Below are 70160 nucleotides of genomic sequence, written 5' to 3'. Positions count from 1 at the left end.
GTACAGTAGGAAGGGAAAAGGTAAGGGTACAAGCAGTAAGAAGGGAAAGAAGGCAAGCCAGAAAACTAGGCTAGCCTACTGCAGTATAGCCTACCAAGAAAGGCACGCTTAGCAGGAAGAGAAAGACGGCAAGTCTATTAAATTTGAAAATAAAATTGAAAACAGAAATACGTCTTTGCAAAGACAAAGCAATTCACTAAAATGGAGCACAGAGAAAGCCTTTAAAAAGGCTGTTGTGGTGAACTTGAAAACTGTCGAAATGAACGTGTTCAAAGTAGGCTACCAGGTTACAACTTCGTATATCGCACAATGGTGTGTTTCCGATGTCTGGCTGCACTATATGTACGTGTGGTGTGGTCATTGTTGAAATTTCAAATGATAACTTTCAGCTGTAATTGGTTGGCGTGAAAATGAACGTGTTTGTGATTTGTTGGTGCATTTGTAGCCCAGCCCCTTCCGTATTTTTTATTTTTTTTTAGCCCTTGAGCAGCCAGTGACTGGTCCGTGACGCGCCCCCCCGGGGGGGCGCGCCCCCCAGTTTGAGAACCACTGCTTTAGTTGATGTGTTGTTCATGCATGAGGTCAGGAATGATATATGGTGAACTCATGTCAATTCCTGATGATTCATGATATTTTAAGGCATGAAGTAATACACAATTTATGAACGAATTCATGTATTAATTCATGATGATTCATGTACCCTTACCGTAAAGTGTTACCAAAACTTTTGTTTACATTACAAGATTGCTACTCTTTTGAGACGATTTAGTAAGAATTCAATGTACCAATTTAAGTTTCATTTCACTACTAGTTACGCCTCTGCTGGAAGTTGTGAATTCAATGAACCTTTTCCAACGTTTGGACCTTTGTTCAATTGTGAAGGTCTGGCTTATTTTAAGTTTTACGGGTAAAGTTATTATGACCGCCGCTAGCATAGCTAGCGAAGCGGTCATATAGTTGTTGTCAAAGTTGTTTTTTTTTTTTTTTCGTCATCGGTTCTGAATTTTTGGTCAACGATTCCCGGGACACCGTAACACCGGGGCACATGAAACTTGGTGGGCATGTAGCCCCAGTAGACTTTTACGGAAAAATTTCGTTTCGTCCCCGGGGGTCACTCCCCCCCCGCGCTGGCCCCGCCCGAAGCCCAAAAATTGCAGTTTTTCCTACATAACTACCTGAACCGTGGCACCGAGGATGACAAATTTTTTATGGTATGTTGGTCTCAAGAGCTCGGATCAACTTAGCTTATAACCAGTCATTTGTGAATTGCACCCCCATGGTAAAAATTGAAAATGTAATGTAATATTGCTTTAATTGCCCCTATCTTCAGATGAGATGCTATGAACTGCACCAAATTTCATGTGTATGATTAACCTGACACCCTCTGGGAGTATGCCAAGTTTTGTGGACTTTCATCCATGGGGGGCTATAATAAATGTATTTATGTGTGCATTTAGTGAATGGTCCCTCAACGTGGCTGCTCTACACTGACGCCTAGAATGGCCCCATGGCCCCATGTAGCTGTGTCACTGGCACCCCCGTGGCTACCCTGTGCTTACCAAATAAAACAATTATGTATTTATTACGATTTTATATGAGAACGTCAAAAGCAGAACTAATGCAACCACGTTCAAACACTGCAGCCTGCTGCCACTGGTGTGTGGCGCTGGCGCTGCTCAGTGAATGATAGATCAGACCAGAGAGAAGAAGACAAACGAAGAAGATGGAGTTGTGATTTCTCAGTTCCGAATGGCGGCCATATTGGAATTTTCTTTACTGTCGCTAGTTTCACACTACTTGATTTCTCATGTTGCAGTAAGCTAAACGATTTCATCTCTTACGTGACTTGTTGTTCTTGCACGTAACTGTGTAACCGTCTGACTGATAAAGAAGTTGTTAAATGTCTTTACGTTTAGAAACATAATCAAGCAAACTCATCCAAGCAGATGCGAATAGCCTACAATGTCAGTACTCAAACCACCAGTAGCAGGCTTAGGACTAGGTAAGTAAAACATCTCTTCTCTATATCTCTACTATTTTCATTTTAAAAACTGTATGTAAAGCGTAATTCTAGCCAACACCTGTTTCCAAAATGTATTTATAGAGTCTGTACATGTGGTCCCTAGCTTGGTTTGCCCGAAAATTAAGTGGAAATATCCTTTAGAAGTGTTTACTTTAGGCGCTAGTTAGCATGTAACAGCATCTGAATTAATGAACTGGCATGGTGCATTTATACCTGACGATCTCTTTCAAGTAATTTAAATAAAAAACGGACCTCATGGTTAGTATTTATAGAGTCTGTACATGTGGTCCCTAGCTTGGTTTGTCTGAAAATTAAGTGGAAATATCCTTTAGTAGTGTTTGTACTCTAGGCGCCAGTTAGCATGTAACAGCATGTGAATGAATGAACTGGCCACTAGCATGGTGCATTTATACCTGACGATCTCTTTCAAGTTATTTGAATAAAAAACTGACATCATGGTTAGTATTTATAGAGTCTGTACATGTGGTCCCTTGCTTGGTTTGTCTGAAAATTAAGTGGAAATATCCTTTAGAAGTGTTTGTACTTTAGGCGCTAGTTAGCGTGCCAGGTGTCATACCATCAGTAATCATCTCACTAAACACGTCTTTTCATATCCAATCTGTTCAACAGAGTTTGCCAGTCAGACCACTACACCTTTGCCAGCACCACCACCCAGCAAGCTTCATCAACTCCAGCCATGCCGGTAAATACAGTGCCTATTGACAGCCTACACACCCCTGTTCAAATGCCAGTAGCTTTGTCCATTGTTAAATCCCCGTTGTTCTTAAATGTGTTATTGTGTTTCGGAAAGGTATTGCATTACATTACTCTTCACCTTTTGCTTTTGTAGTAGAAAACATGTTGATGGTAGTGAAAAGGTAGTAAATTCAGCTCAAATTTTTTTGTATGAACCCTGCCATTGCAGTAATCATCTCACTAAATACGCCTTTTCATTTCTAATCTGTTCAACAGAGTTTACCAATCAGACCTACACCTCTGTCAAATTCGCTCACAACGCTGCCAGTAACACCCCAGCAAGGTAGAACTGCATTTTCATTAATCTGGCACCAATATCAAGGGAGAAACAAGCCATGAATGTCTGTCACAACTTCTTTGCATCTTTACTTTCCTTACATCTGAAGAGTGTGTTACATATATCATTATTAAAAATAATTTTAATAAATTGTTTAAGCATGTATAATAAATAAAGCATGTAAATGAGCATGTAAAATAAATAAACAAAAGCAAGTAAAATAAATAAATAAACAAAATGTATTGAACCTAATACTATGTGTGGTGAGTCTGTGTGATAGTTGCTGAGGATAAATGTTTTTATATTGGATTATTAAATTACAGAATACATTTATAGGTTTCTCATCAGCAGGCACTGTCTTCACCTTAGTAAATTTGGTAACTTTGGTAAGTCCTGTAAATAATTGTAAATTGTTCTGATTGAGGGCAAATGGAAAGTGTTATAATGTATTATTGCTATTTTAGTGCATCATTTTCATTATTATGGCCATAAATAAGGCCAATTAGAAGCTGGTGGGTAGTAAGCGGCAAAAGGGTGGCCCTTTATCTGGAGCCGCTTCTGAGCCGCCGGTGGACAGCCAGAGAACTGATGAGCAAAACTCCAGCGGGCCACTGGTGGTTACCGCCGTTGGACCGCCAACTCTGCCGCTGGTTTGTAACAGTAACTTTAGCATTGCCCATTAAATGATTGCAAAATATTTATTGAGGTGAGTTTAACAAGTGTAATTTCATTGGCATATAATTCAGGCCTATAGTAGATGGCTAAATGGCTACAGTAGAAGGATACACGAAAAGCCCAAACTACCAAAATCTTCATATTTTATTACCACAGTTTCTATCTATAGGCCTCTCTTATTTGGTATACTGACTAGACATTATTGAACAAACATAGGCTATTCATCTGTATTTCAGTATCTCAGTAGGTTAAAGTATTTTTTAGATACCTCCCTGAAATTACTTTTTGCAGGTTGTGATGTCTTCTATACGTTCTGACGTTACTGTTAAAATGGCGTAACTGTTAAATTCCAATATAGTGAGTAGGCTATTGGCAAAACCGATTGGCATTTTTATGTTGAGCCGGCAGGGGGCTCAGTTTAAAAAGTAACTAAGTTCGCACACACACATCAACAGATTCACACGCACAGATAAACACACTTCCATGGATTCCACACACACACACACACACATGCGCACACATGCACATTCACACACACAGATAGACACACACACATCTTTATACAAGCAAACTCACACATGCACACTCATATACACATGAGCTGCAAGAGTAGGAGATATACATACAGTATATTGCACAAATCGGAGATAAGGCAGGTTTAGACTTGCTGCAGACAACGCGTTCGTGTTCGTATCATGACTGCCTCGCGTATTTTGCGGTCGTTTGGTGCGTCGGTCGTGCACGTCGTCGCAAGCGAACATGACGCGTCCGCGAGATGCAATACTGATAAGAAAGTAGGGGGCGATCACTACAAAAAAAGGTGACTGCAAGATGCATTATCGACATCGAAGGTGGGGGCAATCATGAGAGTAAACAATGGCACATGGCCACATCCACATCTGATGTTACTATTCTCCCCCTAGTGAAGACCTCCAGTAGGGTGCGTAATGCTGCAGCGAGTCTGTACACCGGACACAGCAGGTCGCACACGGGCGCATATGCTTACGGTTGGTCTAACAGAAAGTATAATCCCAGCCATACAGGAAAGTTGACGAGCGTAATTCGTTTTGGAGAGAATGTGCAGAACTGAGCGGCGGTCATATTGTGTACCGCTATGCGGTGCATCTAGTTTTTCAAAATGTTGGCATGTTCCTTTTAAAGAAATGAGAAATGTTTGCACAGTTTATTGCACAGATGCTTTTAAAAAGATTATAAACAAATAATTTGGTTTGTTCTGACAAGCAGGGTGTTGGGTAAAGTGCAGTAGCTGATTTGTAGGGTGGGCTATGTCATCATAAAATTGTCGACTCTGTGTTTACACGGCAAAATCTAACCCGCGGTTTTAAAAAATCCCACTTCGGAATCCGGTTATAAAAACTACCGGTTACAACCTTCTAAGCTGCCGGCACTATGAAATCACGTGAAGGTTTAACCGATAGCATAAATTCACCGGTTGCTAAAAAAAGAAGAAAAAAAACATCGTCATTAAAACGTTTAGAAATCAAAATATGAGGCACTGAAGTTCAAGTAAACTTAGTTTCATCCTCACACCGCGATGTACTTGACAATATGAGCATAATTACATAATACAGGCCAATCATTATTTTGTTTGTCCACTCATTTTTGTCTCTATGTATGTGACAAGTAAAATCCTTGTATCCTTAATGTCAGTAAATACAGACCGACATCAGCCGACATAAGCTTGTGTAAATGTTTAATAAATACAGCATTTTAACAGAATTTTTTACTTATATTGTCCAAACTAATTTTGCATTGTAAGTAGGAGCTAAACTCAAAACAAGATTAAAAAAAAAAAAAAAATAGGTGAAATAATGATATTTGGAGTTGGTAACACAGTGTGTAAAAAAATGACTAGAGCTCTTCATGAGTAAATTGTATTTAATCTAATTTAATTTAAGAGTGTGAAAATCTACCAGTTACCAAACCCAGGACGTGGTTAACAGTTATTATTTTTCATAATACTTCTCAACTCTGCACAGTACCCCATTAACTGCATGACAGTATTCTATTTACATTTTCCTTTAAAGTAAACAAGTTATCAAAATCATGATGGATGTGTGCACCACAACATTCATTCCTGCAGCCGCTCCTTCATAATGCTTATTGATGACTCAGACAATCTACAAGATGACACATTTTATATTTACAACTTTGTCTGAATATTGCTTTTCGGATCTGTGGAAGTTGAAGCCCATAAGTTATTGGATTTGATAGTGGGGGGAGAATCAAAAATTGTATAGCCAATGCATTGCGTACGCTAATTGAAAGGTTTTCTGAACCAATCCAACTGTATGATACGTCAAACATTGTTGTTATGATGAAGATGGCTATAACCAAAATATGGGGCACACAAGTTTTGCTAAACTTTGTTCTACCCTCAATGGATGATATACAAACCCGTACAATATGAATGTATGAAATTAAAATGAAAACAAACTGTATAAGCTGACCTGTAATTAGTAACATACTCCAAATCTGGTTGGCTGTGGCTCGAGAACACCCCAACTTTAGTATTGAAGGATTATCACAGAATAGTTTATGGATGTGAGATCCACAAATGGGTATTCTGAGAGTAAGAATAAGAGATGCTACTGATGACAATAGTGGATAAGCCCAGGCCACCACAAGCAGTTTAAGCACAGCATGTGGAGTCAAAATGCTGTGGTATTGCAGTGGTCTGCAAATTGCCACATAGCGATCATAAGACATCACTGTTAAAAGAGTGATTTCACACATTACTGAGGTATAAATCACATAAGCTTGTGTTATGCACCAGCTGTAGGTTATTGTGTGAGTGTCAGATAGCAAGTCCAGCAAAAATTTGGGGTAAAAACCAATAGTCCCATAAAGGCCATTCACACATAAATTAGAGAGGAAAATATACATGGGCTCATGGAGACTTTTTTCCATGATCACTGTTAAGATCAAAGTTAAGTTGGCTGTGATGATGAGGATATAAAGGACAAATGCCAACAAGAAGTACATAGTCTTGTAAACAGATCCCTGCAACCCAGAATAAACCAACAATTTAAAAGCAGACAAGTTTTCCATCATCTCAAGTATAACTCACATATACCTTAATAATAATAGTCTAGAGTTAGTATTTGACCATATCCAGAATCACACACCAAGTAGCATCATATTATATAAAAGACCATTTACAGGTACAGTACATTAATGATATAGAAACATTTGAAATAGTGTCATATGATATAATATAATAATATGCACCGCATATTTTCTGTTTTGTTGTGAAGTCAAGGACGAGATAGATCATTTATACCTTAACATCTACCTTAGGGACCGATCATATGAATAGCCTGATTTATTCAAAGGTAAAGGGGACGTCATATTGCACGTGACACATGCTGCACTCACAACTAGGTTGCTCTTGGTTGAGTAATGTCCAGAGAATTTTTTGTAGTGCTTTCTGCCGGACTTGAAGTTCAAGATGGTTGAACTGCAATCACGGCACATACAAGAGCGGCAAAGTGGCAAAGCAGTTATTGTGTACGCAAACCATTGAAAATAATGTGTGCCCCGGTGTTACGGTGTCCCGGGAATCGTTGACGGAAAATTCGAAATCACGAAAAAAAAAAAAAAAAAAAAACTTTGACAACAACTATATGACCGCTTCGCTAGCTACGCTAGCGGCGGTCATAATAATGTGTTTCATAGTGCAGCACTGCCACTTGCACTTGATCCCCGCTTCAGTCTTTACTGAAGTTAATCAGTCTGAGTAACATTTTAACAGCTAAATGTTTAACGAACAGCAATGTTTTTTTTTATTATTATCCAGGAAGCCAGATGCAGTAACACAATCTAGACTAGATGCACTGCAAATGGCTGCTGCTCAGTCTTCACGTGTGTGCATAGCATATGTTTGTTGTATGTCTTCTCTGTGTGTGTGTGTGTGTGTATAGCTGATATGGCGCTGATATGGCGCTATATTCCCCCCCCCCCCCCCCCCCCATGAACGGAATGCATTAAGTGTTAAATGTACCAATTTAAGTTTAATTTCACTACTAGTTATGCCTCTCGCATGAGCTCTGAGAATAGTGTAATGGCTGAAATGTCTGCTCACCCTCAGTAAAATCTTCTTCAGCAAAGACTTTCCCAGATAACAATTTCCTTTGGGCTGGATCCTCATAAAAGCCTTTAGATCTGCATGTAGCAGACCCACGGTATCAACACACAATAAGCGGACCCGTATTGCAGATCCGTACAACACAGAATAAGCGGACCCGTGCCACACACAATAAACGGACCCGTATTGCAGATCCGTACCACACACAAGAAGCGGACCCGTACCACACACAAGAGGCGGACCTGTATTGCAGATCCAAACAACACAGAATAAGCGGACCCGTGTCACACACAATAAACGGACCCGTATTGCAGATCCATACCACACACAAGAAGCGGACCCGTACTACACACAAGAGGCGGACCCGTATTGCAGATCCGTACCACACACAATAAGCGGACCCGCTACTTTGATGAGGTTTGCTTCCCAGCATGCATTGCAATTGCCTCGTTTACAGGCTATATTATTAGTTTTGAATTTTTAAACAATATGGTTGAGACATTTTAGCTTATAGGCTAATCTACTCCACTGATGTTTTGAACAATAAAATTACCAGATATGACCATTGACTTACTAATTTATCAGGGGGGAAAGAAACCGTAGTCGTGAAAGTATTAGACCTCACCCGGTATAAATTACTAATTAGCTGGTTTCATTCTCATTGAGCTCAATGCAATTCAAACCAGCTAATTAGCTAACAGCTAATAACTGATATAAAGCATGCCAAACTCTTAGTATGGTGAAGGGTATAGTGTTGATGTGGGGTTATTTTGATTCCAAAGGCCAAGGGGACTTTATCAGGGTGCATAGTGTCCTGTATCCATGAAATAACTGGCCTTTAAAAATAAAAATAAAAATCCTCTATGGGAATTTAACATGGGCGTTCCAATACTTATAACATTTATTTATTTACAATACATTATTCATTCACAAAGAAAATTGATGTCCTTAAAGGTTGAATATTTCCTCATTGTTTCATTTAAGGCATTAAGATCAATTTCCAAAAGATGATTTTATATTTAACTTTAAGCATGTGTTCCAATACTTTTGGAGGGTACTGTACATAAGCTTGTGTAAATGTTTAATAAATGGGTAGATGACATGACGTGGCTTTTTCACCGTCACAGAAGATAAAACAATTAATTTCACATTTTCACATTCTAAAATACTATAAAAGGTTAAACATTTTCTTGCTTTACATGAATTTGTTGTTTTAATACCTGAGTTATTTATCGTTTTTTCAGAACTTTGAGCCAAACCTTGAAATTGTCCTATGGTGTGATGGTAGACAACATAATTATATAAATATTAACTTTTATAAATAGAGGAAATAATGTTTAAAAGATTTAATGAACGCTCCTGGCATAATTGTGCAAGTGTCTATTTTACGAAGTGGCAATCACTTTTCCCATACATACATTTCTAAAATGGTAGGAACTCCGTAAAGTTCGTCACAGAAAAAAATGTCCTTTGGTGTTATGCAATAACCTGATGTTAAGTTGGCCAAAATCATGGACAACTACATTTAGTTGAAAGACCCCATTCAAGGTCATGTGACTGAAGACCCCAATGAAGCCCTGGAGCAGTGAACATGGTGAGAATTTCTCTCAGAATTGCTCAAATATTCAACTATGTTTTCAGACCACTGAAGTTGTTAAGTTTTTTTGTCCTTTGGTGTGACACCCCTAAATGCCATTTTTGTATTCAAATTTGTATTTTTAACAGCAGGACTATGCAATATTATGCAAATGCATGATGTCAGTTGCTAATGACAGCTCAGTTAGTATTAGCATGGTCATTAACTGCCACAAAAGCTTAAATGTCCTTTGGTGTGACAGGAAATGTCCTTTGGTGTGACACCTATAATGACTTAAATTCAAATATTTATTGCTGTTTTAGAGATGACATACAATGTTCTGAAGTGTTACTAAAACAACTATAATATAAAGTACATAAATCTAAAACTTTAGACCCAACCAGCCCCGGAACTTCCAGTGTTGCCACCAACGAATAGAATGTCATTGTAGATAATTGTGTCGAGTCTGATTAAAAACTGCTCTAACAGCTGAAAAAACAGCCTCACCAGCTTAAGGTGGTTTGCTGGTTGACCAGCTTGTTAACCAGCTTGTTTGACCACCCTATGATGGTTAACCAGCTATAGACCAGCAAAAGTCTTGCAAAAACATACCTGCAGCTTACGATGGTAATTCTGCTGGTTTTGCTTGTCGTACCATCTCACACTGGTCATTTTAGTTGGTGTTGCTGGTCTACATTGCTGGTTTTTACTGGTCATGCCAGCTTATGTTGGTCATTCTAGCAAACCAGCATGGCCATCTTACACCTACAATGTCAAGCTTGGCAGGCTGGTCACCAGCATGACCATCTCACACCAGCTGTATCCCACACGACAGGCTGGTCACACCAGCATGACCAGCTTCTTTAGATGGTCACGCCAGCATGTCCACCTGGTGGCCTAACCAGTTATACCAGCAAAGAGGAAAACCAGCAAAAAACAGCTAAAACCAGCTACCAACATAAATTGGTTTCTTGCTATTTTTTCAGTAGGGATGTTTTAGATAGAATGGACTTCATGAATGTAGCGCAATATTTTAGAATGGAATTTCCCTATTGAGGATTATGGTCCCTCTTTTGGCGATCAAATACGGATGTTCAGAAGTAGAGTTCTCAACGGGCCTGAAAATTACAACCCGACCCGACCCGGCCCGTGGCTTTCAAAGCCCGAGCCCGATGTAGCCCGACACATAAATATGAATTATCTACCCGAACCCGGCCCGCGGCCCGAAGCCGGCGGTCGAGTTTCCCCATGTTATCCTATGGAGACGGACGGTCGTTAAGGGCACAATTATGTGCAGTGGCCAACTTAAGTAGCCTAACCCACGTAAAAACCTAGTGAAACGATATTTTCCACAATAGAAGCATGATATAAATGGGGAAACTTACTGTTCTTGCTATAAAAAAGGCAGAATCATCCACAGAGCCTGATATTTCAATAACCGCTTCATACACGCTTCACTATGATGGCAATGAGTTGTTAGCTTTTCACGAAGACGTACCTATAGCCCAGCAACAATCTACTGCCATTTTATTTTGTTCAAGGAGACGGCTTCTTAGAACTTGCACAGGAACTAATAAATGTTGGTGCGGTGCAACAGAACAGAACACATGCAGAGTTGCTGCAAGCTCTGTCCTTCCATCTCCCAACACAACGTCACGTCTGTCCCCGCTCCATGATTGCATGCACGTTTCATGCAGCAGCCAGACTTTCTTTACGGTAGCCTACAGATAGGCTACATAGATAGACTTTATTGATCCATAAGGGGAAATTCATGATGATTCGCGGTAAACAACAGCGATGATTAATATTTTTTTTTTCACTGAGCTTAAGCCCGAGGACCGACCCGACCCGAGTCATCTGCTTATATTTTTTGACCCGAACCCGGCCCGAACCCTCGGGTCCCGTCGGGTTTTTCGGGCCGACCCGACCCGTTGAGAACTCTATTCAGAAGCACAACATTTATACATATTAAAGGCATGGCAGTCCACATTCACTAATTTAATGGTGTGATTTTGTCAGGTGCTGGACACAAAAGGGTTGTTCTTATGTCTCTTAATCAGTCATGGGTGTGTTTTGGGCGTAACATCCTTTAAAACAATGAAAATAATATCTATCATTTCCTTTAACAGCAAACAAAGCAACTTCACACAGCAGCACATTTGAAGGAATCTGCATGCACACAAGACTATATGGAACAGGGATTCCACTAAACCTTGCTTTACTAAAACCTGTTTGTGACTAGCAGAGTATAGCCTACATGCATCTGCACTCACCTATTATTTGAACTCATAGACAAAGTGAAACTTCACCGTGGTTTCATAGTCGACAAATTAGTTCAACACAGTTAAGTACTATTACTATTGACTGACATGGGTTATCATAAAAAAAATAGCCTGGAAAAAGCAACACTTATCCAACAAATGTCCTCCTTTATCACTGTTACAATAAACACTATATATATTCTGACTCACTTCACGCAATAACTAACTTTGTCCTTCAGTGTGACATTTTGTCCTATAGTGTGACAAACATAAAACAACAGAAAAACATCCTTAATTTCAAAACGTACTTTAAAAAAAGCCAGGTTTGGCATGAGGGGAGCTCCAATAATAGCTCCTCTTAGATAGGTACAATTTCAAACAGTTTTGTAAGGTTGGCGGAAAAAATTGTATCGACATTCATAGGAAAAAGTCAATCAAGTTCATCTATTCATGGTGAAAAGGATTGTAATTAGTACTTTTATGTGAAATGAATATAATTCTAAGAAAATAATGATTTAATAATGTGAACAATTCTGTTTCATGTATTTTTAAATGTTATTCAATATCATTTTTTAGTACTTTTTAAATGTCACACCATAGGACACATTCACAGTGCAGATGAGTTTAAACGTGGAAAAAATATGTGAGGTCATTGACAAAATGAGTGACCACTATTATTTTCAGAAACTACAGTTTCCATACTACATAAATATTTGTATTTTTTCTTTAATAATGATGTTTTCCAAAAAAAACACTTTTTCTTGACCAGATGTCAACTACCCAAATGCAGCCGCCTTCTGCTTTACCACAATTTATGACATCGTCCAAACTAATTTTGCATTGTAAGTAGAAGCTAAACTCAAAATAAGATTATGTAAAACAACTAACAATGATAGAGTATGTCATTAGGAAATCACCATCTAATTTAATTTAAGAGTGAGATATCTACCAGTTACTAAACGCAGGACATGGATAGTTATTTTTTATACATATAGTTTATAATACTCAACTCTGCACAGTATCCCATTAACTGTATGACAGTATTCTATTTTTTTTTTCTGTAAAGTAAACATGATATCAAAATCATGACGGGTATGTGTATTCATTCTTGCAGCCGCCCTTTATAATGCTATTAATGACTAAGACAATCTAAGATGACACATTTTACGTTTACAACTTTGCCTGAATATTGCTTTTCGGATCTGTGGAAGCTGAAGCCCATAAGTTATTGGATTTGATAGTGGAGGGAGAATCAAAAATTGTATAGCCAATGCATTGCGTACGCTAATTGAAAGGTTTTCTGAACCAACCCAACTGTATGATAAGTCAAACAGTGTTGTCATGATGAAGATGACTATAACCAAAATATGGGGCACACAAGTTTTGCTAAACTTTGCTCTACCCTCACTGGATGATATACAAACCCGTACAATATGAATGTATGAAATTAAAATTAAAACAAACTGTATAAGCTGACCTGTAATTAGTAACATACTCCAAATCTGGTTGGCTGTGGCTCGAGAACACCCCAACTTTAGTATTGAAGGATTATCACAGAATAGTTTATGGATGTGAGATCCACAAATGGGTATTCTGAGAGTAAGAATAAGAGATGCTACTGATGACAATAGTGGATAAGCCCAGGCCACCACAAGCAGTTTAAGCACAGCATGTGGAGTCAAAATGCTGTGGTATTGCAGTGGCCTGCAAATTGCCACATAGCGATCATAAGACATCACTGTTAAAAGAGTGATTTCACACATTGCTGAGGTATAAATCACATAAGCTTGTGTTAGGCACCAACTGTAGGTTATTGTGTGAGTATCAGATAACAAGTCCAGCAAAAATTTTGGGTAAAAACCAACTGTTCCATAAAGGCCATTCACACATAAATTAGAGAGGAAAATGTACATGGGCTCATGGAGACTTTTTTCCATGATCACTGTTAAGATCAAAGTTAAGTTGGCTGTGATGATGAGGATATAAAGGACAAATGCCAACAAGAAGTACATAGTCTTATAAACGGATCTCTGCAACCCAGAATAAACAAACAATTTAAAAGCAGACAAGTTTTCCATCATCTCAAGCATAGTTCACATGTATCTTAATAATAATAGTCTAGAGGTAGCATTTGAGCATATCCACATAGAATCACACATCAAGTAATATCATACTGCAGTGTTATATCAAAGACCATTTACAGGTACATTAATAATATAGAAACATGTCGGTGTTTGAAATGGTATCATACATCTGTAATATACACTGCATATTTTCTTTTTTGTTGTGAACTCAAGGACGAGGTAGATCATTTATACCTTAACTTCTACCCAAGGGACCGATCATATAAATAACCTAACTGATTAACTCCAAGGTAAAGAGGGCGTCAAATTGCACGCGACATGCACAATTGCACACTCGCCGCTAGGTTGGTGTTGGTTGTGTAATGTCCTGAGGATTTTTTAGTAGTGCTTTCCGCCGGGCTCAGCACAAAATACCTATGATTTGCAGCGCACTCCAGTCAAAGTTCAAGATGGTTGAATTTCGATCACGGCATGTGCAAGAGCGGCAAAGAGGCAAAATTCCGCTTGCGCTGTGCTTTGCTCAGTGCAGCAGCAGGCCAGTTCTTGTGTGCACAAGCCATTGAAAATAATGTGTTTCATAGTGCAGCGCTACCACTTGTGCATGCAATGTGAACCCCGCTTAAAAGTGTTTTTAAACTATACTCCCAGTGAATCAGTCTGAGTAACATTTTGATTTTAACAACTTGGTTCCTCATCCTAGGCCCCACGGTTCTCGAGATACTCACAAAAAACTGTGTTACATGTCATCCTTGGGGAGCAACAGGCCCACCAACTGTCATGTAGCCCTGTTTTTCTGTGTCACAGGAATTGCTGATGCAAATTTATTAAAACAAAAATAAACTAAACTAAATGGCCGCAGCTTTGTTAGTGCGGCGGTCATAACTAGATGTACCGCAAAGCGATACACGATATGACCGCCGCTCAGTCCTGCACATTGTCTCCGCAAATATCAATCACGCTTTTGTTTCCATCGCCTACTCCATCCCCTATTGCAACTTTTATGTAGCCTATGTAATGAGTGTGTGCATGTGTGCACTTGCTTTTGTGTATGAGTGCTTCTCTGTCTATGAGTGTGAGTGTGTGTGTGTGTGTGTGTGTGTGTGTGTGTGCTTGTGTGTGTGTGTGTTTTATGTGTCTCTATGTGTATATGTTCACTGTGTTCTCTGCCGTCACTGTCACTCCAATATCAGATCACGCACACACACTCAGGCACACACTCACACACACACACACACACACACACATTCGTGCGAGTGCACACACACATACGCAGGCACACACTCGCACACATACACGCACACACACACACACACACACACACACACACACACACACACACACACACACACACAATGACATTTCAGGAAAGAAAGTGCCTTGGTCATATTCTTAGTAAGGGTCTGAGTGATGGCAGGGATCGTCAGTGTAGTAAGTTCTACACTCAGGCCGATATGCTTCTTCGAAAGTTCAGTATGTGTCAGTATGAAGTGTTTCTTATTCATAGCATTAGCAAGCATAGCATAGCAAGCATAGTACACCAGGTTAATTTATTGCTTTAGTGCAGTTTATAACCTGTCCAGGTGTCCAATAATACTTTTGCATTATTTGTGTATGTATTCATCTGATTATTTTATTTAAAGTGATCTACAGATACCAGTTGCAGGGACCAGTCCCCCTGGAGCAACTTGATTTGCTTGATTAAGAAAAGGAAATGTGTTGGGGTCAGTGTGTCAACTCTTTAATGAAGCTGTACTGGACGACAGCTCAACGTTTTTCCCTCTTCTTATTAGATGATGATGCAATAAGACACATCTTACAAGTAGTAACACATCCAGACAGGCTGTAGAACATTTAATTTATCTGAAACTCTGTGGTCCGGTCATTAATCTAATTTACACAGGGTAAGAACATTTCAGGAAATCTGTGAAATTATACAGTTATGGTATAACAAATGACATAGCATTAAAAAACTTTTAGGAATTGCAGCCCAGGTCAGTGTGAGCATAATGCACATAATTCAATCATTATTTTGCTGTCTCTTATATTAGACCATTAGTAAATACAGACCGACTTGATCTCTGATTATTGACAATACATGCTCTTGTAAATATTTTACGAATAGTTTATGCTTTACTACATTTAATATAACCTAGCATAACCTACATTGTCCAATATTAATTTTGCGTTGTGAGTAGAAACTGACTCAATCAAAACATGATTAAGTAAAATAACTAGGTTTATGAGTTGGTGTCAGTATGTCAACACAATGAATAAAGCTTTTTATGGGTACATCTCAATCTAATTTCATTCATCAACAAGATATTCGTCAATTATCTGGTTGGCAATTACATTTTTCAACATTGCCCAACCAGTATTGATAATGTTCTATGACTAAAAGAGTCATCTCCTGAGGTAACACAGAATTTTGTGTTTACAACATTGTCTGCACACTACTTTTCGGATCTGTGGAAGCTGAAGCCCATAAATGATTGGATTCAACAGTGGCGGAAAAATCAAAAACTGTACAGCAAGTGCATTACGCACACTGACTGAAAGGTTTTCTGACCCCTCCCAGCCATACAATATATCCGACACTGCTGTAATGATAAAGATGGCCAAAACCAAAAGATGGGGCAAACAAGTTTTAGTAAACTTTGTTCTGCCCTCATTTGATGACATACAAACCCGGACAATAAGAGCATACGAAATAAGAATTAAAAGAAACTTTATAAGTATACCTACAATTAGGATCATACCCCATATCTGGTTGGCTATGGTTTGAAAGCATGCCAACTTCAGTATTGAAGTATTATCACAGAATAGTTTTTGGATGTGAGTTCCACAAATGGGTATTCTGAGAGTAAGAATAAGAGCTATTGCTGTTGCCAAAAGCGGATAAGCCCAGGCCACCACAAGCAGTTTAAGCACAGCATGTGGAGTCAAAATGCTGTGGTATTGCAGTGGCCTGCAAATTGCCACATAGCGATCATAAGACATGACTGTAATATGTGTGAGTTCACAAAAGACAGAGGTATAAATCACATAACCTTGTATAAAGCACCAACTGTAGGTTATTGAGTGAGTATCAGATTGCAAGTCCAGCAAAAATTTTGGGTAAAAACCAACTGTTCCATAAAGGCCATTCACACATAAATTAGAGAGGAAAATATACATGGGCTCATGGAGACTTTTTTCCATGATCACTGTTAAAATCAAAGTTAAGTTGGCTGTGATGATGAGGATATAAAGGACAAATGTCAGCAAGAAGTACACAGGGTTATAAACTGATCCCTGAATTCCGGAATAGATAAAGAATTTAAAAGTAGACACATTTTCCATCACCTTAGGCTTCAGTTGTAACATAATGAGGTAGCATTTAGATATATCCACATACAATCTCACTCAATAACAGCTCATATTTCACTATTATACCTCAAAGCATTTACAATGATCAGCCATAACTTTATGACAGCCTGCTTGATATTGTATTAGGTCCCCCTTTTGCCACAGAAACAGCCCTAACCTGTCAATGCATGGACTCCACTAGATCTCTGAAGGTGTGCTGTGATATCTGGTACCAAGACGATAGCAGCAGATCCTTTAAGTCTTGCAAGTTGTGAGGTGGGGCCTCCATTAAGATCTGGGGAATATGGTGGCCAAATCATACCTCGTTACATCTATGACATGGCAGCCGTGGCCTACTGGTTAGGGCTTCGGGCTTGTAACCGAAGGTTGTTGGTTTGATGCCTGACCAGTAGGAAAAATGTGGGTGGGGGAAGTAGATGAGCACTGCTCTCCCATGCCCACATCCATAGCTGAAGTGCCCTTGAGCAAGGCAAGTGGCACCTAGCCCTGCACCTCACTGCTCCGGGGTAGTGTACTGCACATTTTCAAAGTAGTGTTTTATGGAAACGTGATGGGCTTGACGAAAACTGTGTAGCTCCCAAAAGTGTCAAAAGAAATATTTTCTAAGCACATACAGTGGGGAAAATAGGTATTAAAGAGGAACTATGCAGGTTTTGGGGGGGGGGGGGGCTGTTGGGCAGGCAGCTCACTGCTCTGGATTAGTGTGTGCTTCACCTCAATGTGTATTCACTGCATGCTGTGTGTGTTCACTAATTCACAAATTGTAATAAATGCAGAGACCGAATTTCCCTCACAGGATCAAAAAAGTATACTTGCTGTTTTCTCGTTTTACGCTTGCAAGTTTCTCTGCAGAGCTTCCCCTACAGCTTTAGCGTGTACATTTTACAACACTCCTCAATTTGTCAGTCTGCCGTCATGAGCATGGCTCGTGGCATAAACTTGCAAACTTGCAAACAAATCATTGGAACTGGATACAGTGAAGTTTGAAGGTCAACGCATCATGCCATGGAGCTGTTTTTCATCTCATGGTACTGGAAGACCTCATACGTTTGAAAGAACGATTAATGGAGCCATCCATTAGGATGATGAGGATGATGGGTGTACCTTCCAGCAGGACATCAATCCAAAGCAAACAGCAACGGTTGGAAACTCTCAATTGGTGTCAGGGAAAGAAAGTTAAGGCCCTGACTTATACCCAATTGAACATTTGTGGAAAGATCTGTTTAGAAGAATGAGCCTAAATCACACCTAAATACTGCAACTGATTAGTTTCTTCATACAGGAAAATGTCTTGAAGCTGTCAAGCTTACAAACAAAGTAGTTAAAGAGAAACTATGCAATAATCATTTTCAATTTAAAAATATTTCTTAATTCTTTACATTGATTGAAACACCAGCAACTTGGATTGGCTTGATCACCACTTCTTAGGTACCATTCGGTCAGGCTGCACCCACAATAGCTCAACAGAGTTGAGAGACAGTGACAGTGCTGGCTACTCCATTGTAGAGTACCAGCTGACTAGCTTTTGGAGTTTGGAGTTGTGTGTTGAGTCATTGACCCCCAATTCACTTCTGTCCACAGGGCTTAACATGGCATTGCAGAATGGGGTGGTAGCCTCTGTTAGCTCCATAATTCTAGGCCAGCATCCCGGGGTCTCCTCTTCCCTGATTACATTCATAATGATGTACTGACTGATTAGTGACAGGTCACTAGTGCAAGTGCTGCATGAATAGGCTACTGCAAAGGACGAGGGGTAGGTAGGTAAGAAGGTAAGGCAGGTAGGTATGTAGGTAGGTAGGTAGGCAGGTAATGAAATAAATATAGGCTACAAAGAGGAATGCATTGACACAGTATCTTTGCTAAATGTACATTCATTTGTATAATGACACATTTGCATAGACACAGTGAGTATTTTTCTTTCATTTGAATTATAAAATAATTTGAGGCCTGGTTGTTGTTTGTGGCATTATTGTTTCCCTGACACTCCCATTGTTTTTAGGTTTCTTCTAAACACGCCATAAGCCACTTTTAGCTTTAAGATTCTTTGTGAATATGGGCCCAAGGTGTCATGGAAGAAGGCATCAATTATTATATTTAGATTTTTGTCTCAAGCTGAATCGATATCAGAATAAAGAATTTCAGTAGTAGATTTGAGAATATTTTTGTTTTTATTTTGATTGGTACCCAGGAAGTTAAGAGGATAAGTTCAAGACTAATGTTTATTTTTCGCCTCTAGGGTAAGTCCATGAAAGGATAAACATGTTTTTAGAGGTCACGAATCCACTGCAGACATTCCCAGGGAAGCAATTAGTTCAGCCACCCCAGACCCCCTGTGGACTGGCTAAACACATCCTGAACAGACCGGATCAACAGGTCACACACCTGCTGCTCCAGGTGGGCAGTACCAGGGGGGTTACACTCAACGTTTAATAATCTCCCAGTGGAGGCTCTAATGGAGAGGACAGAGCGAAGCCACCCCATGGCTATTGTAATGATGCAATTCTCATCATGGCAGGCAGTTATTATTCTAATGGTATGTTTGCATTTCACATGTATTACTATAGCAGACATGTCTACAGTACAAATCAAGTTATAGTACAGTGCAGGTATGCATTTGTTTCGGATCTGTGCTCCCGACGAATTGAATGCGTGACCTTTGTGCACCTTTGTGAAATCTTGCTCCTTGATCTACCAGGTGACCCACAGGAGAATTGTTTTCTGGTGTGGACCTAATTAACGAATGTGTCATCATCACTAATTAGTTGCAAATGGGCCATGGCATGATTTGGCTTTTGTTTGCATTTTTGTGATCATGTTCAAGTCCATGGAAACTGAGATTGCAACATTACATCTACATTATCCAATTACCCTCAATAGATTTTTTTATTAGTTACAATACCAGTCAAATGTAACTTTGGAGGTAAACTAAGAGAGAATGAGGAATTAATGCCTCATTCATTTCAATGACCCTTGCTTGGCTAGTTATTGAAAGTACATGCCATTTTCTCAGATGTGACATGAAACTGACACACTTTCATGTGAGATTACAGGTTTTCTTACAAACATAACATTGCTGAAAGCACTACATGTCTAGTATGAAGGAGAGTGAATGAACACAAAAAGTGTGTTTTTGGCCTGCAATGGGATGTTGCAATAGGGCTCGGGCACACGCCTTGCATTCTAGGAATATAGCCGCTATGTTGGTAGTGCACCGAACGTAATATCCATTCATTCAGATGCAGAAGACAAGAAGCAGAAATATAGTATTAGCGATTCTTTTCCTCTTGCGATCGTGGGTTGCGCTGTTACACCCAAGGCCGTAACCAGGATTTTTTAAATACCGAGGTCAGGGCCATCGCTAGAAATTTTGGGCACTCCGAAATGCCAGGGGGGTTTTTCCGAGCCCACACTTTTCCACAATATTCTTTTTGTAGAGCCTCAAGAGCCTTTTCCCAAACTGACTTTGGTTATTTAAACTGGACCCTACTCCATCTGTGATTAAGAATGCTCTGCATCTCCTCATCAGTGTAGGGAATGCTGCATATAAACTGCAGGGTCATAGCTAGGGTAAGGTTGCCAACTATGAGAAAATAACATAAGGAATATTCAATGTGAAATGGAGTGCGGGCGTGGAGCTTAACTTCTTTAAGTTGAGGCCTGGTTATGGCAGACTTTGGGGTCATTGGGCCCACCTACACGTACCTACACCCCATCAAATCATCATTATGATGATCATTATCATAATTATATTGTGCTATATTGTTAGACATGCACTTTCACTTCAAAGCAGTCAATGTTTGAAGTGCCAAAATTGTTCACAAAAAGTTTGTGAAAACTATGCACATGTTAACATATCATATGCACATCAGAGGCCTGCTTTACTAATGTAAGATATAAGTACAATTAATTGCTTTTGCATGGTTGCATGGGAGACACTTCTGAAAACAACAGCAATGGGTGCTAAATGTTTTGGGATGTTTCCCTCATACAAGCATATCATACTCTGATAGGCGAATGGAGAAAAAATGGATATGGTTTATAATGAAATTTCATTTGAATGCCTGAATGTAAGGATTCAGGAAACACAATACCAACTTTTGTCTATGGTAAACGGCCGTGCAGATAGGCGAAATCTGGAGATCTTTAAATGAAAGATTAAATCTTCTGACCATGTTCAAATTTGACTAAACAATACTCAATCCTTGATAAAGTATATATCTATGCTAAACAAGTATTGTACAGTCTCTGCTCTGTTTTTATGGGAGTTGCGAGAATGCACGTTGTTCTATTAAATGTCGTTAAATAATTATAGCCTTCCAACAGGTTGACGCGGAGCTTTGCCACCAAAACGTTATAGTTTCAGTTTATGTCACGCAAACGCGTAGGCCTACACGCATGCATTCAATGAACGTTCATACCACCACTTAATTGTATGGCTCTATGTTTAATCACATCCAATTAGCAAGCATTTCCTCCTGATCGCTGCAACGTTTGCTTTCTTTTTCTGTCGGTCTGCGGTTGTTTGCGCAGCAAATTATCAGGTGAATCACCGGGCCTAATTTCACTCTCGCTGACCAGCAGTCTCCACGTTGCGCGGCCCATAGTTTGAGAAACGCTGTTCAAGTGTCATTACTAGGGTGTATAGCCTATGATTAGGTTTTTTTGTGTGTTTTTCATTGTAGCGTGTGTGCATTGAGCAGTTTCTTAAAATACGGCACAAAGATCGTTCTGTATCAGTTCAATACGGAAGAAGACTTTAACGTATAACACTTATAAAACGAAACTTGAAGAAAAAAATACCGAGGACATGACCTCGGTGTCCTCAATGGTAGTTACGGCCATGGTTACACCCCACTACACAGCAACATACGACCAAGAAGGCAAAAACTAAGTAACAGGAACACACTAATAGGTGGGAGTAAATCGATAGTAATCCATAGTAAACTAAGGAGTGAGGCTGCCAATATGGCTGTGCCCGTGTAACCTGCGTTGTGTGGAACCACTGCGGTCCAGCCCTGCACACGCCTGGACTCGAACCCGCGAGACAGCAGCACCACGGATCGGGAGTCGAGCGCGCTAACAATCCAGCTAAAAGCCCAGGCTACTAGCTTTCATGCCAGCAGCGCTCTTGAAGCGTCGGGGAGTGAGGTTTACTAACGTTACACAGCATAGCTAACCAGCTAGCACCCGTTACACACCCCCCTAAACCTCACTCCCGATCCGGGTCACGGCACCAATGTAACCTGCGTTGTGTGGAACCACCGCGGTCCAGCCCTGCACACGCCCGGACTCGAACCCGCGAGACAGCAGCACCACGGATCGGGAGTCGAGCGCGCTAACAATCCAGCTAAAAGCCCAGGCTACTAGCTTTCATGCCAGCAGCGCTCTTGAAGCGTCGGGGAGTGAGGTTTACTAACGTTACACAGCATAGCTAACCAGCTAGCACCCGTTACACACCCCCCTAAACCTCACTCCCGATCCGGGTCACGGCACCAATGTAACCTGCGTTGTGTGGAACCACCGCGGTCCAGCCCTGCACACGCCCGGACTCGAACCCGCGAGACAGCAGCACCACGGATCGGGAGTCGAGTGCGCTAACAATCCAGCTAAAAGCCCAGGCTACTAGCTTTCATGCCAGCAGCGCTCTTGAAGCGTCGGGGAGTGAGGTTTACTAACGTTACACAGCATAGCTAACCAGCTAGCACCCGTTACACCCGCAAAGTTTTCACGTCATGATCCCGAGCCCTATTCTATCGTGTATAGGGCTCGGGATTGTGACGTGAAAACTTCGCGGGCAGCCATATTGGCAGCCTCACTCCTTAGTTTACTATGGATTCACTCCCGCTTGTTGGTGTGTTCCTGTTACTTAGTTTTTGCCTTGGTCGTATGTTGCTCCGACTTTTCCCAGACTTGTGATCAGAATATTGAGATTCAGGAAGTGCACAACGAGCAACATGTAGGTTGCACATACACACACACACACACACACACACACACACACACACAATACACCCCCTCTCGCACCAATCTCAAGTGTCTTGAACTTTAATCGTCAGTTTCTTTAGAACTTTTATCATCGGAACAGATTAGATTAGATTACATTCAACTGAATTGTCATTGTGCAGAGTAGAGTACATGGGGCTGGCTGGCTTTGTGGTTGTCCTGCAACATTGCTGTAAAGTTACCATGCCCCCTAAAGAAGCACAAGGGAAAAGAATCATATTTATGGCCCTAGGTGACAATATAGAATAGAATAGAATAGAATATATACTTTTTTGATCCCGTGAGGGAAATTTGTTTCTCTGCATTTAACCCTATTTAACCGAATTAGTGAACACACACAGCACACACACAGTGAGGTGAATTACACACTAACCCAGAGCAGTGAGCTGCTTGCCCAACCAGCGGCGCTCGGGGAGCAGTGAGGGGTTAGGTGCCTTGCTCAAGGGCACTTCAGTCATGGTGGACTGGTCGGGGATCGATCTGGCAACCCTCCGATTACAAGCCCGAAGCCCTAACCAGTACACCACGGCTGCCCCAAACATATACACCATTTAGTGGTTACACAGTACTCACTTAGTTTAAAAAAAAAAAAAAACCCTGAAAGGGTCAATCAGTGCATGGCGAGTAGAGGTTACTCACACACACACACTCCCCCTCACACCAACTTAAAGCAACACTCTTCAGCACTTTTCCTCTGTTACACGCAAGCCATTTGTTTATCCAGCCAATAACGATGTCCACAGACAATGTAGGGTATGTTGCATGATTTTATGCTATATTAAACTAAGTATGATGTCTTGAGACATCGAAGCAAGCAAAATGTTTAGTTTATTATGTCTCATTTCATCGAACTACAGGTACGCTACCCGATCTGGTAAAGTTACATAGTGTGGTTATAGCCGATAGAGGGCTGCAAAGTGAATGCAGAAGTGCTGTTCACCCTGTTACGAGTTGATGAACCGCTGAGATGATTTTGGAAACATTATTTTTTAAGGTATGAAAAACTCTTTAAGTGTTGCTTTAATCATCCATGCGGAACTCATGGAACCTGTTACGTGGTTGGCCTGCAACATTGCTCTAAAAGTTGCCCCAGAGCAATGCAATGAAAAAAATAATTTATGTCCCTTGGTGTCAGTATAACACCATTTAGAGGTTACACAGTTGTTCCCAGTTAGTTAAAACGACTAACAGTGTCATGATCGTTCTTGGTCAATAGCGTTACACGATACCATATCAAGCAATCTGGGCAGGCATTGACAATGTCAGAGACTGGTCTCCACTTTGTACCACCTCACAAGTCCAGCTGTGATTTTTTGAGAGCATCTCTACAGTATTTAGGCTATTAGATGTAACAGGCAGGCCAGTTGATCTGTTGACTATAGATTTATGACATGTCTCGTATAGACAGAGAACAAAATTGCTCTCAAACATCGTCCACTTAATCAACAGTCATACTGATGCTCCCTTTAAAGTGCATTATTAGTATTTTCCATTTTTCATAAAAATATGCAATATGCTATTTTGATACATAGCATGGCTACTGTATTTTGTAGTTTTTTTTTATACACTTAAAGTTAGGGCATTTGATGTTTTATTTTAAATTACATATTGATTTGTTCATTTTCATCCCTGGGTATATGAATGTGAGCAGGTTAATCAGCTTAGGGATGCACATTCATTCATGCTCCACTAGAGGGAGCCCAACAGATTTTGTTATGATTACATTAGACCTCAAGGAGTCATTCCTTTATTTTGCATCTGTCCTGTAAAACAGTTTGCCTAGACACTTGAAAAGAATAAGAAATGCAAAGTAATTCAAGTCGAGCCTAATTGTTTTCTATTTTGATCTTCTTTCGGGGCATTTTGGGCAATGATTCTTCTGCTGATGTTGTTGATTGCAGTGGGTGGAAGTACTTTACTGTTATTTCGTTTTTGGTGTTGAATGCTGTTATTTCCATCTTCATAATGTTTCTGTTTTGTGCACCCACCCATAACCCCTGGGTTGATTACAACAGCTGAGCCAGGGTTGGTCCTTAGATGAGTCAGGGTTGGTTTGTCACCTCACTGGAGTGACCAGATGCTGGCCAGGGTCACTCCGGGCTGCCATGGAGTCTGTGGTCATGGCAACACAATCATGGTGGATAGTTGGTCATGTAATTGAGTTTTGGATTGTATAATATAAATGTACAGTGCTAGGAGTTGTACCTTCCAAGCTGTTTGCAATGCTTCATTTGAGTAATATTTGTATTTGCATTTTAGAAATATAAGAGTATTGCTGCTGTTTGTCATTGAGTTCTACATACTAGACATCAATCAAATCAACATCCTCAGTTGCACATCCTCATAAAATGTCCCAATGAAAATGCTTATGGATGCTGTTGTTACTGAAGAGCGCACTCTGGTGGTGAATGGGCTGAACAGGATATATCGACTCTGAACAGGTCACATAGCCTACACTGAACAAATGAATAATATATGGTTCGCCACAGAGACATGTCTCAGGTACATGTTATATTACTCTTAGCATACAAGTCGCAAGTTTTGGCATGCAAGCAAGCATACAAGTTTTTGCTTACTCCTCAGAAAACCAAGGCCTGTGTGTGTGAACTTTGATCTCATAACTTGGCTACAGGAATAAGCTGGTTTACACCCAGTAATGGAATTGTCTGGGTTCACAGTGTGGTGTTGTGGCATGTCTGCTTCCCCTAGCCTACCCCTTGTTGTCTGCAGTAACTTGATTTAGTGACAAGCAGGGCTGTACACTAACTTTGGTTGCTCATAGCACTGTTGCTACAGAGGCTGATCATTTTGTAGTAGCACAGTCCACATATAATATTACTCTATGAGAGCATCCTTTCAAACTATCCAAAACACCCAGTCAGCTTTTTCAAGCCTTTATTTTTAGGAAAATAAGCAAGCCGAGTCCAACAGCACCAGTGACCAGCGCGGCCCTCTGGAGGTTCCAACGGGTCTGCTCCAAACAAACACCGCTTCAGTGGCAGGAGCAGGAGCAGATGTAGACACAGAGCACACAGAAAGACAAAAAATAAACGTTCTAGGTCAGAGATCATGGGCTATTCATCATTAATAATCTTAATGTTAATAATAATAATGATTTATGAGAGGGAACAATTAGGTACCTGTTATCGTCTGTTTTGTTTTCTTCCTCCAGGAGACTGATCTGTGCCTGGACAGGCCTCTCAGCACCTGCATCCACAGAGTCAGCAGCCGCTGCCTTCGCCATCTCAAGTTTGATGGACTTGTGAATGTCCCCTTGCCTGATGAGTTGCTCCATCACCTCAGGCTCCTGTGCCTGTCTCATCTCCTGCTGGACCATCTCCTCACAGCTGATGTCCACCTCCACTGTCTCATCTGCAACCTCCTCTTTCACCACCTCAACATGATTGATGACCTCATTGACCTCCTCATGGCTTGCAGCTTCTTCCATCTCTTGACCGAGGGTCATCTCCATGCTCTTGCAGGTGACTGCTTCTTCTTTCTCCTTGCATGCGTCCTCCTCCAATGCCTCTTTCAGCTCATCTGCCCAGGCCTGGACATGTGATCCCTCCATGACATCTAACTCAAACTCCACACTTTCGTCTTCTTCCACATCATCATCATCAAATTCCACCTGCAGAAGTGAAACAAAAATATTTGGTGACTTTAACAGGAGGACAAAGTTGTGCATACATTTGAATGTGGGTCTTCTTTGAGAGAGAGCAGAGAACATTACATTTATACTTTTGGTTGAGATGCATCAAAAAATGTAAACCAATGGGTAAACATGTGCCAACCTGGTACAAAGGAAGACTGGCAGAATTCTGAAAACCGGATAGTTGTCCCAGCTCATCAGCCAAAGAAAGGTGATTCTCAGTGCCAACATCAAAAGTACCATCCTGCTTCAGGAAACTTCCACGTCCAGTTCTATCAATGTGGGGGAAGGGAGGGGAGAGCATTTTTTATAGGTCTATAAATAACCTGATTTAAAACAAACAAACCAAAAAAGAGCAGGAGAGTAATACATACACCAGGGCCATTTCCAACTGGTTCTCCAGGTCCTTGATCTTTGCTTTCAGGTTCTATTATATCAAAATGAACAGCAACATTTAGTTTTGCTCATGGCATTTCGGTGATCATTGTCAGATTAAACTACGGTATTTCAATCAAAGCAAAAGGACTTTGAATAGGATGCAACATACCAGTCCAATGGAATTCATCTCTTCCAGAGAGGCTTTTTGCTGGTCGATCATAAAATCTTTCTGAGAGATTAGATTAATAATAACATCATCAAAACACAGAGAGATGAAGAGACAGAAAGCCTTCTCTGTGACAGTATGACTAATGTGAAAATATGGAGTAGGACACCACAGCACAACAGACTCAAGTTCAACATGTATACTATGTAGAATGGGTATAATAACCTAGTCATACTCACATTGATAATGATTTGGCCTTGTTCCTCAAGCTCCACCCTTGTTTGCTCCAGTTGTTTCTACTCAAAACAATACGTATTTTAACATGTATCACACATCTAATACTTCTGAAGAGCAAGCCCACAGATAATTCCCAACCAAAACACCATACCTCCAAAGTCTTGATGTGTTGGGTAAGATCTACCGTCTTCTTCTTGTTTGCATCGCACGCAAACAAAACATCAGACATCTGTCACATGAAACACATTCCCGCGTTTAAAAAAGGAATTGAACAGAAAAATAGCTTTAAACTATTTTTTTTGCTGACAATTTAGCCTACCTCATTGTTGTTGGCTTCAATGACGTTGCTCAGACCTTTATTTTCTTTTTCCTGTGGGCACGTCAGTTGAAAAGTATGAGATGAGATGCAATGATGATAAATATAAGCCTGAGCCTAACTACTATTCAGTGACACAGCTGTTAAAATTGGGGTCACTATTTTGGCCCATCTCTGGGTATACCTGCATATCATGACATGTGGCTAACAAGAGAAACTTACCAGCTTGTTATTTTGGGTTTTGAGGCTGCTGTTGGCCATCTGGCTCTCAGCTAGTGCTGCCCGCATTTCATCCATCTCTATCCTGTACTGCTCCATGGCCTTGATGGCCTTGTTCATGCTACAGGTAAAATACATTCAACATTAGGACCATATTTTACTAACAGTGATGTTTATACTGTTCTATTTGCTTGTATTTTTCTATTTGTTAACATCATACGGTGACAAACATAACATTACCTTATCATCTGGTTCTTCAGATCAGTGTTCTGAACTTCCAGTTCGGCATTTGAATCCTCGCAAGCATTGAGTGCCTTTTGCAAGTTTGCATTCATCCCCATCAGACGGCTCTTGCCTTGCAGCAGCTGCACAATGTCGCTTTTCTGCTCAGGGTTTCTAAAGATATAAGCACCTGAATTTCATTATCTTTAAAATGTGACTATGCCTGCGCTATTATTGTGTGGTCTTGAGCTGATACTCTTACAAAGCACAAGGCTGTTTTAGGAACACACTCACATGTCTAAGGAGTTCCATATTTCCTCCTCCTCTGCAGCCTGGAGGACATCCCTCTGCTCTAAGGCCTGCTTCACCCCTGAGCACAAATTATACACAGGTTTAGGCCTACATGTGCAACTCACAGTTAGTATTAGTGTTACTGAAATGCTTGTTGTCAGCCTAAGATCAAGATCTGGCCCAATGGGCCTATAGTTTGCAACTTTGCAACTTTCACTTTAATAAAGAAGTTCAATCAGTACGTATAGCCTACCTATAGAAAATATCTACTTTAGCCAATATGTGGATATAAATTATTAAAACCTTTTCCGCAGGAACCGGTTGGGTGTCCATTGAAGCTAGATGCCTGGTCAGTTTTCAGCTCCTCTGAATTTTTCAGAAGAGGTCCCAACGAGTCATTTTGGTTCGCAGCACTGTTCAGTTGCTCAGTCCGGTGCAGACCGCTCCGGTCCGAGACGCTTTTCCTCAACATGTTTTCCGAAACGTTTTCGGAAAGGATGGGTTAGTTAGCCCACAATATTTACTCCCGGTATGCAACGGGCATCAATAGTACAATGAACCAGAAGTGTTCGTTTTGAAACAAACTAAAGCATCCTCTGTAAAAGTATTCCATAATGTATCATATAGCATTGTGACATCACAAACGACAGTATTCTTATCAGTTAAAGCTATGTTATTGTCAAAGATTCTAGAACAGAGCTCTGCTCTAGAATCTTTGGTTATTGTTCCAGCTAAAGAAAGTTGCCTGTGGCTCAATATTCACTGAATCACATCTTCAGCAACGAATATCTCCTGTACATATTATCCCTCAAAGCAGGATTCGTTGTTTCCATGGGAGTTTTGCTAATGTATTGGTCATTACGTCACCCAAGGCCTGGACGCTAAATGTACAGACTGATCACGTCATGTGAACACTAAATCACTTACATTTCGGTAAAATCCAATAACGTAGCCTATATTATGGATATTGGTCTTTGTAGCCTACCAATTAAAGTAAAGTATTGAATCTTGGTTCATCTTAATTCTGGTCCTCAATCAGAATTGATTTGAATATCAGCCAATAGGCATAATGTATGTCAACGTGTAATCTTCTCTTTTATCTAATCATGCCTAAATGAGACAAAAGCAAGTTTACAACACATAAAAGTTTATTCATAATATTCACTGAAAGTGTAAATAAAACGAGGACATACAGTATGAATCAGGGCAACTCAACGACCATCAACAATTAAGTGTCAGTTAAAAGGTTCAAAAAAAGCTAATCAGCACTTAACACCAAAGGTGCCAGCTTCCCAGGGCCTCCATACAAATTGTTCCAAAATGACTAGAAGCCTTTAAAACTAAAACTGACCCTATGGGTAACAGCCGACAACAAACAAACCAAAGCCACAGCAGCACCTTAAGCCAGCACTGGTTTAAGATGCGGAGAAAGAGTCTCCAAATCATATCTTGAATCTTTATCTGCTGGCAATCTTGTCTGAAGGTTTGTGCTCTACAATGTCCAGGAGCTCTACCCCCTAACATTCAGAAGGAGGGGGGGCAATGGCTGCCTTCTGCACACACACTCCCCCTATAGGGTGTTCTTACTTTGTTTAAACCAACTCAGTGCTTGACTGTCAATAGGAATACTGTTGAGAGACTGAAATGAGTAGTAAAAGGAGAACAAACAGACACAAATAAGAATGAATGAACCAATGAAAATGCACACTTATAGAGCATGGCCAATCACAGTGACTCTTACTGTCACAATGGCATGAGTTCAGTTTGTGATTGAGTGAGCAGCCCATTCTCTCTCCTGGTTGCTGGTGATGAACTGTTCAACCACTACAGACAATAACAACTTGCTTGCATGCATGTTGACAACGACGACGTCATCTCCTCGAAGAGACACCCAACATGATGACAAAGATAGCCAGCTTCAGTAAAAGTCTATGGGTTTTCTTCATCTTAACATGCAAATCCTCTTCATCATCGTCTTAGGAAAATGTCTATGCAGAGGCTGATCCTGGTGCAGGGAGAAATGTCTGTTGAAGTTGGGTGAAGAGAGACTGTGGCAGGGATCCAGAGGCCCATTAACTAGACCTCAGCCCTTTGAGGGGAAAAAAAACTACATGTCTGCAGGGCTACCTTTAAAGATAAGCTAATCCAAGGCGGGGGAAAAAAAAAACACATCCAATATTCGGTTTCCGTATATGTGTGTGTATGTACACATGTAAGCAGATGCTTTTCAGGCAAAAAAGGTGGTAGTCCATTCGTCCAATGACTGAAATATGGAAAAACACTCAGACATATAAAGGAAGAAGGGGGCAGTAAATGAAGATGCCTTGCTGAAAGACTGGGCTGTGGGTCTTCAGTATTATCCCTGAGAGAGGTTACACGCAGAGAGCTCGAGGAAACCTAAGTGACAAAGACAAGATTTAGAAAAAAAATCAGTTAAGATTTAAAAGTACTGAATGAAAAATGTTATACAAGCTTAAGCTTGCTAAAGGCTGCCATGTGAACGCACCGGTCCTCTGTGAAACCATCCAGCTCCTCCTCATCGTCTAGCTCCATGTCCAGCTCATTGTCAAGGCAACCGCGTCCATAACCACTGAGGACACTGCAGAGATCACAACACTTGTAAATGGATGACTTATGGAATATTCATGAAAACACTGCTGCACTGTTAAGCAGCATTCACACCAACAACGATAACTATAACCATAATCATAACGATAAAAGCGCCCACACTGGCTAACGATAAGAAAAGTCTCTCCTCGTGTTAATGCATGTGATGGCTAAAATATTATGGGTTCTGTTTGGCTGTTAGCTTTTAATCATTCTGAAAGTGATCCCCAACTATATCGTTATAGTTTATGTGTGAACGTTATCATTCATATTAACGAGAATGATATTTGTTAATAATTATCGTTATAGTTATCGTTCTTGGCGTGAACGGCCCTTTAAACACACTTTTAAACCACAAACATGTAATAAAAATAATTATTGAGGTTAGAGCTCAATCAATGCAACCCTGGTTATCACAATTAACTTTAGATGGCAGTTTGCAGTTATTCAAAATTGGTAAGAGAACTATAAACTGTGACAGACCTCACTGAGCGGCAGGTGAAGAATACAATGCGCTTCAGCTTTTTGTTGTAGAAGAAGTAGTTGAAAGACCAGAGGCTGCCTTCTTCTCCAAAGGGGTCTGAGTCCAGATCAGGGTTGTAACTAAGTAGAGACAGGTAGAAAGAGAAAAAGAGACAAACATTGTTTAGATATATATAGGAGTAAATGATCTTGACACAGGATTCTGACTGCACACACAAAAGACAAGCCAAAAATCTGGGGATTTACCTTACTTCATCTATCTGGGTTATACTGTTTTTGTTTTCGTTTCATTTCTCTGTTCTCACCTATAAATGTCACATCCTTGCAGGGTGATTTCTTGGTCGATGGCATTCCACAGCTCAGGCCCCAGGGAGTTGAACTCCTCCCCAACAGCTGAGAACAGGCTGCTGTTCACAGTGTTCACCACCTGAGGGCGATAGCAAGCAAAAACATCTTCAGACAAGAAATCTTAGCAAAATGGGACTTTCCAGAAGTGTTACTCTAATGTTTTGCAGTGTTCCAGCAAGTGATGGTGTATTCAGCGTATTCACAAGTGTCTGATAAAACATGTAAACATATTTTAGAGAGTGGAATTCCCAAGAAGGAAAATATACCATCTGTCCAATCAGGTGCTGAAATTCTGTGGTTGTGATATGTTACACATAGTCGTGAAAATGACTACAGGGAAACTAAGGGGATCCTGCAACCCAAGCTTGTACTGGACAAGCATGGTGGTCCAGTGCAATGCAACCACAAAGATACAAGAAAAATTAGAAGACAAAACTCCATGCATGTAAAAATAGTCTAGTCAGATTTCTTTATTCGAATCTCAACTAACACCTTCCCGCTAGGATGGCTGCCAGTATGGCTGGTGTTGTTACTGTATGAAAACGTACTGTATGCAAAGCAAGGCCACCTAACCATACACTATAAAACTTGGAAAGGACTCTGAAAACATCCCTTCACGTCTAAACAATGCGTCATTAGAACCAGACCATGATTTTGCAAACAGTTGGCCCTCGCAGGGTTAGCATTTGAAACACTGTAGCTACATTCTTTTTGCAATTACCTCCTATTATGTTCTAGATATCAACAGAAAATCAATATGGTTAGCATGTAACACTAGTAACGCTAAGTAACATTGCCTCTTGTTTGTCATCAATTCATAGGTGAGCCCTCTCAAGCACCAATGTTCACATCTCTATTTGCATTAGGTAAAGACTGATTTAAACCGGCTTGAGAGTGTGCCTCCACTTCAGCAAAGTTATTATTTTATATTATCATTAGACATTTGTCAGTGACCATGAAATCACTTGTTTGGTGTACGAGTGGTATGAGGTCACTTTCAAACATTTCGAAAAGACACCGTCTGTTGCTATGCCACCCGCTAAGGGAATGGTGCGGACTTCGCCACCTTGCTCTCATTTTGAGAAAGGAAAGCCTTAAGACATAGAGGCAGTGACTTGGTTCTACACGAGCGACTACCAAAGCACACTGACCCAGTTGAGGCTGGGCTCCCGGCTGAACTCATGGGCCCGGGCGGCAGTGAAGTCGTAGTCTGGCCGGAAGGACTCGTTCAGGGTCGTGATGAGGTAGAACAGAGTCTTCCTGCAGCACTTGTCACTCAGAGGATTCTCCCCATCCTCACTGCTCTTCCCCAGCCTAAACAAAATAAAACAATAAAAAGAATGAGAGAAAAAAAAAAACAAATCCTTTGAAATTAGCTCTACTAACAGACCATAACAATTAGACATTAATATAAGAATATAATTACCTCTTTTTCGGACTGCTCCTTTACTATACAAGAGAGCTTTAGTAGTAAAACAAAAAGGCTGGAGTTTCCCCCACAAGCATTCAAGCTGATGGAGTGCTGCACATAGTGGTGTTGGGCCACTGATAACAAGCAGACGTGGACATAGTACGCCTAGTACAGAGGCACTGAGCCCAAAGGGGGGGGGGGGGGTTGGAACATTTTGATAAGCCTGGGACGGTAAAAGTAGCCAGCACCTTCTGCTAGACTTAACATAAACTGCAGTAGAACAGATAGAAGTGGTTGAAGACTCAGGCTAATCAACAGAATATATGGATGAATGCTAGACCTTCGTTGATACCAATGATCTGCTCGCGTTGTGGTGCGAGTGGTTGTTTGGGTTTTGAAGCATGGTGATGATGCAGAGGTCAGGTGATACTCACAGGTTCGGGCTGGGAGCACTGCTGGATTGTGGGGGAGATAGGGCCTCCAGCACATGGGGCTCTCCTTCCAGACAGAACTGCTTGAACATGTGCTTGTCGTCTCCAGCCATCTTGCAGGAGTAACTCTCAATCCTGTACACAAAAACAGAAGGCGGTGTTAGTGTAATGGAAGAGAAAGATCTTTTAAACCTCTTCAACAAATGTCAAAATGTCATTGGTGGTGAATGATGTGGCTCTTCCACTTTCGGTTTTGTCCTGTATACAGGTGAAGTAAGTAAGTAAGTAGACAAGCAAATGGCATCTCAGTGTTGCTTTACCAGTTAAAAACCAAAGGATATCCTCTTTCAATGGTAAGAGAATCAAATTTCTGCGTGAACAACGGAAGGAAATGACACAGACTGTGATGTTACAGTATTCAGCCTCAGCAGCGTGAGCATGCAATGATGCCAGATCTGCACAAAACCACAGCTCAAAACAAATGTGTTAGGCGAAAAAAAACTCTGAACCAACAGCGTAAGCAAAAACACCACCACTCAGCTGCTTGAGTAAACAAAAACACAAGACTTATTTTAACTTTGACGGTGAGACAGCAAAGTATTCAAGAACATTAAAATGTGTCACAGTACACGCCTCCCCGTCTATTTGAGGTGTGTCTGGATTTCTGACATGTCATGGGGGGGGGGGGGGGGGGGGGGTACCACGGGTGTGCGTGTGTTTGTTTTTCCCTCTTGATGGTTATGTAAGTGCACAAATTGTGCAACCCTGCAGTCCCTGGCTAGAAGTTTGACTGGAGCTCTGACTATTTATGGTGTAAGGGTAAAGGTCGCCATGGCCACATGACGGACACCTTGGCCTAGTTTCCATTGGTTTGCTGGAGGTAACACAAGAGGCTGGCAAAAAGAGGCCCAAGGGTAGCTAGGCTTAAAATGAGCCCTGAAACCCAACTTCCAGCAGACAAGACAAGCCTGGGCATGTTTCCACAGCTGGTTTAAAAATTAATCATTCTGCATGTACTGACATAAAATGAACTGCCTGAACGATGGCTTCTTTGGTTAGTCATAACAGTAGGAAATGACATCAGAGAGTGCATTTAGCACTTTTAAATATCCAGCTTCCTTAGATCAGCATTGCATTTATGTTTCTGAGCATCCGTATATGGGACAGCGCTGGTTTCGGGGGCTGACTGCTGGATGAACACAAACAGCGTCTGCATCAGGCCTCACAGCTGGAGTCACTGCTGAGTGGTACTTCTCTTTTTGGCTGTTGTCATGCAGCTTTGGTCTGCACTAATCCAGTAAGCAGGTTAAATACCAGTGCACTTGGCAGCTCACTGAGAACTCAGCTGTGTGTGTATGTGCGTGCGTGTGTGTGTGGTGGCACTCTCTGTTACAGAGTCCCTGGATAACCGCTGTAGGCTGACAGAGGACAACGTTCCTCTAGTCTGCAATATAACATCATGACTCCTCAAGAGAGATAGATCACCCTGCAACACTATCAGCCAGTCAGCCTGCCATTACATAACACAGCATATCTACCTTAGCCTACCCACCCACTTATAAACGGTCAACCTCGCAAACTACGTCACTGGGCTTAACAGCAAATAGGTAGGGCATTCCAATAAAAGACACTTAGTGTTAGTTGCATAATTCACCATATGACTGTGCTTCTGTACTTTTTGTAGGCCCGGTACACAGTGTAATCAGTAAGCTGCCTCTTCAGTACTTAGTGACACTCTCCATCAGACACACATTTTTGTTGCCAAGACCATGTATTTTTTTTTTAAATGTTCCCATATTTGTTTTCAGAGTTCGTATGCACAGTATTGCCATATTCACTGTGTGCGTGCAAGTGTGTGTGTCTGTCTGTCTGCCTGTCTGTGTATGTGTGTGTGTGTGTGTGTGTGTTAATGCTGTAAGATTTTCCACTGCTGTATCATGTAACTCCTTTCTACTTGGTGTCAATGCCTGCACACAGACTGGCAGTGTTCATCTGATCACTTAAACTGAACCTCCTACGCATGTCAAAGATTGCATACATATACTAACAGGTAAAATGCATCAAACTCAAAATATCCTAAGTAGAAAGGGGAGGTAAGAAGCGTACAAAGAAAAAGTCCAAAGTAGTCCAAAGTGGCAACAAGCTTGTGGTCCACAAGCACATTACTTTCACAGGCTGCAGTGAATGTTATGCAGACTACATCAAATTCAAAAGATTAAAGATGCATGTGAAAACTCAATGTGGCCTATGTGGTCTATGTTTAGGCCTACTCAAGTTCAAGTGGGCTGGTCACACACCCCCACACTATTTATTGTCAGATGAAAGTATAAACAAATAACCTAGAGTCTATCATGTGGTGGAGCGCTAGATACATGATCTGCAGAGGATAAGTGGACAGCAGTGGTGCCAAATGCAGGATAGGTCAGTACCTGCCAAGGATGTTTGAGTCTCCTGTTTCAACACACAGCTGAGAGCCCAGTGCTTCAAAACTGGAGTTTTCCAACAGCTTCATCTGTGTTAGAAAGAGAGAGGGAGAGAGAGAGAGAAAGAAGAAACAAATTAAACGCCAAAACCTAGGTTGCCATCTACAATAGCATACAATCAGCTGCACATTTTGATTGTATGTGCAATTTCATGTAATTTGAACTGATCTGCAACCTACTGTTACTTATTCACCAATAAGTGGGCTGGGTTCAAGCTGATGAGGAAGTGCACGCACTGTGAACTTAGCTGCTACACAACCCAAATCAGATCGACATTTGTGTCGACAGACTCGACAGTATGACGATCACAAGATCATAATTGTCTGCTGTTGTTACTGAGAGAACTCCTACAGCTATTTATTTCTTGCCAGATGTATATTGGGAAATTCACAGTCGTTTATTAGGCTACATGTTTCAAATAGATTCACCCCGACAGCACCGAACTCCGTAGCAAAACATTTTAAACACAACAATCCTGTACTCCGCTCATCGTCCCCTCCCCCACTCATTTTGCACTTCATAGCTAGGTCAGCTACACCGACGATTTCCTTGTTGAAACAAGCCAGTTTCATTTGAAAACTGTCCTCCACTGATAGAAGCCTTTTAAATAGCTAATCATGTGCTGGTGCCAGACAAACATAACAAACGTTGTTAGACAAATCAGCGTTACAGTTCAGAGTATAGTCTGGCTATCATTTAGCTCATTATGTCGAGATAAAAAAAGAGCATCAGTCTCTTACCTTGGCTATTTCTCTCCGCCTGGAAATTCGAACCAAAACTTGTAGACGAAAACAAACGGCTGATATTGTAGCAGTAGGCTACAATAATCTATTTGGTATTTCGCAAGTTCACACACAAACAGCTGATATGTTGTTTTTGTTTCTAGCTACTAGGAGATAGGTTCCTCTGAGCTACTGTAGGTCGCGAAAATGTTATCAATTTAAAATAGCTATGTTGAAATTCAGCATCTTGAAAAATGACTCGGTCGAAAATGACATGATCTACTTGCGCAGTCCTTTATCGAAAAACTGCTTTTAGCGATTAAATGCGACATTAAATCCAACGATCGTTTGAGGCTCCGAGACTCCAACTGCAGCATCCCCGATTTGCGTCTGACAAGATATTAAAGTCCTGGAAAAGATCACAGTCGCAGTTAAATACGGCGACTTGATCGATTGGTCCTTAAAATCTGTTTTATAACGACAGCTGAAAATCTTACTGACTGCTATTTGTAGCTAGTGAACGTTTGGAAATGGCGATTAAGCAGAGCTGTTGGTCTTGATCTGAACACACCCCGCCTACTAAATGTTGATCGCACAAATTTCCATTGTGAAAGACCACTCCCTCTTAACGGAATAGGAAGAAAAACACATGTTGCCATTGGCTGCTGCGCGTGTCAATCGACACAAAGAAGGACCGCTCTACACACGTCAAAAGAAACAAAATCAATTTGCATGTAGGCCCAATTTGGGTTTTGTGGGCAACCTTAGTTAAAAAAAAAATACTAAAATGATGCAATTATCTTATTGAGAAGCCTAAAGACCTTACTTCAGGTCTGGCTGCAAGTCAAAGACCTTTCCTGTAGCCACCACATACTGCCTGACCTAAAAAGACAACAAATATGTCATTGGCCTGCCTTTTTTTATGTGATCCACAATCATGCATTCACCATGGCATTGTTTCTATCTACAACCACACAGCCATTCATTCGTTCTTGTCCAGAGTTGCATTATTTTGTGCCAAGAATGTTGACATCAACAGAAGTGATTATCTAAAGAAAAGACTTCTTGAACACATTACTTTCAGTGAGATTTAAGTCAGGATGTGATGGCCAATTTATCTGTGAAAATGATTCCTCAAATCCTCCTTGAACCACTTGTTCACAGTTTGAGGCAGATGAATCCTGGCACTGTCATCCTATGCTCATCAGGGAAGAATATTGAAGGAACCTCTGATCTTCACAATGCCAGAACAACTTGTAAAGTGGGCACTAGGCCTGCATGATGGATCCGTTTCAACACAATGTTCTGTAATTTACAGTTGTGTGGCCATAAGAAAACTCGCTAGTGAAGCTAATTGGAAAGAATCAGAGGAAGTGCAATGGAATATAGGCCTAATGTGTTCTGATGACCCCAGATTAATAGGTGCATATCCTATACCAGAGTGCGAAGTATGTCAGTCTTGGCATGGAAGAAAGCACACAAAGCAAAGTATCCATCATGCACATCCACTTTACAAGTCTCTGGAGGCAGTTTTATGATCTGTGGTGCCCTCAGTTGGCCAAGGTCTAGGCTCACGTTGTATGGCTATCATGAATGCACTGTTTGCACTGCACATGTCCCATCCATGATTTTTTCCCCGTCCTCAACCACATCTATCTATACCTATATATTAATGCAAGGAACGTCTGTCTGTGTGTCACTCTGTTCCACGCATAACGCTCGAACCACTCATCCAACTGGTATCACATTTGGTGGGTGTCATCCTAATGTGTGTGCAGTGCCAAATTTCATGTTATACGAACAAAAAATGCCACATCTACGGGCTCTGCAATAGTATTCAAAGATGACATTATACATACTTTGGCTTGAATTAAGGAAAAGTGGTTCGCAGAGCATGCAGGGTCACCATCTAATCCTGACCTTGCTTGAGAAGCCTTTATGCTGTGGTTTGTCTGGGTTTACCCAGGCTATATGATGCTGCATAAGGTTGTCAAAACAAAGTCTAGGCCTACGTGTTATTGTAGGGTTTAATACGCCTAGTAGGTAAAAGTGTTGCAGAGTGTGAAATATGTGATTTTCCTAATTGTGAATCTCCCAAAAAAAGGGAGAACATTTTGACCTGCTAAAGCTTCACAGCCTTGGCTACAAAAATCACTGAAATGTGTGACAAAATTGGTTAAGTTATTGGTTAAGCCTGAGCAGCAGGGTACAGACAGACAGATACTGAAGCCAAACACCCTGCTTAATAATTAATGAGCGATTGCCATATTCACTTCAAATAATTAAACCAAGCAAGGTTGCAGATAAGATTTCGAAGCCATCAAGACGAGTTGCCAAATTTGCTGCAAATATTGCCTAGTCTATTAGGCCTGCAGTTTAGAAAAGTAAAGATAGAGAAGTGAAATAAAATCCCGTAACTATCTAATTGCTGATCTCATGATGACTCATCGGACACTGGCAAACTAAAGTTGGACATCCCCTCACTGCTCCAATAGACAGTGCGGTGCCAGCTCTCCTGCACAGTTCAACACTCGGATCCATCGTCGGAGGCGCAACGTTTCACAGGAGAGTTTACAGCGCGTACGCGCTTCCTGTTCGGACTACGTTGTTGTTAGCATGAAGCTAGCAAATAAAATCTATGCATAATGACGAAACTGGGTATTATACGCGAGGACGGTCGGTAAATATAAATCAGATTTTGTTTGACAGCACCAAGACGAAAACCATAGAGGGAAAAGTGTGTCTTTTGACCGTAAACCCCGCCTGAAGACATCAGCGAAATGTCGCTGAGCTCAGGCGGGTGGACGAACACCCAAACACCAGCTCCGTCCTCCTCTCTTCCCGGCTATGGAGCCGCACAATCCGGCTGTAACACTGTGTTGATGTCGGTGCGGGTGTCAGTATGCCACTCTGGTATACGACCGCTTTGTCTTCCAGGGGCAGGCGATGAGTCTCTTCGGCTTCAGCTTAGCATGGACCCGGGGAAAGCAGGGGAATTCCGCTTGACGTTAAGGGACGCTAACGGAACCACTGGTCGAAGTGTGGTAAGGATAAATCAATCCACTGATATTATGTTTTGGGACTAGAAATGTAGTCAAATATTAAACCACATGTAATATTTTTAAAACAAGATGAGTATGCAAAACTTGACTTTGATTCAATTAAGCCATACTTCAGCTAACAGTGGGCTAATGTGAGCTGTATTTTAAAGTAAAGACCGTCACGACGTGTACTGTTACAAGTCACGTGTTGTTTTTATTATTATCCGTGTTACCAAGTGAGGTGCTACAGTTCTTTACAACTACCTGGAGTGTCTTGGAATTTAATTTAGGCCTAAGTGTCCAACCAGACCTAGCCGACTGTAGATTATACAGTTTTTTTGTATGTGAAAAATGTTAGTGATTTAAAGGTGACCCTCCTCTTTCTACTAAAGGGTTATACAGATTTCAGGGAGTGTTTATTCCAGCCTCGAAAAAGTTACCCAGTAGAATCAATCTTATGAGTTGACAAATGCATCTTCTGAGATTATGGAGGCTCAACAATACAGGGAATCTATACACTCTAAAAAATGTGTGGACCTCTTAATGCTGACTGATATTGTCATGTTGCACACCAGACATACTAAGGCACTTGCTAGCTTGTCTTTTTTGGAGTTAAGTTTACTCATTCCTTTTTGTTTCACCCAGTCCATTGCAGAGTTTGACCTCAGGGCAGTCCGTTACGAGGTGAAGTCGCCGCGTTGTCATGAGCTGAGCCTTGCGATGCCCCCACATGACCGCATCACCTTTAACTTTCGCTGTGAGCGAGAGGCACAGGAGTGGGCTACGGTTGTGATGTCATCACTTAGGGAGGCGCACCGAGGTCAGTCTCCATCACATCCTTAGTCGTTTGACGGATTATTCGATCAGTTCAATCAGTCCCAATGTCTAAATGACATGCTGTTACCCAAAAGGCTGACCACACTTTACCTTGCTCTTCTGTTAGTGGCAGATGGCACGTCTCAAGGTGATGGACAACTGGCGCTGGAGCCTCTAGAACCCAACCCTACCTCTACCTCTTTACCCAGCACAGGTACTCGAGTCCTCGTGCCCACTGATGGTGCCCTCACTTACACGCATCTCCCAGTAGTCTGGTTCACATACCAGAGAGTAAATGCCACCTGACTGTGAATCTGTGTTTGTTTGTTTTGTGTCAACGTCGTTACCCTTCTTCTTCTGCTTCTGAAAAGTCTCTCTCTCCGTCTTTCTTCAGAGGAGATGTGTGTGGAGCTCTCCCGGGCCATCGAGGCAGGTGATACTCAGGCAGCCTCAGTATGCGCTGCATCCCTGGCACGCAAGCAGATGCCTCTGAGAATCCAGCCCTCTGAGAAGAACTATGAAGATGCAGAGATAAAGTAATTATCTATTTTTGTCACCCTCCTATGATGTGTGTGTAAACACACAAGCACACACACACACGCACACGCACACACACACACACAGAGTTCAATTTTCAGAGTGCTATGTTTGCATTCTGTAGCCTGGCAGTTGTTGTGGAGGATGCCTCCTCGTCCTGCTGTGTCACAGTGAAAGTCTTCCCCCACACCACTGTCGCTGCTCTCAAGCAACAGGTCAGACAAACCATTCCTCTTTCCTAATGATGACTATACTGAGTGTCGTGTCATTTTTTTTTTATTCTATGTGATATTTATGTCGTGTCTTGTTTGTGTGTGTGTGTCTTGTCGGCATTCTCCTATCTCTTTCCTAGGTGTTTGTCGAGTATGGCTTCCACCCACGCGTGCAGCGCTGGGTGATTGGCCAGTGCCTGTGCGCCGAGCCGCGCTCGTTGGCCTCCTACGGCGTGCGTCGGCACGGCGACACGGCTTTCCTCTACCTGCTCTCGGCCCAGCAGGCTCACCTGAGCCGACAGCAGTGCCAGCAGGACCAGGAGAGCACCCTGCTCTCCGCGGCCACGTCTCTCATCCCCATGCCCATCCCTCCCCCTCCCTCAGCCTCACCCAGCAACGGGCCTGCCTCACAGCTCTGGAGGGGCTACAGCACTCTGCCCCCCAGGCTGGGCCACAACAGCACAGGTGCGGACGGTAGCCGGGCATGCCTTGTTTGGTACAACGCTTTTGCTCAGATGTAACAATCCCATGATGAGTTGTCACAAGAGTTGAAAGGCAGAAGTACGCCTTCATCCTCAAAGACGATTATTATAGTCTGCTGGGTTTTTTCAAATTGTTATTATTTTTTTAGGTAGCCTAGCAGCAAATGCAGAGAGATTAGGCATCGGTGAAATCCGTGACCTTATCCACCTGGAGATGCCCCAGCTCAATGAAGCCCTTGTACCCAACAAAGACAACAACCAGGTACACACAGGTTAACATTACAGGTGTCTGTATTGCCTATTTTGTGAACATGGTGTAGTGGAGCAGGGGTAGCATCACCAACTGATAATCGGTCGACTCAAGTTCGATTTGCGAACGCAGTAGCAGACAAAAGGGTCTGCTAAATGTCAGTCAACCTTTTCACTTTTTACTTCATAAATGATCGCCTTCTTCTCAGATGTAAGAGTTATTTCCAAATTGTACATACCATGCCACGTGTAAACTCCCTTCACTATCATGATTTTCGGATATGTTTGGTCTGAATGGTTGTAAACTGAAATGTGTGTGTGTGTGTAGATGGGCTGGCCCTGTCCCTCCTGCACCTTCATCAATAAGCCCACTCGCCCTGGCTGTGAGATCTGCAGCACTGACCGGCCGGAGAGCTACACTGTCCCTGGGAGTTACAGACCAGACCCTGTGGAGCTCCGCCGTATCCAGCAGGAGAAAGAAGCTGTCCGACAGTACCAACAGGTTAGACACACACACACACACACACCCCTGACACACATATAGACACATACACATAGACACTCATAAATCATAATTTCTTCTGCTTCTATTAGATTAGATTAGATGAACATTATTGTACTACTGTATGTCTTAGGCATATGTAGTGCTACATACAACTGCTTACCTGGGCAGCCGTGGCCTACTGGTTAGGGCTTCGGGCTTGTAACCTGAGGGTTGCCGGTTCGATCCCCGACCAGTCCACGGCTGAAGTGCCCTTGAGCAAGGCACCTAACTGCTCCCCGAGCGGCGCTGGTTGGGCAGGCAGCTCACTGCCATGGGTTGTGTGATTCACCTCACTGTGTGTTCACTGTGTGCTGTGTGTTCACTAATTCGGTTAAATTGGGTTAAATGCAGAGAACTGAATTTCCCTCACGGGATCAAAAAAGTATATATTCTATTCTATTCTATTCTACCTTACAACACACACCAGTTCAATGCTACAAAGCCTGTGTTTTGCATGTTGCTGACGTTCAGTTGGTCCAGTGAAATAACAACTGGACTACACCGGATGCGTAACTAAAGCACTCGGTTTGTGGAAGGTAAAACTATTTTTTAAGAAGACTTCTCTAATTTCTTTAAATGCATGCGCCGCTATCACATCTGGTTTTTACCATTTTCACAGATTGCAGTGGGAGCAAATCTTTGCAGCATAACGCAACGCAAACAGAACACTTCAATTACGTGTCCGGTCGGTGTAGCCTGCCAGGACCAATGATTCACATTATGGTTTTCACCACCATCTGAAAAAAAACAAAACAAAACAAAAAATAATTTGTTTGTCTCAGCCAGCAGTGATATCTATAGCCCGTTTGTAGTTTAAAGTGTAGAAAGGAGGTCATTGAAAATGGACAGGAACAGAGAGTAGTTTTCAAGCGGTTGGCAGAGAGAGCGGGCCGTGTGTTGTGGGGTTTAGCCGTGGAGGGCTGGTGGGAGGAGTGCTTTCCCCAGGCTGACTCTCTTCTCTTTTGTCTCTTTGTCTTTTCCAAGGAGAAAGGGAGAAGAGAGGAGCTCAGGGCCGCTGCTGAACCCAACAACCCACTACTGGCCAACCTCGACCAGGACTACTGACACACACACACACACACACAAACACCTCTTCGCTGTTCAACCTCCACTAGGACTACTTACAGAAACACACATCATGTCGGCAAACAATACAACAGCACCTACTTCTCCAAGTCAGCAGGATTACTCTCGTTGACAACAATGAGGTGCTGAATTCAGTATTTAGACATTACGGGTCCTGTCGCTGGCATCCATTGACTCAACTTCCCTGTTTGACCTTTTTAGTGAAGCTGTGTTCAACCAGACGGACACTAATGTTAACTTTTGGACAGTTTTAGTTCCCTGAAAGCAAAGCAAGCTGTAAAGCTCTCAAAGCTGTATTTTATTTTCTACGGACAGATGGAAGTTTTCATTAGTGTATAGAGACTGTAAATGTGTGTATATATACAGTAGGTCGGGATTAGGGGAGTGGTGAGTGTCTTTGTACAAATGGAATGTTTTTAAATAAGACTGTGACATTTCTTTTAACTACACAGTGTGAGTCAAGGCCCATCCATTTTGATTTGAGATTTTTGATGAAAAAGTCCTGAGATGGATTGTACGGCAAGAATGGGTTAATCTGGCCTGTCAGTATTTGGTATAATCTCAAGAATGGGTTCATTTGGGCTCTCAGTACTTGGCATAATCTCAAGAATGGGTCCATTTGGGCTGTCAGTATTTTGTATAATCTCATCTGCACTGCTGGGTTTGGCATGACCTCACATGTTCATATCCTTTAAAGAAAAATGTTTTGTTTTAAAAATGGGTTTTAAGGCATATCCACATATAACTGTCCTGACACATGACCTATTCCTGAATGTACTTGACGGCAGGCGATTCACCATGTTAGTGTCAATTCGAAATATTAAGTTACACATGTAATCTGTATCCTACATCAAATAAACTGTTGTGTTGAATCTGTTTTGTTGTGTTTTCATCGTGTTAGGCACAGAATTTTGGTTAAAACACAATGGTACTAGGCACATCTTGTGTATGTCTATATGTGTGTTGTCTCGTTATCTCGTTATCAGGCCAGGGAGGCAGAGCGCCGGGAGAATTTTGCCCGCCTGGTGCAGATGGACGGCCAGGACCTGGTACCGAACCCCGACTGTGTGGACTGCAGGATCTGCTACCAGGAGCTCCAGCCAGGGGAAGGGGTGCTGCTTAGAGAGTGTCTGCACTGCTTCTGCAAGTGAGAAACGTACTGAGGGACATGGGGAAAGAGTGAATGAATGAATGCAGGGCGCCAGACTTTTTATTTTTATGTCGCTTTGGACAAAGGTGTCTGCCAAATAGCATAACCGTAACCGTAACTATTGGATTTAATATAATTTGACAACCAAATTTAACTAAGGGTCCCCCCTTAAATCAGACAGATTGGGTGTGTTCAGTGAATAAATAGTATATATTGCAGCCTTGGGTTGCATATATGGTTGTACTGAACTCGAATAGAAATGTGTCTGATCAGTGTGTCTTTCCTTTGGCAGAGAATGTCTACGCTCAGTGATCAAGATGTCTGAAGATCCCCAGGTGGCCTGCCCATACCGGGATGATCTGTACGCCTGTAACTGCACCCTACAGGAAAGAGAAATACGAGCGGTGAGGGCTCTTTAAAAGGAATCATCACTTTAACGCAACCTGCTGTTTTAGGTTGTGTTAGCTGATAGCTAACACAACCATTGTTCAGATAGCTGAACAATGGTAATCTTTGTCATTATTAGCACTTTGGTCAAGTGTTGTTGTTTTTTTTAAATGTGCTGTACAAATACATTTATATTGACATTATCATTATCATCATCTTTGTTCTCTGTCTCTGTCTCTCTCTCTCTCTCTCTCTCTCTCTCTCTCTCTCTCTCTCTCTCTCAGCTGGTGTCGTCAGAAGAGTATGAGCAGTGGTTGCAGAGGGGCCTCTCCGTGGCCGAGTCGCGCTGTGAGGGCAGCTACCACTGCGCCACGCCTGACTGCCTGGGCTGGTGCGAGTACGAGGACACGGTCAACACGTTTCACTGCCCAGTGTGCAAAAAGACAAACTGCCTCCTCTGCAAGGTAAGCATGATGGAAACACAACGACAACCAGACAACATTTCTGAAATTGTCTTTTGCTCTAGTCCCCCTCACACACGCTCTCATTATTTGGCTCTTATCTCTCTCAGGCCATTCACGAAGGGATGAACTGTAAGCAGTATCAGGATGATTTGGCCGCCCGAGCCAGTAATGACGTTGCAGCACGAAGGACGAGAGACCTTCTAAAGGTTGGCCTGTTGTTGTCGTTGTTGTCGTTGTTGTCGTTGTAGTTGTTGTGCTTCTTCTTCTTCTTCTTCTTCTTCTTCTTCTTGTTCTTGTTTTTGTTCTTGTTCAAATTTATAGTAGTTACACTAGGTCCACAAAAACTGTGACAAACTGCTCACTGGATCATACACATTATATCTAAGATAAGATATTAGATATCTATCTTGTGTTCGTCACATAAGATAGATATCTAACCACGTAGTCGCATAGTAAGTTGAACCATGGCAACCAGATAACCACATAATTGCGAGCCTGGCTAACACCAGCCCAACCTCAAGGGACAGTTGGTCTGAAAATCCTTGGTTCATTTCCCATTTCCGAGGGCTGTAACTTGTGGTGAAATGAAACTTAAGTTGGAACATTAAACTCTTACGAAACTCTTTCAGATGTGCAGCAAAAACATCTGACTAAAAATTGAGGTTTTACACATTTGTTTAATCTGATTAGACTCTATCAGCACAGCTATTAGTAGTGCCTACCGTTCTCCTCTGTGAATGTACAAAGTCTGCCCCCATACAAGACAAGCAGTTGTGATTGGTTCTTAGGTTTTTGATGATTTGGAAATTGGCTCCAAAAAATTCTTATGTGTCGGGGGCTACAACATTGCAGATTCACAGGGCAAATTTTGAAAGCAGGTTGTAGTTCCAGTTGTTAACCACCAGGGTATGCTAATGCACCATCAACCCACAAACACATGAGTCAACCCACCATACAGTGCTTCATTATTATGCATTTTTCTGTTGGTGTGAATGAAGAAGTTTACTCCTAATGTAATTTCTCTCTACATAGACTCTTGTCCGGTCTGGTGAGGCCATGCACTGCCCTCAGTGTGGAATCATTGTGCAGAAAAAGGAAGGCTGTGATTGGCTGCGCTGCACGGTCTGTCACACAGAGATCTGTTGGGTTACTAGAGGCCCACGATGGGGACCTGGGGTAAGAAAAGGAAGTGTGTGCGTGTGCGTGTGCGTGTGCGTGTCTATGTGTGTTTTCTGATCTGGGTGCAGCAGACTGAAGTTCTCATAAAAGCTTAAATCCCACAGTGTTTACAGTAACACTGTATATGTTATTTTTTTCATTGGTCATGCCTCAGACAAAGAAATTAAATGCATGGAAGAAGAGGTGCAAACGCACACCAACGTTGAGGTGCAGGCAACTAGGTTTAAAGCTTAGTCAGAGAGAGAGAAAGAGATGCTGCACACTCTGAGTTATAAGTCAATTAGATTAAATTAAGAAAGTCAATTAATTAAATAAAGAAATTAAATGCATAACAGAATTGCATTGTAATATCATAATATTATTGTAATATTAATAAGCATAGATAAAGAAATACACATTTTTACATGTAAATGAACTACTATTGAAATGATTGAATAGTCATCAGAGATCTGGAAAACGAAAGCGACATTGTTGGTCACAGATGTGCCTGTACAGCTAGTTACTAACCTCTTGTCTCTCTAGGGCCCTGGGGACACCAGTGGTGGATGCCGCTGCAACGCTAAACAACGCTGCCACCCCAAATGTCAGAACTGCCACTGAGTGCAAGACAAACCAAAGCTCACAATTAGTATTACTACCAAACCCAGACAGACGTTGTATAGATGAAGACTGCACTGACTGTTCACTTACACAGCCATACACGGGCTGTTTTTCACCTGTTAATTCATCTAAAACAAGAGCCATGTTGTTACTGATCTATGACAAGAAGTGTCCTTGCTAACCCCTGCTACGAGCTTGGGTTTTTAAGGCAGCACATTGCACAGCAAACTGGCCAAGAGATGCACCCCTCATTTGTGCACATGGTTGCACTCTTGGGTTTTTAATCCACAAAGTAACTGAATTGATTTTTTTTTTTTTAAATAGAAAGTCTTCTCATATTATGTGCACTTTCTCTGGCTGAGGAGGACCTTCTTCCATCATTCAGCATGTGGAGCACTGTTGTAGTTTTGACTGTTCAATGGTCCTTCACTTTGATGTTGACCTAATCTTATGGATAGGAGTGTTTTTCCAGTGAAATGGTATGCAACAAGTGACTGAGTGTTGTGTGTGAGAGTTTTGCCCTGTGTTTTTACCCAAAGCCTGTTAAAATCAAAGAGAGTGCCATGAAAGGATCAGGTTTTTGTGTGTACAGTCAGGCTTTAGACGAGCTCCTCAGGGCTGACTTATCGTTTTACCAGTGTGCCTTAATACAAGTCTGTGTGGTATTGGTGGCGGCTAACTTTATATTTCAGTTAATAATATATGCATCTATTTAAATATCTCCAACATTTACCAGACTGTACTCATGTAATGCAATAAACTGTTACTGCCACTCTGAAAAGCTGTTTTTCTATCATTCTTTTGTTGATGACAGGACTTGAAGTTCTCAGAGACTGTCTGAATTGGGGGCCAGGCCAGGCCAGGCCAGGCCAATAAAGTTTTAAAAAATATATCTATCTATTTTAGATTTGAAGTAGCTTCAGAGCAGGCACATAAATGTGACTTGCTTTTTAAGGCTTGTGCGGTGACTTCACTTTAGATAAAATAGAGCTCTCACCCATCCCGTGCAGGACAGTGAACAATCTTCCCTCAGCTGTGTTCTGGCACCTGCTAGGCACCGCCCCCCAAGCAGGGGGTGGAGTAAGTTTTTCAGCAAATTGGAGTCGTCGGATCTTTAGCTTCGCTTGGTGTGTGGACGGCGGCGCTTTTCTAAAGTGCAGTTCAACCGTAACCTGCTCTGGTGCTGTTGGTGGTAGCGCAATACAATGTAAGTGATCAATCGTGTTTAGCTCTTTATGAGATTGAGATAAATTGTTTGCATGTAATATTCGAGGACGATTGGGTCGGCTGTGATGGTCTGTCGGCGATTTGAATCGCTAGTAGCCTACCGCTTGCTGTGTTTTAAAGGTATTATTGATGTGTTCCGTCCTACTGCCCCTATTCTATAATAGTGCCCCTATTCTTTAATAGTCTGTGCCCATTCATTGACTACTCAACGATGTGACTAATTAGATCGGCCCACAAGAAGCAAAAGATTAATTGAGCCCGGTAAACAAAAAAACGAATTCCATCGCAGATTGCATGCAAGCAATTGACAACAAGTAATTGACGTTTCGCTTTTTTTGTAGGCTATTCTGTTTAGTATGTTTTGTATCTGAAAAATCGGAATGATTCAGGTAAAGATCAAGTTAAGTCTGTGATGGGCAAAACCAGTAGCCTAAGTGCATGCTGCTTTGTCCCCTGATGTAGCCATGTCTGATCCAGTACAAATTGTACAGTCTGTATGACGTTTGTAAACACGTGCTTGACATGTCAAATGAATGCTGCTTTTTGGCAGGGAGATGTCTAAAGGCCTGACTGAATGTGTGTGTGTGTGTGTGTGTGTGTGTGTGTGTGTGTGTTTTATTACCTTTTCAGCCTTGTAGATCTAGCCCATAGAAGAATTTCAAAAGTTTGGCATCCTGCCCCCCTCCTGTGTCCTGCACCCCTCTCAGACAGTTGCCAGTCCAGATGGCTGAGACGCATGGAAAGTTCGACTTTGCCATTGACCGTGGGGGTACGTTCACAGATGTATTTGCCCGCTTGCCCGATGGAAGGGAGAGGGTCCTCAAACTGCTGTCTCACGACCCGCAGAACTACAAAGATGCCCCAACTGAAGGCATCCGCCGGGTACTGGAACAGGTGAGAAGCAAATGTGTGGAGATGGGCATTCTATGTAGAAAACACAGTATGGAGAGTGTGGCAGAGAAAAGATGAAGTGCTGTTGAATACTGTGTAAGGCGATGGGCTAAAAGCTGAGGAGCAGAGATGTTGGTGAACTGAATAAATTGGTTTTACAATTAATGGATCCATCAGCAATCAACCTGGAGCAAGTAAGCATCAAAGATGTAATCAAGGCAGCAATCATTCAGAGGTGTGTGTGTGTGCGTGCGTGCGTGCGTGCGTGCGTGCGTGCGTGCGTGCGTGCGTGCGTGCGTGCGTGCGTGCGTGGGTGCGTGCGTGCGTGCGTGCGTGTGTGTGTGTGAGACATAGTGACAGAGTGACAAAGATTTGGTGTGTGTGCATGCTTGTGCTTATCCTCTTACCTCTCGCCCCTCCTCCTCCTACTCTCCGGCACATTCCTGCTTAACAGGAGACAAGGCGGGCCTTTCCCAGGGACCAGCCTGTGGACACCTCCCTGATTGGCTGGATCAGGATGGGAACTACAGTGGCCACCAATGCCCTGCTGGAGAGGCAGGGGGAGAGGACTGCTCTGCTGGTGACTCGGGGATTCCGGGATCTCTTGCACATCGGCACACAGGCCCGGCCAGGACTGTTTGATCTGGTGAGTGACAGGCGCACCAAATGGGAGTGGGCGGGAGAGAGGGGAGAGGAGAGTGGACAAGAGTGCCATAACCGTCAGGAGCTGCCAAAACTGAGCTTAGCGGCCAACACACTGGTGAACTCAAAGACCTATTATACGAATCAGAGTGTCCCCCCCCCCCCCCCTTCTGTGGTGACCGCTGTAGACTGGTACTGGCACTGACCCTCCCAGCTAATGGACATCCACTTCACCACTTCACGGGAAGACAGTGTTGCATGACAATGATTAGTTGTCTGCCACTTACTGGGCGTGGATATGGCACTAGTGGATGTTTTCAGAGAGCACGTTCCAAGTTGCTCATTGATAAATGCTGTGTGCATGAATAACATTTTCTACCGTAATCTTTACCAGCAGCAGAGATTCAGCACCATATCACTGTGTGAGCAGGCAAAGAGTGAAAACATGAGGACCAGGTTCTACTAGTTTATATAAATGAAGGAATGAAGGAATGAATGAATGAATGAAATTCAGTTGTAAAGAGGTGTAACTTAAAACTTTCACTTCTTTACATTGGCTACACAGGAGTGGTTGAGAATAGATGGCCCAATGTGAAGCGAGCTTTTATAGTGCTCTTATCAGCCTGTTATCTGGTATTAGTTACGGTCCTACTGTGCAGCGCCGTGTGTTCTCTTTGGACACGCTGCTGGGAGACCCGTTCTGCTGAGGGCTCAGTCTCCTACAGTACATCAGTAAATCAAGCTCGGGCAGCAGGCGCATCTGTCTTGGGCTGAGCACAGGGATTACTGTAGTGTTCCGCACACACACACAGACAGACAGACACAGACACAGCAGACAGACAGACACACACACACACACACACACACACACACACACAGATGTCACGCTCAGTCATGAACATGTATGAGAGAGAGAGAGTCTGTTCCACCGGAAAGCTTAAATGAACATTAAACACGTCCCCGCCATTTGCCCCAAGGCTATTCCCATGTAGGAAATGACCACAGACTGTTACAGCCGACAGTGAAAATATGGGAGGGATATTGTTTGAGATTGATCTGAATGTAGTTCTTGTTACGGTACTCTGAAGCTCTGCTTTAACTTTGACCACTCCACTGTAGCAGGTGTTTATGTTATGTAAAAGCCTGTATTATGAGGCTATCTGTTGTAACCTCAGATAAGGATGGCATTTCCTTTTTCAACAAATATATGAGTAGGTGGGCCCAGGGGACAAACAAAGTCATCACCTTTTGCGCTAACTATTGCAACACCGCTGATGTGGTTGGAGGACATGTGTAACTCATTCACAGAATCCATTCACAACTGAGTCCGTGCTATCCCTAGGCCTAGGGAATATCGCGCAAAGCAAAGTTGGGAAGATTCAAATGAATTGATTGAAAAAGCTGATATTGGTGTTTGCCTGATATAATCTGGTAACAAAGTCATCAGGCACAAGCCTTTGATGTAAAGTCTGTGTCATTAATGAATAAATCATGTTTGTGGAACCTGATCCTTAGGAGGTGTCTGTGCCTGAAGTGCTGTATGAAGAAGTGATCGAGGTGGATGAGCGTGTTGTTCTCAAACAGCATGGCTGCCATCTGCCCAGGAAGGAGTCCAAACGCACCGTCACTGGTAAGTCACAGCACACCAAACACCTTCAAAATGCAAGTATGCTCTTGACACCCATCCTTTGACGTTGCCTATTGGCAGCTCATGGTATGATGTGGGGTAATGTTCGGTCAGTGAATGAGGATGACATACCATGGAAGGATTGGTGGTGGTATTGGCACTGACTAAGATGGAAGATGGAATCAAGCCAGCAGCTGAGAGCTGATGAGACTAATACTGTGTTCTGTCACTGCAGAACATTTAAATCCACATGTACTGCTTAGTGGTCCTGTGCTCTTTAGCTTAGCATTATCCTGAATTTTCATCTCTTATCTCTTTTCCATCTCTCTCTCTTTCTCTCTCCTCTCTTTACTCTCTTTTCTACCCTCTCTCTCTCTCTCTCTTTCTCCTCTCTCTCTCTCTCTCTCTCTCTCTCTCTCTCTCTCTCTCTCTCTCAGGAAGCACCGGGGACAGTCTGGAGGTGTGGCGTGAGCTGGACTTGGCGCAGGTGGAGCGGGAGCTCCGCGGTGTTTTCTCCCGCGGCATCACCAGCCTGGCTGTGCTGCTCCTGCACTCCTACACGTAAGAGAGGAGTCCAGTTTCACGCTGCTCACCTCCTCACCTCCTCTCCTCCTCTCCTCCTCTCGTGTTTCAGCATCACACACCACTGCAGAGTCACAGCCCATGTTGTCATGTTATCTGTTATCATAGACTGCAGAATGCATGCTATGGCCCTGCTGAATAGAAGCGCTCTTTTCCAGATGCTGCTACCATCTTCTCAGTGTGTTTCGAACGAAAGGTCTAGAGAGTAACCTATGGAATCCAGTAGACCTCTCAGATTGTGTGGGTTCTATTTGGACTGGGTAAACCCAGCCCGATCTGCCGGCAATTTGGTTTCACCTTGCAGCTCAGGCTGGAAACCTCCACATTTTTCTATCCTGCTTCCGTTACAAATCTACAGGGAGGGACTAATGGTCTGATTGTTTGAAGGACTATCCAAATGCATTCAATCATTTGAACTATGCCTGTTGACCATGCCTCTTGTGCAGCAGAAAATGCAGAGCAGACTTAAAACATTGAGCTTGGTCTGGTGATAGTCAGGCTGGGTTTCATGAGGATTGTTGTGGAGAAATAGCAGTCCACATTTCTCAGAGGCTAAGCATGGCTCCATAGGACCTCCAAAGCTCTAGCCCATGTGTTCAGAGCGATACAGTCTCCTCAGCATGAGTCAGAATGAGCGATACGGTCACCTCAACATTGAGTCAGCTGTGTTTATGTAATGGTGTGCATAGAGAACTCAATACTCTTAAGAATGAGGAGATGCAAATAGTAATTGAGTTTTATATGGTGTATATTGGTTGCTCAGGGTACATTATCAGCTCCTTAACAGGCTTTTGCAAAACATTAATTGAATGTACTCTTGGTGCAGGTTGAGGGAAATTCAATATGCTTTGCATCTGCAGCTATGGGTGTCGATTTTTTAATGGATTTTCCTACTCTACAGGGTTAGTGAGTGTGGCCAGAGGTTAAAGGATTACTCAGCTGAGCAAAGTGAATGCAAGACTGGTCTTCTGCCTGCCCCCCACCACACACACACAGACACACACACACACACACACACACACACACACACACTTTGATCTCTCTCTGTTTGTGCAGCTTGGGGTTTGGCCTCTTGTATTGTCTCAGAGTGGTTGTTGTTGGACTCGGTGGAATAGTTGTCCTCTCGTATCGCTCTGTTATCAAAGGCACCTTCAGAAGGGCCCAGCTCTCCTCAGCTCCCGAGGTCATCTAGGCATTCTGAGTAATATTAGCACACTAGTACAGTATGTGCCCAGTGAATGTTGGGTGAAATATGCATCTATTGAATTCAAATATCTATATCTATATCAATAAAATGCAAATACATTGTTATGACAACTCAGTTTGAGGATCAGTGAGAAGCTTACTCTTATTTTATTGTGTTATTGTATTATTTTATTCCTAAACCTTTCTTCTAAAATGTTTCCTATGATTTAATACTGCTGAAATGAGACCTCGCCATCAACCAGTTCATCCCTAAATCAACCATGGCTGTTTTTGATGCGTCTCAGGTGGTCTGCCCATGAGAAGGCTGTGGGGTCGTTGGCACGGAAACTGGGATTCACGCAGGTGTCGCTGTCCAGTGAAGTGATGCCCATGATACGGGCTGTGCCCAGAGGCTACACGGTCTGTGCAGATGCCTACCTCACGCCCAAAATCCGCCAGTACCTGCGTGGATTCACCTCTGGGTTCAGAGGAGGCCTCAAGGTGAGGCTCTGATCTGTGTTCCCCTGTCTGTGTGGTTGGGCTGTTGGAAGATGATGGGCATGAATTGGATTTGCCATTTTCATTTGAATAATTTGCAAATTTGGTTAAATGTCACTTTTCTTGCAGCATGCACATGCAATGGCCGTGTTTCCCAGATTCGCTATGAAGCTCTTTAGTGCTAAGAACTTCTTAGGAGCGCTCTAAGAACGCTCCTAAGAAGTTCTTAGCACTTAAGAGCTTCTTAATGAATCTGGGAAACGCGACCATTATCTTCTATTCATCTCCGTCCTCTTTCTTTCTTCCTTCCTTTCTTGTCTTTCATGCCCGTACTTCTTCACCCCACCACGTCTTGTCTCCCGTCTCTCCCTCTCTGTCTCTGGCTCAGGATGTGGATGTGCTGTTCATGCAGTCAGACGGCGGGCTGACCCCGATGGAGCAGTTCTGCGGCTCGCGGGCCGTGCTGTCGGGGCCGGCGGGCGGCGTGGTGGGCTACGCCATCACCTCCTACAGCGCCACCGAGAACAAGCCCGTCATTGGCTTCGACATGGGGGGTAAGGAGACATCTGAGAGCAATCGGCAGCCAAGATGGATGTAGAAAGAGATGTTGTGTTTAGATGGTGTGTGTGTGTGTGTGTGTGTGTGTGTGTGTGTGTGTGTGTGTGTGTGTGTGTGTGTGTGTGTGTGTGTGTGTGTGTGTGTGTGTGTGTGTGTGTGTGTGTGTGTGTGTGTGTGTGTGTGTGTGTGTGTGTGTGTGTGTGTGTGTGTGTGTGTGTGTGTGTACTGTGTAGGGATGCATTTGTGTTGTTTGTTGTTTGCCCAGTAGGGGAGTAGAGGTGAGTCACAAAGATGAGAGGACAATATAGGGGAAGGATATGGGGCCAGGGTGGGGTTCAGTCCCAGTAGAGAGGGAAGCAGGTGTGTGTTAGACACGGTGTGGAGGTGAGGTTAACACACGTCATGTAGTAAATTATGTGCAAGAGGGAGGGTGAGCAGAGTGGCCCAATCCCAAAGTCCGGACTCACAGAGTCACAGCCTTAGCACCTGAGATCAATTAAGTCTGTGAGTCTTAAGTCCTCAGGGCTCAGTTTTGGGATTCAGCCAGTAAGAATATAGTAAGGGTGAGCATAGTGAAGATACTTAAGATAGACAAATAACTGAATGACTGAGATCGTGGAAGAGCATGAGTTGAGCTGATATGTAATCAAGCGATGCTGGCTTTGTTCAGCCATCTATCTCACCTGAGTGCACATGAGAGCTCACACAGTTTCTCAAATCACAGTACACACCAATGCACATGTGTATGCCTGAGGGGCACAATAAAGCCAGACCAACTGAGGTGATCAAGAGATCATGAACTCTTTTTGGTGCTTTTCTTCACTCACCTTCACTTTTCCTTTCATCAACCTTTCATTCACCTTTGACCTCTCCTGAACCTTTCCCCCTAAAGGCACCTCCACAGATGTGAGCCGCTACGCTGGTCAGTACGAGCACGTGTTCGAGGCGACCACGGCAGGGGTCACGCTGCAGGCCCCGCAGCTGGACATCAACACGGTGGCGGCTGGCGGAGGCTCTCGCCTCTTCTTCAGGTTAGAATCCTCTCCCACGCTCAGCCCAGCAGCCCTTTCACAGTAGGCCCCGTAAGACCCAACCCTGAGGCCCTGTGGGTGCAGCACATACAGTACAAGCGCTGTGTCAGGGAATGTGTTGTGTTCCCAGTTAAAGACAAAACCCTTGACCTTGAAGCTGTTTGAGAGAACTATACAATATACTTTTGCAGAAGTGTACAGTTGTGTGTGTGCGTGTGTGCGTGTGTGTGTGTGTGTGTGTGTGTGTGTTTTACATTGTTGTATTCTTTACAAATGTAAAAAACAGCTCTTACCATTGCTAACACAATTGCAGTGGCAAATAACCAGAATTGCACCTGAACTTTTTCGGTTCGGTTTAATACATTAACTACATTTGGTTGCATAAGAAGAAATGCATTTGGCTCAAATGATGGCTTTCAACACACTGCACTGCGTATTACAGTCGCTATAAAACGTAGTGTAGAAGTCTGCTTTCACTTTAACGCAATAAAGCAGGAAAATATCCAAGAGGGTGGATACTTTTTACAGGCACTGTATATTGATATTTTTTACCACTGTACTGCAGATGTTACACTAACTGGTAATGTAAGGGCTAAGATGCTGTCCAAATTGTATCACAAAATCAAGACTGTTTAAAGGTCAGCAATTATCATAAAGTCATAAAATCTGAAGAGTTACTTTTGGTCGTATTGTGTGGCTCAAAAGTAAGTAAATACAGATGGCTAGAACAGTGTTTTTCAACCTTTTTTGAGCCAAGGCACACTTTTTTCATTGAAAAAATCCTGAGGCACACCACCAGCCGAAAATTTTAAATAAAATGAAATTTTATGGAAAATGAAATTAAATAAAATTCTGTAGCCCGCATTAACAATATCAAGTCATTCTTGTCAAAGTGTCTTGAATAGGAATCAAATGAACACAAAGAAAATGATTTCTATTCACTCTTTTTTAGACCACTTAGGTGAAATTGGATAATTTCCCACGGCACACCTAACAATGTGTCACGGCACACTAGTGTGCCACGGCACAGTGGTTGAAAAACACTGGGCTAGAAGACTAGTGCCTAAAATGAAGCTCAGATTTTGGATTCAAAACTGTGGTGTAATCATTCACAGTGCATGCATTCAAAGATGTTTAATATAACCTTATGGTCTATACATTAACAACAATCAATGTGTTTGTGTCGTGCAGCATGTACAGTAACATGCAAACTCGTTCCCTCAGAGGATGATCCTGATGAGGGGTTTTCATGTCTTTATTCTCTGGGTCAGGTCGGGCCTGTTTGTGGTGGGACCTGAGTCTGCTGGAGCGCACCCTGGACCCGCCTGCTACAGAAAAAGTGAGAATACCTCTTCAGATCCCAACCCTGTTTTAGGTGTCGTTTTCTTTAGAATCGCTTCCTGTCCCTTTTTATTTGTTTTGCCTTTATTTCAGTTTTTTTTCTTTCTTTCTTTTATCTTTTCTCTCTTTTTAAAAATACTTATCTCATTCCTTAAATGAGAATTCTGTGTTCTTTCTCCTTTTTTCATTGACATTGTGCAATAGCTGAAGCATGTTGTATATCACATGTTATAGACTGTGTGTGGTCAAAGAGAACTGCTTTCTCTGAGTCTCTTTCTCATACATATCCCCATGCAGTTCCACAACTGCTGCATAGGTCTTGGAAATATGATCCCACCATTTTTTTTTTAATTGTTTCCTTTTCACATTTTGTTCTCATGATCTTCCCTCCCTTAACCGTCCCTCCCCCTTTTCTTTTGATTGATGGCTTGCTTCAGCTGTGTAAAGCCTTGGAGTTGGACATAAACATTTGGAATCACTCCAAGTTCTGTAAAGTATGAGGGAAAAAAAAGGGTTGCATAAGAGTGAGGTTCAGCATATGGTAGTTCTGACCCAGTAACCTACACCACCCAGGGCTGTGGAAAAGCTGAATAGAGAGACCGTAAGAAATGTATTTTCCTCAGTTCAACAAGACCTCAACCCAGATTGTGACTTGGAGGTCAGGTCACCCATACAGACAGATATTATCCAAGCAGTATGTGGCGTTAACTCTGTACCCTTCTCCATTCTTCTGTAGGTGGCCCTCTTACTGTCACGGATGCCAACCTGGCGCTCGGTAGGCTCCTGCCCGCCTTCTTCCCGTGCATCTTCGGCCCCGGCGAGAATGAGCCGCTGTCCAGCGAGGAGACCATGCGCCATTTCCGCCAGCTCACAAAGGAGATTAACCACTTCCTGTCGGGTCAGGCGAAGAGCAGCGCCAACGGTCTCGGTCAGCCCAAAGGCAGCGGTGCGGCCCGGGGCGGCAAAACCGAAATGAGCGTCGAGGAGGTCGCCATGGGTTTCATCCGCGTGGCCAATGAGGCCATGTGTCGTCCAATCAGAGCTCTCACACAGGTAACGGGGTGATGCTTTAATAGAGGATAAAATCAGCCTGGTCGTTTTAGCATAATCCTGTTTACAAACAATCAAACAAACAAACTGCTCCAAAAACATAGTCTCCTTGGAGCAGGTTATAACAAAATAATTCATTGCATTGCGCCATTTGTTATCAGTGGGATAGCCATGTTGTGGGATGAGGACTTTGTAATGACCGTTAGTAATGGCCATCAGTAATGACTACCGCTTTGTTTCCAGGCGAAGGGCCATGACACATCCAAGCATGTGTTGGCCTGCTTCGGAGGGGCCGGTGGCCAACATGCATGTGCCATCGCACGTGCCCTGGGCATGAAGACGGTCTTTATTCACAAGTATGTCCCACTCTGTTAATCCGACAATTTAAGATTACAGTCATTTCCCGTGTATTAACATTTTGCATTGAGTATAAACTGCTTTATGCAGTTTTATGCAAATAATGATGAACAAGAAAAAAACTAGATCATGTATAAAGTGCATTTGTGTATTAGCTGCAGTGCCCAATAGCCCAATGAATCAGATCGCGCTTTAAGTATAAACAATGAAGAAAATACATTTTGCACTGTTAGTTCCTTTTTATTAACTTTTTTGCATAAATCAATGTGTAAACCTTGGGTAATAGTTGGGAAATTACAGTAGATCTCACGGCTTAAGACCGCTTTTCCTATTTTGGACTTGTAATTTATTGTGTGTGCGTGTGTGCGTGTGTGCGTGTGTTGTGTGTGTGTGTGTGTGTGTGTGTGTGCATGCCTAAGTGCCTGTGTTTTCACACACATGAAGACTCAAAGACATGTGTTTCATGTACATGTACATCTTACTGTGAACAGCCACTGTGTATGTCTGTATTTGCGTGTAGAGAGCCTGTGAACAGACCGTGCCAAGGGGTCGTATTAATACTGTACATATGGCTGGCATACATAACCTCTTGACATGTACTGATGGCCATGGGCATGTGTGTTGAATGCAACAGGTGTATTCCTGAAGTACTTATGCTCCGTGATTTATAAGCCTGCTGGCAGAACACAGCTGGCCTAGAACATTTTGTCCCCTTCAGATGTCTTGCATAACCATTTTATTTTGTCCCACTATGCCTGTCGGTCAGTCTGTTCCTTTCTCTTCATCTGTCTTAGAACTCATTTAGAATGAGGCGGGCTTCCTTAGCGCAACACACACTGTACCTTGTGTTATTAAAATACTGCTAACAATAAAATATTTTGAAGAGAAAGAATACAAAATATGTCCCAACATTGACTCTCTTCTCTTCTCCCTCTGTCCCCCTCCTCTTCTCTTGTCCCTCTGTCCCTCCCTCAGGTACAGCGGGGTGTTGTCTGCGTACGGGTTGGCTCTGGCTGACGTGGTGGAGGAGGTGCAGGAGCCGTGCTCCCTGCAGTATGAGCCGTGCTCCTTCTACGAGCTCGACCGCCGGGTGGACGCGCTGTCCCAGCGCTGCCAGGACACACTGCGGAGCAGAGGCTTCAGCAGGTCAGAGGTCAACCTTGGCCTGGATGGCCACAAATTAGAACCATAGAACCATAGATGCAGGCTTTAAAGAACCTATAGCAGTTCCTTTGATAAACCTTTCAAAATGGTTTAAAGAACCATTTAGGGGGTTTATGACGCTTGCAATAGAACCATTTATGGCGCTTGCAATAGAACAATTTTTGGTTCTATATAGCACCTTTTGTTTTGTGAGTGTACCACCAGCGATGTAAAAGTCCAGCTTAAGAAAGTAAATGTCCTGCCATGTATTGGTTCTACCTGTGCAATTAACACAAATGCTTTTTACTTTTTGAAGCTGGACTTCTACAGCTCTGGCTACCACCTCACAGAAGCACAGAACGCAGAAACCATACATGGAGATGAATCTAGCAGAAAAATCTCCCTTTCACTCCCTCCATCTCTAACCCTTTTCTCTCATTCTCTCCTTTTCTTCCTCTTTCTCTCCCTCCAATAGTGCTCAGATCAAGACTGAAGTGTTCCTGCACCTGCGCTATGAGAAAACTGATTGCGCTCTTATGGTTACGGCCACTGGTTACCCAGGCAACTCTCAGTCCTGCCGTGCTGGAGATTTCCGCTCCGCGTTCACCAAAAGGTGAAGTCAGCTGAGGTGTATGCGCCCTTGTGCCAAAGTAAACATGTGATGGCCTCTATGAGTGCCTGCTGTTGGATTCACATGTTACGTGTGCTTTATCTGCAGTATCTATGTGTCTCACTTTTCCTCACCTGTTCTTCTGTTTCTCGCTCTCCTTCTTTTGAAAAGATACCTGAAAGAGTTTGGTTTCACCATTCCCGATCGACCCATCATGGTTGATGACATCCGCATCAGAGGGTCGGGCACGTCGGGCATTAAATCAGTGATTCATGCCAAGTCGGGCTATGCACCTGCCAAACCCACAACGGTACAACCAATCAGCTTCCCCTTGATTGTGATAACAGCTTCTGTGTATAAGATTGAGTGATATGCGGTACGCCAAAGGGCACCAAACCATTTAGCTTTATATTCAAATCAGGCCATGCACCTGCCAAACCCACAACTGTACAGCCAATCAACGTCCCCTCGATTGTGATAACAGCTTCTTTGTGTAAGATTGAGTGACATGCGGTACGCCAAAGGGCACCAAACCATTTAGCTTTATTTTCCAGAATAAAGCTAAATGGTACCTATTTATAAGAGCATGACGCTGTTTAAACCTATTTATAAGAGCATGTGCTGTTTAAATATGCATCTCCCAAAACATGCACCGAAAGACTTCATCAGTAAGTCATCAGAAAGAGAGCCTGTGCAGGTGCAGGAAATGGCCTCTTTAATAACACATGTCTGTGCAATTGCTCATCTTCTGTTGCTAAGGTCACCAAGTGTTACTTTGAGGACGGCTACTTGGATACCAATGTGTTCCTGTGGGAGGAGCTATCGTGTGAGCATAGCCTCCGGGGTCCTGCCATCATCATTGACAAGAATAGGTATGAAGACCCTTTGTGTGTGTGTGTCCATGTTTCATGCACCATGTGTCAAAGGAAGAGCGAATGTTCAGATGATCATGTCCATTTTTATTTGCTACGTTGGGCCCTAATTTGGCAAAGGGCAAAGTCAGATATTTCACAGGTCTCATGCATGAACGAAAGCTATCCTGTTGTGTGTGGCAACATTGAGGTGACCTACTGTTTGTCAAAGGGGGCGGTGGTTGCTTAGTGGCTAAAGAACTGGGCTTGCATGCAGCAGACCTTGAGAAAGGCACTTAACCTCACGTTGCTCTTGGGTGACTGACTCTTGTAATAATAGACTATGTGCACGACAGGCTCTTTGTACGCACATTTATTTTTGGTGGGTCGTTAACTGTGTTGCAATGCCATCTTCTGTTATATTCTGCTCCTTACACCTTCAGTCTGACGCTGAATATCTTGTTTGCCCAAAAATGGAACACACACAAATCCGTGTTCATTGTAATGTACTGATTCCCTAGTGTCACACCAACTGGGTCCGTGTAGACACTTACATTAACTAATAGTGGCAGGTTCAAATACACATGGCTCCACCGGAAACAACTTAGTGCACAGAGAGCCTTTCATGCACCTAGCCTTTCATGCACCTAGCCTTTCATGCACCTAGCCTTACATGCATCTAGCCTTACATAGACATACAGTATATAAGTCACTTTGGATAAAAATATAAATATAAGTTTGCACCTCTGTCGAACCAAATAATGAGGACCCCCCTACCCCCAACCTTTACTTGACATTTAATTGATTGTGTGTAAAGGATGTAAAAGCCTCTGTTGGTTTGTCTCAGCACCATTCTGGTGGAGCCCGGCTGCACAGCCCAGCTGACGGAGAAGGGTGACGTCTGCATCGCCGTGGGGACGGACTCCCAGTGTGCGCTGGGCACCGAGCTCAACGCCATCCAGCTGTCCATCTTCTCTCATCGCTTCATGAGCATCGCAGGTGCGACACTGGCGGAGGGAGGAGAGCGGGGAAGGGAACGTATTGGAATAGAGGAACTGGAATGAGAGTAGAAATGAATGTGGATTAGAGTGAGAGGGGGCAACTGAGAGGTATTAGGGGGCTGATGTGGCTGTAGACTGTAGTTTGAAAAAGCTTCAGATATGCTTGAGATGTACTCTGTACTCTATACTGTATTCTAAACAATTTCTCTTTTCTCCATCATTTCTCTTTTCTCCATCACTAACACACACACACACACACACACACACACACACACACACACACAAACACAGAGCAAATGGGGCGTGTTCTCCAGAGGACGTCCATATCCACCAACATAAAGGAGCGCCTGGACTTCTCCTGCGCCGTGTTCGGCCCAGACGGGGGGCTGGTGTCCAACGCTCCCCACATCCCCGTGCACTTGGGAGCCATGCAGGAGACCGTGCAGTACCAGGTGAGAATGCATGATTTTCCCCCCTCTCCTCCTGCGTGACTGATAATGGCCGCGTCTCCCGGATTCGTTAAGAAGCTCTTAAGTGCTAAGAACTTCTTAGGGGCGTTCTTAGAATGTTCTTAGAGCGCTCCTAAGAAGTTCTTAGCACTTAAGAGCTTCTTAGCGAATCTAGGAAACCCGGCCATTAACAGTGTTGTAGTATTCCTTTCATCCACTCCGTATCCACTGTATTTATCAGCACTGTAACAGGGCATACTGGTCAGTACACCTTCTATGTAGGTTAAGGAGCTGGGCTAGTGTGCAGTAACCTGAAAGTTGTGGGATCAATTCCTGGCTCCCACTGTTGTGCCCTTGAGCAAGTCGCTCCAGTACAGGGACAATCTTGAAATATAGTTGACATTTGTAAGTCACTTTGGACAACAGTGCCTTCTAAATCAATAAATGTACACGTACAAATGTGACCTTAAAGCAACACTAAAGCACTTTTCCTCTGTCGCACACACATCAAAGCAAGTCAAATTTGTAGTTTCTGATGTCTCATTTCATTGAACTACAGATACACTACCCCACCTCTTAAAGTTACATAGTGCGGTTAGAGCTGATAGAGAGCCGCGAAGTGAAAGCAGAAGTGCCGTTCAACCTGTTACGAGTTGATGAACCGCTGAAATGATTTTGGAAACATTATTTTAAGGTTAAAAAAACTCTTTAGTGTTGCTTTAATAGTTTCAAAGGCAAAGTCATCCAGGACTTCTTGTTGTGCTCAGCAGTGCTGGTACAGGTGTCACAGCTCTGGCAGTTCACTGGACAGGCCAGTACGCTTCCCTGATCTGGTCAGAGATGGATGATTAGGTTTGGAATGTCGGCTATAAAAGAGCTCAGAAGAGAGACCTGCAGGCTATGTGGCTGTCCGCAAGAGAGAAATTGTTCGCTGCCTGTCTTGTGTGTCTCGATTACCCTGCTCCGTCAGGCATCTTTTGTCTTGTGTATAATTTGTTATTTTGCCAATTTGTTTATGTCTTGGTTTCTCGGGTACGCTGGCAACTATTGCGCTGCATCCGGCATCTTTTGTCTTGTGTATAATTTGTTATCTTGAAAATTTGTTTGTTTGTTTATGTCTTTGTGTCACGGCATCTTTTGCCTTGTGTGTCAATGTCTTGTATGTGGAGCGCTTTGGTTTGCATACAAAAATACGCCATATAAGTAAAAGTGACATGACTTGACTTGACTTGTATAAACTCCTGGGCTGAATACTATCTGGTATGCATGCTAGACATTCCTACTCTAGCTCACAGAACCTGTTAAACATGAAGACTTAGGGCCCTAATTTGAATGATGGACAAAGCACCTCAGTCTCAGGTGAATTAGGTCAATGCCTCATGCTCCCACATGCCACATGACGGCTCTAGAAAAGATCATGCTCAAGAACTTTGCTTGTTGACAGACTTTGCTCTTTGCCCACCATTTTACATTAGGTCCATCTTCATATGCAAATGCAATTGACCTGCTTTTCTCTCTCTCTCTCTCTTTCTCTTTCTCTCTCTCTCTCTCTCTCTCTCTCTCCCTCTCTCTCTCTTTCAACCCTCTATCACAGCTCAAAGCACTGGGGAACACTTTGAAGGAGGGCGATGTGATTTTGAGTAATCACCCATGTGCTGGAGGAAGCCACCTGCCAGACCTTACTGTGATCACGCCAGTGAGTGAGCGGTTGTACTGCACTCCAGCCAGTGTGCTGTATTTGAACCATGGTCACCCATATGGCCAGTCCCCTGTCTTTTCCTCTGGCTCTCCTCTCCTCTGCCTCCTCTTGAGGTTGCGCTACAGCTAGCCATTAACTCTAAGCACTTCCCTCTCTGTTTCCTGTTTCCTGTTCCCGCTTCTTGTGCTCCGGTTCCTGTTCTCACGCACTCTGTTCCTATCTATTTCCTCTCTGTCTTTCTGTCTCTCAAACACTCTAACTCTATCTCTCTCGCTCACTCACACACATACTCACTCACTCATTCACTCTCAAATTCACTCGCTCAAGGACTTACTCAGTCTCTGTCTCCTATCTGTAGGTGTTCTGGCGTGGTGTGAGTGGACCTGTGTTTTTTGTGGCCAGCAGGGGGCACCATGCTGACATCGGCGGCATCACTCCAGGCTCCATGCCCCCTCACTCCAAATCCCTGCAGGAGGAGGGGGCCGTCTTCACCTCCTTCAAGCTGGTCACCGGAGGCGTTTTCCAGGAACAAGGTGAGTTGTTGGGGCTAGCTGTGAGAGAAATCGTAAATATACAGTAAGGATGGAGAAACACAAATTTCTACAGTATCAGCAAGAGGCAACGAAGGCTTCGCTCATGTTTGAACTGGCTTGTCATAGACTGGGTAAATGCTGGATAAATTGAATTATTTTTTTTACTCTGAACATTCTGAATTTTTTTGGACGTCTTAAAGCCATAGTCCTCAGATATCTCTGCCCAGTAGACTTTTCCTTGCACACCTGGGGGAATGAGGTTAGAGCTTTCAGTGTTTCAGCTGCTGATTAACTGGCGGAACGGGCCGAATCGGTTCTGCTAAATAGATGAAAGTTATCCAGTCATCAGCCTAAACGTTCTCCCCACCCTCCTACAGCTGTCACAGAAGCCCTCATGGCTCCAGCACAGTACCCAGAATGCTCCGGGACTCGCAATCTCCACGACAACCTGTCAGACTTGCGGGCACAGGTGGCAGCCAATCAGAGGGGGAGTAACCTTGTGGGCGAGTTGATTGGGAGCTACGGGCTGGCCGTAGTTCAAGCATACATGGGCTACATTCAGGTGAATTCACTGTTACGGGAGCGTTTGTTTGGTTGTGAGAGATAAACAACCTATGGACCCATTATTGATGATAAGAATTAAACACACACACACACACACACACACACACACACACGCACATACACACACACACACATACACACACACATGCACACACACACACGCACACACACACACACACACACAGACACACACACACGTATTGATTGATTGATTGATTAATCTGTTCGTTCATTCAATCAGTCAATTATTCATTCATTCATTCATTCATTCTAGAGCAATGCAGAGGTGGCTGTAAGAGACATGCTGAAAGATTTTGCACGTCGTCGCCGGCAACAGACTGGCTCCCTGGAAGTGGAATCAGTGGACCACATGGACGACGGAACGCCGATCAGGCTGCGAGTGAAGATCAACGAGCAGGAGGTGACCGAGTCATGAGACCCCCGGTGTCTTCCATCTTCCTGTGACTGCAGCTGTCCTCCTTTGGATTCAGTGTTGAATTCCTCTAAAAATACAAGTCAATATAGTGGTTTGTTCAGCAAGCGTTATATTTTGTCATATAGTCATAATAATAGCTCCTGAGTTGTGTATAGTTGTAAAACACACTTTTTGTCTTAATATCTGTCTTTTCTCTCTCTCTCTCTCTCTTTCTCTCTCTCTCAATTTAGTCATCTTGACTTTATGAGAAATAACAATACAAGCTGTTTCTGTGTCTGTTCTTGTGCAGGGCAGTGCCGTGTTTGACTTCACCGGCACAGGAACAGAAGTGTGGGGCAACTGTAACGCTCCTCGTGCCATCACCTTATCAGCGCTCATATACTGCCTGCGCTGCATGGTGGGCCAGGACATCCCCCTCAACCAGGTACACACACACACACACACACACACACACACACACACACACACACACTCACACACACTCACACTCACACACACTCACACACACTCACACACACTCACACACACTCACACACACTCACACACACTCACACACACACACACACACACACACACACACACACACGTACTGTAAACCAGGTCTTTGAAACACTCTTTGACACATTCTGTAGCACAAATGGAGATATGCCTCAGCTGATGGCATAGTTGTGTTATCTGAGATAAGATATGACCCCTTCGTATCTCTCTGTTTTAGGGCTGCCTTGCTCCAATCAAAGTGATCATTCCCCCCGGCTCCATCCTCCAGCCGTCCCAGGATGCAGCTGTGGTGGGGGGGAACGTGCTGACATCACAGAGGGTTGTAGATGTCATCTTCCGTGCATTTGAAGTTTGTGCTGCCTCCCAGGTGAGTCAAGCTATGTATAAGTGCATGTCTATGAATGGTAGCAAATTGATTGTATTGTAATGTATTTCAGAGCATCTCTGCCTTCTGTTTCACACCCATTTCTCTGCTTGGCAGGGCTGCATGAACAACGTGTCCTTTGGGAGTGAGAAGAGCGGTTACTATGAGACCGTTGCCGGGGGTGCTGGTGCAGGCCCGGGTTGGAATGGGCGAAGTGGGGTCCACAGTCACATGACCAACACACGCATCACCGATCCAGAAATTCTGGAGAAGAGGTGCGTTTAGTTAGTTAGAAACTGACTTTTGTTTAAGTGTATTTTTTTTTACTTTTTTTTAATTCAGATTCAGATAGGATGGTGAAAAGTGACTGGAAGTAAGTTAGGTGGAATAGGGAAATAACCGTTGGTTGGATTCAAAACTCGGATCCCTGTGGGCGCTAGGAGCTAGGCCACAGCTCCCCAGTAAAAACTGCCTTGATACATTATGTGTTTGCCCAGTGTACTTTAAGCTCCACATCATTGGATATCAGTTGACCAGTTGGGCAATGTTGTGGCTCTGTTACCACATTTATCTCTACCTAGCGACCCTTTCTGTTCCTATCTCTGATTTACACTCTCTTCACTCCTACCGCTGTTTCTCAGATACCCTGTGATCTTGGAGCAGTTCTCACTACGGCCAGGCTCAGGAGGGGAAGGGCATTATCGCGGAGGCGACGGCGTGGTTCGGAAACTCCTGTTCCGGGAGAAAGTGGTCCTCTCCGTTTTGACAGAGAGACGGTCAACGCAGCCGTATGGACTGAATGGTAAGTCACCCTGGCCGTAGCCTTTTCAGTGATGTTAATTCTGATTTCTATCTTGGTGAAACTACATTGACTATCTCCTTCTTGCATCTGTTTCTCACACTCTTTCAGGAGGTGAGAGTGGAGAAGCAGGTCTGAATCTACTTCACCGGGCTGACGGAAGAGTTCTTAACCTGGGGGCCAAGACCACAGTCAGCCTGGAGCCTGGGGTGAGGACAGGCTTGGACTTGTTCATGTCTTAAACTTAGGAATCTTAAACTTAGATATGCAAAACAAGGGTAGTCTTGAACTGTAAGACCTGGACTGTGTATTTTGTGTTTTGGGCGGTTAATTAAGGACATATGACTGTCATGGTCCATTTTCAATCACATATATCCACCCATTAGTTAGACGTTGGTGCACACACACACTGAAGAGCTTTTTGTCTTTTCCTGCTGGATGTTTGGAAAGTATTTAATTCCGTCTCTGTCTCTGCCTATGCATTTCTGCCTCCGGTGTTTCTGTATGTAATGTCCAGTTTGTTTGCGTCCGCAGGACATGTTCAGTCTGCATACTCCTGGAGGAGGGGGCTATGGGAAGAAGGAGGACGACGACGACGATAACGGAACTCTGCCTTCCAAGCGCAGGCGGCTCAACGAGACCTTCGTCGAGCGAGGAAGCGTGTTTGAGTACCGCCGCGCACAAGAGAGTGTGTGAGGAGAAGAAGGGAGAGAAGAGACAAAGAGAAAAATAAGGGAAAGTGTGAAGGGTTGAAAGGGAATAGACAGTGTGTGAGTTTTCTAAAAAATGTCATGAGAAGGTAGAAAGTTATTCATGTCAAGATTTTCTTGAAGTGGTTTCTTTGTCACCATGCATACAGCAGTGCGTTTCTAAATGGCAACTGTTTCAGGAATCCAAATTTCTTTTTTTGAAAGTCGTTTTTTACCTTTTGAAATCAATTACAAACATTTGTGACACCTCACCTTTGTTACAGAATCTCGTATATAACGCCATACACATGTTGCAGTCATACTTCACTGTACGGATACAGAGTTAGATCACGCTGTTTGTTGTTACAGGCAGCAGAAACCTGCCCAGCAGTGTTACTACACCCACCTCAGGCCAGGGACACATGCAGGCTGGGTGGGGCGGGGGTCTATCTGACCACTGATAAGACTATGCAGGCGGACCCCCTGCTGCCACGTGATGCTATGCAGATTGTAGCCATAATTGGAACGAGTGTTTTTAGACTGTGATGTACCCACACTCCATACATGCATACACGGACATCACCTGCCAGTATTTTTAGTATTCTTAGATTAACTGTTTTTCATTTCATTTGGGGCTATGTATAGCCGAATAAATAAAATAAACACAAAACACAAAACCCGAGTTGTTGTAGTTTTAAAATTGTTAGTTTTACTTGAAATAAAACTGATTTTCTTTACATTTGTCATGCATCCCTCTAAATAATTCCAATGAAATCATATACTCTTTTATAACTGAAATAAAACAACAGAAATCCTTATACTACCTAAACATTACTAGTTTCTGGTCGAGTTGAGTTTCAACACATCTTCAAGTGTTGTTCAAGAGTTCCAGAGAAGGCAGCGGTATAGATGCCTTTTGGTGTATATATATATGATCTTACCAGTGTGAAGACTTTGCAGGAAAACTGAAAATATGTTGCAGACTCAGTCTTGCACAAAGCTAATATCTGCAAGTTATATTGTTTTATAACATTTAGTCATCAATGAATCCGATAGAATCCATCAATCTCACTGTTTTTTTAAGGGACCTTTCCACTGCTTTTACAGTGCTATTTACAGAGCAAGCGTTCAGGATTAATAACAAGTGTCTGTGCTGAGGACAAGATAAGGAAACCCTGTCGGAGGCCCTGAGTTATGGCTCTGGTCACCCCAGGAGGGAGTGCTGTTCTGGGGTGATGTGGGTGAAGCAGAGGGGGTCTTGGGCATGGATGGCTGATTTTAAAGTCGTGGGTCATGTCAGATGGCAGCAGGAAGTCTGCTTGACCAGTACCAGGCTGCCATGGACTAGCAAGAATGAGGGAGATAAAAATCTGTTTGAATGGATCAGTGATCAGAGGTGCAGGCCTCAGATTGGAAACAGCCAACACCACATGTAAGGCTCAGTGGGGAAATTGCCCAGACCACAGGAATCCAAAGAAAGACTTAGATGAACAACAAAGCAAAGGCATTATGAAAAGAAATGATCTATTTCTGATGCACAGGGGAAAAAAAACATAATAAAAACATATTTCACAGTATTATCCTGAATCTTTTCAGGCAGATACACCAGGCAGAGGTTATTTACATTCAAAATGCCATTATGTAGTTCAAGACATTTCAGTGAGGTTAAAAGAAACACATTTCCAGTGAATTG

At 42.9% G+C, this 70160-nt stretch overlaps 6 protein-coding genes and 1 long non-coding RNA gene across 7 annotated transcripts; 3 read left to right on the top strand and 4 right to left on the bottom strand.

The window, feature by feature from the left end:
* The first annotated feature begins 1504 nt into the window (after positions 1–1504).
* On the top strand, positions 1505–3163 carry LOC134066165 (uncharacterized). The gene is made up of 3 exons (XR_009936383.1): positions 1505–2002; positions 2654–2726; positions 2996–3163. It is a non-coding gene; the product is annotated as an uncharacterized LOC134066165 (long non-coding RNA).
* A 7453-nt stretch (positions 3164–10616) lies between these two features.
* On the bottom strand, positions 10617–13412 carry LOC134066543 (olfactory receptor 14J1-like). Its single transcript, XM_062521908.1, has 2 exons — positions 12859–13412; positions 10617–10671 (listed from the first exon to the last, which is right to left on the bottom strand). The coding sequence occupies exons 1-2, from the start codon at positions 13410–13412 to the stop codon at positions 10617–10619; spliced, it is 609 nt and encodes a 202-aa protein (XP_062377892.1).
* Positions 13413–16160: 2748 nt separating this feature from the next.
* On the bottom strand, positions 16161–21968 carry LOC134066542 (olfactory receptor-like protein DTMT). The gene is made up of 2 exons (XM_062521907.1): positions 21927–21968; positions 16161–17051 (listed from the first exon to the last, which is right to left on the bottom strand). The coding sequence occupies exons 1-2, from the start codon at positions 21966–21968 to the stop codon at positions 16161–16163; spliced, it is 933 nt and encodes a 310-aa protein (XP_062377891.1).
* Positions 21969–26016: 4048 nt separating this feature from the next.
* LOC134066541 (uncharacterized) lies at positions 26017–29235 on the bottom strand. The gene is made up of 12 exons (XM_062521906.1): positions 28914–29235; positions 28614–28689; positions 28338–28493; positions 28101–28218; positions 27882–27932; positions 27714–27791; positions 27565–27621; positions 27329–27388; positions 27156–27208; positions 26924–27053; positions 26270–26760; positions 26017–26119 (listed from the first exon to the last, which is right to left on the bottom strand). The coding sequence occupies exons 1-12, from the start codon at positions 29080–29082 to the stop codon at positions 26017–26019; spliced, it is 1542 nt and encodes a 513-aa protein (XP_062377890.1). The 5' UTR covers positions 29083–29235.
* Positions 29236–29740: 505 nt separating this feature from the next.
* Positions 29741–37681, bottom strand: maf1b (MAF1 homolog, negative regulator of RNA polymerase III b). The gene is made up of 8 exons (XM_062521628.1): positions 37114–37681; positions 36320–36402; positions 33894–34025; positions 33200–33362; positions 32006–32127; positions 31701–31820; positions 31117–31209; positions 29741–31007 (listed from the first exon to the last, which is right to left on the bottom strand). The coding sequence occupies exons 2-8, from the start codon at positions 36400–36402 to the stop codon at positions 30983–30985; spliced, it is 738 nt and encodes a 245-aa protein (XP_062377612.1). The 5' UTR covers positions 37114–37681; the 3' UTR covers positions 29741–30982.
* A 1751-nt stretch (positions 37682–39432) lies between these two features.
* Positions 39433–48623, top strand: shrprbck1r (sharpin and rbck1 related). The gene is made up of 14 exons (XM_062521627.1): positions 39433–40139; positions 40782–40956; positions 41080–41166; positions 41347–41488; positions 41614–41704; positions 41842–42166; positions 42333–42445; positions 42761–42934; positions 45049–45209; positions 45505–45616; positions 45884–46063; positions 46171–46269; positions 47096–47239; positions 47765–48623. The coding sequence occupies exons 1-14, from the start codon at positions 39876–39878 to the stop codon at positions 47840–47842; spliced, it is 2145 nt and encodes a 714-aa protein (XP_062377611.1). The 5' UTR covers positions 39433–39875; the 3' UTR covers positions 47843–48623.
* A 335-nt stretch (positions 48624–48958) lies between these two features.
* Positions 48959–69279, top strand: oplah (5-oxoprolinase, ATP-hydrolysing). The gene is made up of 27 exons (XM_062521129.1): positions 48959–49049; positions 49700–49963; positions 50415–50606; positions 52118–52232; positions 52667–52790; positions 54302–54497; positions 54883–55048; positions 55945–56083; positions 57355–57422; positions 58161–58477; positions 58718–58830; positions 59807–59977; positions 60450–60587; positions 60756–60894; positions 61344–61456; positions 62283–62434; positions 62728–62888; positions 64480–64581; positions 64943–65117; positions 65495–65679; positions 65956–66102; positions 66407–66541; positions 66833–66982; positions 67097–67254; positions 67621–67781; positions 67890–67987; positions 68313–69279. Exons 2-27 carry the CDS (start codon positions 49793–49795, stop codon positions 68472–68474), a joined length of 3948 nt encoding a protein of 1315 aa, XP_062377113.1. The 5' UTR covers positions 48959–49049; positions 49700–49792; the 3' UTR covers positions 68475–69279.
* The last annotated feature ends 881 nt before the right edge of the window (positions 69280–70160 follow it).

This window comes from Sardina pilchardus, chromosome 19 (genome assembly GCF_963854185.1).
Source record: "Sardina pilchardus chromosome 19, fSarPil1.1, whole genome shotgun sequence".
NCBI classification, from domain to species: Eukaryota; Metazoa; Chordata; class Actinopteri; order Clupeiformes; family Clupeidae; genus Sardina; species Sardina pilchardus.
This window is presented reverse-complemented; position numbering and strand designations above follow the sequence as displayed.

Bases quoted from the DNA above. Each gene is read 5' to 3' on its own strand.
- LOC134066543 (XM_062521908.1), bottom strand. From the start codon at position 13,412: ATGTCTTATGATCGCTATGTGGCAATTTGCAGGCCACTGCAATACCAC. The intron at 10,672-12,858 runs GCAAAGTTGTAA...CCGTCTCCATAG, and splicing joins ATCCGAAAAGCAATATTCAG to GATAACATGGGGAAACTCGA.
- shrprbck1r (XM_062521627.1), top strand. From the start codon at position 39,876: ATGTCGCTGAGCTCAGGCGGGTGGACGAACACCCAAACACCAGCTCCG. The intron at 45,210-45,504 runs GTGAGAAACGTA...TTCCTTTGGCAG, and splicing joins TGTCTGCACTGCTTCTGCAA to AGAATGTCTACGCTCAGTGA. The intron at 46,270-47,095 runs GTTGGCCTGTTG...CTCTCTACATAG, and splicing joins GGACGAGAGACCTTCTAAAG to ACTCTTGTCCGGTCTGGTGA.
- LOC134066542 (XM_062521907.1), bottom strand. From the start codon at position 21,968: ATGGCCGTAACTACCATTGAGGACACCGAGGTCATGTCCTCG. The intron at 17,052-21,926 runs GTATTTTTTTCT...TCCGGAATTCAG, and splicing joins ACACCGAGGTCATGTCCTCG to GGATCAGTTTATAACCCTGT.
- LOC134066541 (XM_062521906.1), bottom strand. From the start codon at position 29,082: ATGTTGAGGAAAAGCGTCTCGGACCGGAGCGGTCTGCACCGGACTGAG. The intron at 27,622-27,713 runs GTATGGTGTTTT...TGTTTTGAGTAG, and splicing joins AACACATCAAGACTTTGGAG to AAACAACTGGAGCAAACAAG. The intron at 27,209-27,328 runs GTATGTTGCATC...TTGATATAATAG, and splicing joins AGATGAATTCCATTGGACTG to AACCTGAAAGCAAAGATCAA.
- maf1b (XM_062521628.1), bottom strand. From the start codon at position 36,402: ATGAAGCTGTTGGAAAACTCCAGTTTTGAAGCACTGGGCTCTCAGCTG. The intron at 34,026-36,319 runs GTACTGACCTAT...TTTTGTGTACAG, and splicing joins GACTCAAACATCCTTGGCAG to GATTGAGAGTTACTCCTGCA. The intron at 31,008-31,116 runs GTGCGTTCACAT...TTTGTCACTTAG, and splicing joins GATGGTTTCACAGAGGACCG to GTTTCCTCGAGCTCTCTGCG.
- oplah (XM_062521129.1), top strand. From the start codon at position 49,793: ATGGCTGAGACGCATGGAAAGTTCGACTTTGCCATTGACCGTGGGGGT. The intron at 66,103-66,406 runs GTGACCGAGTCA...GTTCTTGTGCAG, and splicing joins TGAAGATCAACGAGCAGGAG to GGCAGTGCCGTGTTTGACTT. The intron at 67,255-67,620 runs GTGCGTTTAGTT...GCTGTTTCTCAG, and splicing joins CCAGAAATTCTGGAGAAGAG to ATACCCTGTGATCTTGGAGC.